General features: G+C 42.4%; 3 protein-coding genes across 4 annotated transcripts; all 3 read right to left on the minus strand.

Annotated features, from left to right (window-relative positions):
• Nucleotides 1–32,415: 32,415 nt before the first annotated feature.
• Nucleotides 32,416–34,498, minus strand: LOC124680965. The gene is made up of 3 exons (XM_047215977.1): nucleotides 34,188–34,498; nucleotides 33,531–33,975; nucleotides 32,416–32,666 (listed from the first exon to the last, which is right to left on the minus strand). The coding sequence occupies exons 1-3, from the start codon at nucleotides 34,287–34,289 to the stop codon at nucleotides 32,602–32,604; spliced, it is 612 nt and encodes a 203-aa protein (XP_047071933.1). The 5' UTR covers nucleotides 34,290–34,498; the 3' UTR covers nucleotides 32,416–32,601.
• Nucleotides 34,499–35,384: 886 nt separating this feature from the next.
• Nucleotides 35,385–36,405, minus strand: LOC124680975 (protein SRC2 homolog). Its single transcript, XM_047215988.1, has one exon. The coding sequence runs from the start codon at nucleotides 36,375–36,377 to the stop codon at nucleotides 35,418–35,420; it is 960 nt and encodes a 319-aa protein (XP_047071944.1). The 5' UTR covers nucleotides 36,378–36,405; the 3' UTR covers nucleotides 35,385–35,417.
• A 1,671-nt stretch (nucleotides 36,406–38,076) lies between these two features.
• LOC124662480 (puromycin-sensitive aminopeptidase) lies at nucleotides 38,077–46,693 on the minus strand. Of its 2 annotated transcripts, none has more exons than XM_047200404.1 (34): nucleotides 46,595–46,693; nucleotides 46,332–46,456; nucleotides 45,857–45,940; nucleotides 45,672–45,719; nucleotides 45,286–45,426; nucleotides 44,884–44,959; nucleotides 44,625–44,701; nucleotides 44,000–44,113; nucleotides 43,836–43,910; nucleotides 43,525–43,632; nucleotides 43,223–43,435; nucleotides 43,064–43,125; nucleotides 42,930–42,957; nucleotides 42,770–42,856; nucleotides 42,636–42,661; nucleotides 42,305–42,368; nucleotides 42,145–42,225; nucleotides 41,909–41,956; nucleotides 41,788–41,806; nucleotides 41,646–41,650; nucleotides 41,520–41,531; nucleotides 41,380–41,436; nucleotides 41,080–41,189; nucleotides 40,926–41,006; nucleotides 40,571–40,754; nucleotides 40,017–40,165; nucleotides 39,697–39,835; nucleotides 39,474–39,620; nucleotides 39,181–39,262; nucleotides 38,916–39,091; nucleotides 38,690–38,800; nucleotides 38,486–38,602; nucleotides 38,321–38,392; nucleotides 38,077–38,212 (listed from the first exon to the last, which is right to left on the minus strand). In XM_047200404.1, exons 2-34 carry the CDS (start codon nucleotides 46,419–46,421, stop codon nucleotides 38,132–38,134), a joined length of 2,964 nt encoding a protein of 987 aa, XP_047056360.1. In that variant the 5' UTR covers nucleotides 46,422–46,456; nucleotides 46,595–46,693; the 3' UTR covers nucleotides 38,077–38,131. The 2 variants fall into 2 exon arrangements, with proteins under 2 accessions (XP_047056360.1, XP_047056301.1); XM_047200345.1 differs by having other exon boundaries at nucleotides 44,625–44,704.
• Nucleotides 46,694–72,089: the final 25,396 nt, after the last annotated feature.

The following is a 72,089-nucleotide window of genomic DNA, read 5'->3' on the forward strand; positions in this document are numbered from 1 at the left end:
AAAAGTGGCAGGATATTTTTTATTTGAAGAAGAAGGCTGGGGTGCTGCCAATGCATTTCAGAAGAAGAGAGTTTACATATTATAAATTTGAAAGCTGGAAAGAAACAAGCAAGTAGCTAGGGTCGAAAGAAACTAAGAGCATCTTCAATCGCGTTTCTCAAAGTAGCTTTCGAAGCATTATGGGACGTGCCGAACATTTAACCGGGCCTCAGTCGCACGCTCTAAAAACCTTTTCTACCCAACGCGGTCCAATATGCTATCCGGCGCACCGAGCCTATCCCCGCTCTACAGGAAACGTTTCAGACAGAGCGCGAAACCGTGTCGCGAGTGGCGGGTCCAACGCATCATTAACACAGAAATTCAAAACTCGTCACCTACCTCTGATCAAGCGACGTTAATCATGGAGCCTCAAGAAACTGGAGGACTAGCTAGTACCTTCAGGCGCCAATCCTGGAGCTGGTTCTCATCATCCATTAGGAATTAGGATGTCCTCAAATTGAAGCTGAAGCGCGCAAGTTACAAGTCAGATTTGATCAAGCTGAAAAGCTGGGATTCTGTGACCGAGCGATCATCGAAGTTGCACCTGTGCAGGTGCAACTTCGATGATCGCTCGGTCACAGAATCCCAGCTTTTGTGGTGACCCGGCATACCACTGCATGGTGTAGTATGCAAGTCTGATATAACACCAATGAAACACCGTTCTACTAGTATTATATCGCTCAGAGTGGTACAACAGAAACATATGCGGGTCCAAGGTATGTCTATAGAATTACAATATTGACTCTGTTACATAAGATCATCACAGCCTCCTACTTTATAATGAGGTAAAACTGCAAATAAACTTCAGAAGAACGACTCGTAGTCTAGTCTTATCACGGACTCTATTTGTAGAGTATTTAACTAGCTATAGAGGCTATGAATAGATTCTAGCTAAATAGGAGCTAGGTTTAGGAAACTAGTTCCTTTCTATTGCTAAGCTAAGTTTTATACTTGTTGGATGTGGTGTTTGACTCTTCTGACAGGTTCCTGTCCCTTGAAGTAGTTGTTGACTCCTCGGTCTTCGAGTTGCACTGTAGATCCTCCATCGTGGCCTCCATATCTAAGCAGGGGATTTAAGAGTGGGATGAGTACGAGCGTACTCAACAAGTTCATTATAGGAAAGAGGTGATTAATGCACTAACTACAGCATTAGACCAGAAAGTCTAATACCAATGCAGGTTTTCATAACCATTTCTTCAAAAGGTTGCTTTTATTCAGAAGAACTATGTCCGTCAGCCTTCACCGGTTTACTAGAACTTCATGGAGTTCCTTTCCGGCAGCGTTCGCAGTTCCATATCCCGGAACAGGGAGTGACAGGTCACGATTCATTACACTCTGCAGAGGTGTGTTGTTTTACCCATAAGAGATCTTAACAACCGAGTCTATAGTTCTCGTCCACACTTCCTTTGGTGTGAGGCCCGGTATAAGGTCATAGCCAATCATATTCCTCCGCTACCTCATACACCCACCCGTTGATGCAAACTCCGACCCTGGGTCCTCGCCGGTGCTCTTATACCAATTAAGGACGGCCCCCGACCACGACAACAGTTCAGGTCTCTACCATGAACTCCTTCGCCGGGAGATGCAACCCATCATAGACCGCAATAACCGTGGGGACTTAAGGCTTCCCCAGCCCACCGATTGCTCCTCGGGCGACAAGTGTCTACGGTCTCTACCGTGGGGACTTAAGGCTTTCCCAGCCCACCGCTTGCCCCCTTGGAGTACAAGTGTCTACGGTAAAGCGCGTCCGTTGATGTACAAGAGGTGGAAATACAATTGACTATTCCGTCCCACTCCAGATCTTATGGTTAACACGGGTATTACGGCACAAGAATCACTGGACGACATTTGTTGTTTAATCCTAGATGGATATAAACCCTTGCAATGGAACCTCCACCATATCAACACAATCCATGGTTCCATTGCCCACCACATAGTCATATTCATAGTTATGAAAATAGTGGTTTTGCTTTTTATGCAATAGTGATAAACATAGTACTTTGCAAGTAATTTGGTAAAAATACTCAAATGACATGAGCAAGCGATGAACTTGCCTTTCTTGACTGCAAGATTATGCAGGCAAGGTATTCGATACGCAATAACTCCAAATTCTGAAAAGCATCATCGTCCGGTAAGGACGATGTTTAAAAGATTGGCAAGGATGCAATAATGCATAAGTATGAGATGCAATCGCTCTAAGCGTGACCTAACCCCGATGATTTAGGATTAGTGAGTGGTAATGATTAGTTCAGGTGTGTTGCACTTTTAGAGTGATTCACATACAAGGTTCTTATTAAGGATTGGTTGTTTGGTATCATAAACAGGTGCTGTAATATATCATAATAATAACACTAATAGCACACAACAATAACATTTGGTATAATCCTAACATGTAATGAATAGTGGTTGGTTTTAGCACTATATGGCATGGTTAATGATTAATTATCATATACTTCAAAAGAATAACTTTTGAAGAACATGTTCTTTAATAAAGAACAAGTATGATAATTAGGGTTGTGGAGTTCTATGGTTTACTATGGTTTCAACTAGTTTCTCGAGTAAGTATTAGATGGATCACAACATAGTTGGATTCATCAGCAACTAGGCTTGATTGGTTTTACTTAAGCATAAGCAACTTAAGCAATTAATTATACATGGTTGATATCATGGTGGGTTCATCTTGCTGGTGATAGCTAGCTAGGGTTTATAGGTCCTATTAGGCAAGGTTGATGACTACTCTTTATTTTCTACAAAAGAATAACTTTTGAAGAACATACTTCTTAAGTAATAAGAAGTATTACAATTAAGGTTGAGGTGGCCTAGGTTTTACTGTTGATTCTAATAAGTAAGGAATAATTGGCTCCTAAATAGGTTGGTTGATAAGTATCCAACACTAGTAGGGTTTAGTGGGTTATGGTGATGTAATGATAACTAGCAGGGTGACCCGCACACTTGTGCGGCTAGATTTTTTTATTTTTTTTCGTTAGCAGTATATTATCATTTTCGATATTGATCATATTAGTTTATGAGAGGCTAGTGAGTGACATAAATAAAAATATTTTACAAAGAACATTCATGTGAAACATCATTTAGTATTTTTTTTTTACATGATTGTGTAGTAAAACTCTATTAAGTTTTTTAGTGATCTCTAATAATAGGTATAGTGTTGTTTGTAAGACATCATATATACTTATTGTGTTCCTAGATTTTGAACAACAATTAGGGCCGGCTCTTTCAGCTCTTGCTAGATCCGACTTGTAATGTTTACCTCAAATCGAAATATTTTATGGCTTACACTAAACTTTGTGTTTTGATCCTCCATCCACCTCAACATTGTTCCTAATGCGCTGGCTTTTTTGTTTGTGCATCTTCTATTATAATTTTCACACATAAATATATAACAAAACAATTTGTACATATCATTTGCCAATCAAGCATTGTGTATCAACATTATTTTTAAAACCTCTCTCTCTCTCTCATCATGTGCTTGTTTTTGTCAGCATGTTTTCTCATACACTTGACGGTTCTTCTTACATAACGTACCACTTTATTATTTCTAGCATATGTTATCTGCTGCTGGGAACTACATGAGAGACATCTAGTTCACATAAGCATTTATTTATGGACTTCCACTCTAGTATGTACGAAAACAACATTGCAAAGTTTCTTGCTATCATGCAGACATTCCATTTTATTGCAACTACGAATTTTAATTTAATTCACATTTTATTTTGACATTACTTAAAGGACTTCATATGGATTACACAATGTTGTTTTGCTTAATTCCCCTATATCTTATTTAGAAATGAATATTTAATGAGGTTTTTATATATATCAGACACCAGCTATTCATGCAGTTCATAGGAAGAACTAATTTTTTTTGTTTACCCACCTTTTAATTTCATGTAAAGTTAACATGGAAATCCTGACTTCAAGTGGTGTAAAATTCATTGTTTGTAATTTTATTTCTCCTAAATTCATATATAAGAAACTGAAGCGACATATATATATTTCTTTGGTCTTTACTTACAATCCAGCCATGTTGCGCTGTGCAATATTTCAATTCCTTCAGATCCCTGGCGCTTCCCTCATCCGTACTTGGAGCTAATTACTCTTCTCTCGATATATATGATGTATCAGCCCTCTTAGATATACTTCAGTACGTATATATGTACCTTCATCAAAATTTTCTGGATGTAAGATGCATGTTGCTTCAAGGAAAGGACATGAATTGTTTAAATCCCCTTGGTGAACTGAGCAGTCCGTCAGAACTTATATTCTGGAGTATGGACTTGGATATTCAACTTGAATCCGACGTGATCTTTGAATCCGGCCTGATCGGAAAAAATATCAGAGCCCAGCCTAATGGTCATTGCAGTATCCTGGAAGTCACCAAATCCTCCTAGTAATTAACGATCTGTTGAGCTCCACTCCTAAACCCGGCAAACTTCGCTACATCGTTGGCGAGAGTCATGGGTTGGCGTGCATGCTTGCTGAGCGCGACAGCTAAGTGAGAGGCCGATCCATGGCTGAGGTTGTGCTAAACTGCTAATTCCCTATCTCTTCGCCCTTCCTTCATCTCCTCCACCATCCCGTGTCTCTACATCCAGAGGTCACATCACCATGTGGGAAGCATCATGCATGGGGCTGTCGCCGTAGGAGCTCCCAGTCGTGAGTAGGGCAGGAATTAGCGGGCGTTCAAGATCGTTGATATCGGCGAGACTGCGATAGTGTAACATGCAGCGGCCTGTAGAACTCAAACTCCTTGGCGGTAGAGTCGCGCCATGAAAAATTGTGAGCTTGCCGTCCGCGCGCTTGGGTTTTCGGCTGGGCTTGGTATCGTTGCAGGGATGCATTGTTTCGATGAGATTAGATCTGCTAGATGTGGCGTTTGTTCTGATCTCCTTGGGTAGCCTGGCGTTCCAAACTGAAACTGACTTGGATTGGTAGACCTAGGAAAAAAAGCTACGATGAACGCTCGAAAGACGAATTTATTTGATGTACGAAACGGACCGAGCTACCATCTGATTGCAACTAAATAAATTTTTGTTGCGACAAAGCCGGATCAGATTAGTTTATTTCTCCAAATCAAGACGGCATGAATCCAAACCGAAAACCAATACCATGTTTACCATCAACCTAGTCTTTTTTTTTTAGAATCCAATAATCGAAACAAAGTCTATCAGGTGCAACGTGACAGATTTTTGTGTCCAAAATATTATGTACTGATACATGTTACGCTCCAGTTTTTTGTGTGCGTGGCTTTTTAAAATCCAAGCCGTTCTTTTTTGGGCGTTAAATCTGAGCCATTATTTGTCTTCTGTTTTAATAATATAATAGATTATTGGGTATAGATGCTATTGGAGTTCATCACAATTGTGTGATGCTAATTAAGGATGAGTAAGGATGATGGCTTTGGTAATAGGATCTAGGGTTTACACTTGGTTGATCCTACTTGATTATTTAGGTCTGATGAAGGTGAATACATGGGATACCCATATATTAGTGATAGGTCTTCTACATTTTATGTGAACATGACAAGTATCTAGGTGCTAAATATGATGCTATGATTATTAATGAAGTAACATGATCACATGTTACTTGGGTTTAGGTTTGGAAACAATTTAGGTTTCACACATAAATAGTGGGGCTAGGTTTCCTAATGGAATTTAGGTTTTTAGGAATCACATGAAATGATGGTTATAATATCATTCCATGTGGAAATTAGGGTTTGCTATTTACCATATAATTTTATGATTAATAACTTCATGTTAAAGTTGAAGTTATTAGTAACTTGGAAATAAAAATAATATTGAATTTGGTATTTTATTATTTTTAAACAATTAATAATTAGGGTAATTATTAATCAGGGTTTAAATTCCAATAATAAATATTTAATAAGTTCCAAATAAAGAAATTAGTTTTAATGTTTTCTTTATTTACTTTACTGGTTTTTATTTATTTTAAAATATTTCCCTAATTATTGAATTTTTAATTGAATTTAGAATTAATAAATAGGGCTTAAATAACAAGTATTAAATAATTGATTTTTTATTAAACATAAAAATTTCATTTTATATTTTTATTGGATAGAGTTTATTTTTAGGATCATTTTGATATCTCATATGTATTTTTCCGAATTATAATGCATTTCCTAAATATTTGCAAAGTTTCAGCAATTATTGAATTTGAAATAAAAACAGAAGAATTACTAAACGCACCCGGGTTAGTGTTACCCAGGTCACTGACGAGTGGGCCAATGGTCCACGTCAGCTGCCACGCGGCGTGGACTAGTCAAAATAGCCAGCGTGGCCAGGGAGGCACACTGTCGGCGATCGGACGGCGACGGCGCCGCCGTTCCAGGGTTTGCGCGGACGAACTACGCACACTACTCGAATCAGCACGTCACCACGAGCATTATGGTACCAGCGCCGCTCCTAAAAGGTCGCCGGAGCTCGCTCGCCGGCGAGGCCGAACGACGGCGGACACGGGCACACGCGGCTAGGAGGCTACGGGCGACGATTCGATGCAATCGAATGCTCAGGAGATGCGCGGGCTCACCGTGAGCACGACGGGCACGTCGGTGAGGTCGAGGGAGGCTTGCTTCGCCGGATTTGGGGTCGCCGGCCGTCGGAGAGATGAGCTCGTCGGAGACGCTTCGGGGCCTCCCAGCTCGATTCCTCCCGTATGCTGGGCATGTCGAGGATGCTGAAGACTTTGGTGGTCATGACGGTGGTCGGGAAGGTCTATATCGACGATGATGGCCGAGGTCTGAGCGTGCTAGGGTTTGCGAAATTGGGGAAAAGGAAGAACAGGAGCGAGGAGGGCTTCGGCCGTGTATTTATAGGGTCAAGGGCGATCGTCGGCGGTCGCGCTGTCCACAATGTCGGCCGGGACGTGGCTCAATCGTCGCCGTGTCGAGCTCCCGTGCGCGCAGGAGAGGAGACGAAGACGACGACGTTCTCTCCGTTCTTATCCGGGCGAAGAGGTTGTTAGGGATTCGTTGCATAGAAAACAAAAATTTTCCTACCGCGAACACACAATCCAAGCCAAGATGCAATCTAGAAGACGGTAGCAACGAGGGGATTATCGAGTCTCACCCTTGAAGAGATTCCAAAGCCTACAAGATGAGGCTCTTGTTGCTGCGGTAGACGTTCACTTGCCGCTTGCAAAAGCGCGTAGAAGATCTTGATCACGGCGCCACGAACGGGCAGCACCTCCGTACTCGGTCACACGTTCGGTTGTTGATGAAGACGACGTCCACCTCCCCGTTCCAGCGGGCAGCGGAAGTAGTAGCTCCTCTTGAATCCGACAGCACGACGGCATGGTGTCGGTGGTGGTGGAGAAACCCGGCGGAGCTTCGCTAAGCGTGCGGGATGTGGTGGAGGAGAGAGGGCCGCTAGGGTTTGGGAGAGGGGGGCGCCGGCCACTAGGGGTGCGGCCACCTTTTGGTCTTGGAGTGGCCGGCCCCTCCCCTTGGCCCCTCATTATATAGGTGGAAGCCCCAAGTGTTGGACTACAAGTCTCCGAATAAGACCCGAACCCAAAACCTTCCATGTGATAGGGAAACCTACCCAAGGTGGGAATCCCACTTGGGGTGGGATTCCCCCTTCCATGTGGGGGTGGCCGGCCCCCTTAGGGGAGTCCACTTGGGACTCCTCCCCCTTAGGGTTGGCCGGCCATGGGAGGTGGAGTCCCTCCGGGACTCCGCCTTCCTTAGTGGTTTCTTCCGGACTTCTCTAGAACCTTCCATAGAACCTTCCGGATCATTTTAAATCTTATAAAATGACTTCCTATATATGAATCTTATTCTCCGGACCATTCCGAACTCCTCGTGATGTCCGGGATCTCATCCGGGACTCCGAACAAATATTCGAACTCCATTCCATATTCAAGTTCTACCATTTCAACATCCAACTTTAAGTGTGTCACCCTACGGTTCGCGAACTATGCGGACATGGTTGAGTACTCACTCCGACCAATAACCAATAGCGGGATCCGGAGATCCATAATGGCTCCCACATATTCAACGATGACTTTAGTGATCGAATGAACCATTCACATACGATACCAATTCCCTTTGTCACGCGATATTTTACTTGTCCGAGGTTTGATCATCGGTATCACTCTATACCTTGTTCAACCTCGTCTCCCGACAAGTACTCTTTACTCGTACCGTGGTATGTGGTCTCTTATGAACTTATTCATATGCTTGCAAGACATTAGACGACATTCCACCGAGAGGGCCCAGAGTATATCTATCCGTCATCGGGATGGACAAATCCCACCTGTTGATCCATATGTCTCAACTCATACTTTCCGGATACTTAATCCCACCTTTATAACCACCCATTTACGCAGTGGCGTTTGATGTAATCAAAGTACCTTTCCGGTATAAGTGATTTACATGATCTCATGTTCATAAGGACTAGGTAACTATGTATCGAAAGCTTATAGCAAATAACTTCATGACGTGATCTTATGCTACGCTTAATTGGGTGTGTCCATTACATCATTCATACAATGATATAACCTTGTTATTAATAACATCCAATGTTCATGATTATGAAACTAATCATCCATTAATCAACAAGCTAGATAAGAGGCATACTAGGGACTCTTTGTTGTTTACATATCACACATGTATCAATTTTTCGGTTAATACAATTATAGCATGGTATATAAACATTTAGCATAAACATAAAGATATATAATAACCACTTTTATCATTGCCTCTTGGGCATATCTCCTTCAGTCTCCCACTTGCACTAGAGTCAATAATCTAGTTTACATTTGTAAAGATATAACACCTTGGCCTTCCGGTGCTTTATCATGTATTGCTCACGGGAGAGGTTTTAGTCAACGGATCTGACACGCTCAGAAACGTATGTATTTTGCAATTCATATGCGTCTCAACGCATCACTCATTTTCCAAATGAGTCGGCATTATTCTTATATGTTCAGTCCTCTGGTGGAACCTTAATTCCGCGGTCTAAAATATGTCACTAATATTGTCATACACAATATAGCTTCAAAGTTCTGACACTATCGGAACTACACCAAGTTCTCAAAGAACCTCTTGATTTAACATCCTCAGTCATTGTCAAAACAATGACATACTCTGCCTTCATTTGTAGAATCCGTCACAATATTTAGAATTCTTCTAAATCTAGCATAGACAACTTCTAGCTCATTGTGCTACCTTTTAAACAACACTTAGCCTAACTGAGATTGAAATTTTATTTTTATATGTGACCAAACTAATATCGGTGTAACACCTTACATCGATTTGTTTGTCATTACCCCATATAAAATTATATATATATATATCCTTGGTTCTTCTAAAGCACACAAGGATATTCTTACTGTTTGTCCAATGATCATCACATGAATCATTCTGGTATATGCTCCTAACCTTTTAGAGCATAGGACATCTGATTTTGTACATATTATTCGTGATCTAAAATCACTCATGTGTTTTTACTCATCGAATGTCAATTACACTCAAGTCTTGTTAAACCTTCGCATGAAAAGAACACCTTCTTAATATTTCTATATTGAACTACTTCAATATCCATTCTATGTACTTTGACTTAAAATTATTATGTGTTTCAATCTATCTTCATAGATCTTGACACTAAATATGTTTTAGTCCATATCCTTTCATTAAAGTTAATTCTCAATGAAACCTTTTAATCAAGTATATAATTACATTATTTATAACCAACTATATGTCATCTACATAAGTATTATAAATATGTCTCAGCGCTCCCACTTAATTTCTTGCAAATGCAAGCCTCTTCATCGTCTCTGATGAAATCAAAAACTCTTTGACTATTTTCATCTGGTGAAGATTCCAACTCCGCGATACTCACTTCATCCAATTGAAGTTCGTATACCTATCTAGTATTCTACGGACTACCAAAACTATTGGTTGTATCTTGTATACACCTTTAATACACACTTCGTTAAGTAGTGTATTTTGCCATCCTACTAGCATATCTCATAAAAGAAATATGTAGTGATTACTAGAATAATCCACATAGACTATAAGCATTGCTATGGAAGATCTAATCTTATCGTAGTCAACTCTTTGAAATTTGTCGTAAACAACTTTTCGACAAGTCAAGCTTCTCCGACGTATCGATAATTTCTTGTGTTCCATGCCACATTATTGATGATACCTACATGTTTTATGCACACTTTATGTCATATTCGTGCATTTTCTGGAACTAACCTATTAACAAGATGCCGAAGTGCCGTTCCGTTTTCTCGCTGTTTTTGGTTTCAGAAATCCTAGTAACGAAATATTCTCGGAATTGGACGAAACGAAGACCCGGGTTCCTATTTTCCCCGGAAGCATCCGGAACACACCGAGAGGTCGGAGGGGGCCACAGGCCCACCAAACTATAGGCTGGCGCGGCCAGAGGGGGGGCCGCGCCGCCTTATAGTGTGGGCCCCCCAGAAGCCCTCCTGCGCCGCCTCTTCGCCTATATAAAGCCTCCGTCGCGAAACCCCTGATGCGAAAAACCACGATACGGAAAACCTTCCAGAGCCGCCGCCATCGCGAAGCCAAGATCTGGGGGACAGGAGTCTCTGTTCCGGCACCCCTGCCGGAGCGGGGAAGTGCCCCGGAAGGCTTCTCCATCGACACCGCTGCCATCTCCACCGCCATCTTCATCACCGCTGCTGCTCCCATGAGGAGGGAGTAGTTCTCCATCGAGGCTCGGGGCTGTACCGGTAGCTATGTGGTTCATCTCTCTTCCATGTACTTCAATACAATGATCTCATGAGCTGCTTTACATGATTGAGATTCATATGAGTTTTGTATCACAATTCATCTATGTGCTACTCTAGTGATGTTATTAAAGTAGTTCTATTCCTCCTGCACGTGTGTAAAGGTGACTAGTGTGTGCACCGTGTGGTTCTTGTCGTAGGCTATGATCATGATCTCTTGTAGATTGTGGAGTTAATTATCATTATGATGGTATTGATGTGATCTATTCCTCCTACATATGCATGAAGGTTACGGTGTGCATGCTATGCTAGTACTTGGTTTAGTCTCGTTGATCTATCTTACACTAAAGGTTACTAAAACATGAGCATTATTGTGGAGCTTGTTAACTCCGGCATTGAGGGTTCGTGTAATCCTACGCAATGTGTTCATCATCCAACAAAAGTGTAGAGTATGCATTTATCTATTCTGTTATGTGATCAATGTTGAGAGTGTCCACTAGTGAAAGTGTAATCCCTAGGCCTTATTCCTAAATACAGCTGAGTTACTACTGCTTGTTTACTGTTTTACTGCGTTACTACTGCTGCGTTACTACTGCTACCATATTACCACCATCAACTACACGCCGTTACTACTGCTCATATTTATTCATACCACCTGTATTTCACTATCTCTTCGCCGAACTAGTGCACCTATTAGGTGTGTTGGGGACACAAGAGACTTCTTGCTTTGTGGTTGCAGGGGTTGCATGAGAGGGATATCTTTGACCTCTTCCTCCCTGAGTTCGATAAACCTTGGGTGATCCACTTAAGGGAAAACTTGCTGCTGTCCTACAAACCTCTGCTCTTGGGGGCCCAACACTGTCTACAGGAAAGGAGGGGGAACGTAGACATCAAGCTATTTTCTGGCGCCGTTGCCGGGGAGGAAAGGTAAAAAGGCTCTCATACTACGGTCCTAGGTAAAGTATTTTTCTGGCGCCGTCGTGTGTGTGCTCGAGGCTATTTCCTTTAGATCCTGCAATTGCATCTTTTTGTTTCTTGTTTACACTAGTTTGGCATAATGGACAATAATGAGCTTCTTATTCTATTTCCTGATTTAAGACATGGATGGTTTGATGCGAAAATTAAAAAACCTATGAAATCTTATTTGCATGCTGGTAGTAATATTAGTATGAACGCTTTGAACACCATTGTTGATAATGATATAGAAAGTTCTAAGCTTGGGGAAGCTGGTTTTCATGATATTTTTAGTTCCCCAAGCATTGAGGAGAAAATTTTCTTTGATGATACTTTGCCTCCCATATGTGATGATTATAATGATAGTGGTCTTTTGGTACAACCTACTATGGAGAGTAAATTTTATTGTGATTATACTATGCCTCCTACACTTGATGAGAATAATAATGATAGCTACTTTGTTGAATTTGCTCCCATTACAACTAATAAAATTGATTATGCTTATGTGGAGAGTGATAATTTTATGCATGAGACTCATGATAAGAATGCTTTATGTGATAGTTATATTGTTGAGTTTGCTCATGTTGCTACTGAAAGTTATTATGAGAGAGGAAAATATGGTTGTAGAAATTTTCATGTTACTAAAACACCTCTCTATGTGCTGAAATTTTTGATGCTACACTTGTTTTATCTTCCTATGCTTGTTACTTTGCTCTTCATGAACTTGTTTATTTACAAGATTCCTACGCATAGGAAGCATGTTAGACTTAAATTTGTTTTGAATTTGCCTCTTGATGCTCTCTTTTGCTTCAAATACTATTTCTTGCGAGTGCATCATTAAAACTGCTGAGCCCATCTTAACGGCTATAAAGAAAGAACTTCTTGGGAGATAACCCATGTGTTATTTTGCTACAGTACTTTGTTTTATATTTGTGTCTTGGAAGTTGTTTACTACTGTAGCAACCTCTCCTTATCTTAGTTTTGAGTTTTGTTGTGCCAAGTAAAGTCTCTATGGTAAAGTTGATGCTAGATTTGGATTGCTGCGCAGAAACAGCATTGCTGTCTGTCACGAATCTGGGTCTAATTCTCTGTAGGTAACTCAGAAAATTATGCCAATTTACGTGAGTGATCCTCAGATATGTACGCAACTTTAATTAGTTTTGAGTTTTTCCATTTGAGCAAGTCTGGTGCCATTTTAAAATTCGTCTTTACGGACTGTTCTGTTTTTGACAGATTCTGCCTTTTATTTCGCATTGCTTCTTTCGCTGTGTTGGGTGGATTTCTTTGTTCCATTACCTTCCAGTAGCTTTGAGCAATGTCCAGAAGTGTTAAGAATGATTGTGTCACCTCTGAACATGTGAGTTTTTGATTATGCACTAACCCTCTAATGAGTTTGCTTAAAGTTTGGTGTGGAAGAAGTTTTCAAGGGTCAAGAGAGGAGGATGATATACTATGATCAAGGAGAGTGAAAGCTCTAAGCTTGGGGATGCCCCGGTGGTTCACCCCTGCATATTTCAAGAAGACTCAAGCATCTAAGCTTGGGATGCCCAAGGCATCCCCTTCTTCATCGACAAATTATCAGGTTCCTTCTCTTGAAACTATATTTTTATTCCGTCACATCTTATGTACTTTGCTTGGAGCGTCTGTGTGCTTTTGTTTTTGTTTTTGTTTGAATAAATGCTTGTGTGGGAGAGAGACACGCTCCGCTGGTTCATATGAACACATGTGTTCTTAGCTTTTAATTTTCATGGCGAAGTTTCTTCTTCGTTAATTTGTTATATGGTTGGAATTGGAAAATGATACATGTAGTAAATTGCTAAAATGTCTTGGATAATTTGATACTTGGCAATTGTCGTGCTCATGTTTAAGCTCTTGCATCATATACTTTGCACCCATTAATGAAGAAATACGTAGAGCTTGCTAATTTGGTTTGCATATTTGGTTTCTCTAGAGTCTAGATAACATCTAGTATTGAGTTTTGAACAACAAGGAAGACGGTATGGAGTCTTATAATGTTTACAATATGTCTTTTATGTGAGTTTTGTCTGTACCGTTCATCCTTGTGTTTGTTTCAAATAACCTTGCTAGCCTAAACCTTGTATCGAGAGGGAATACTTCTCATGCATCCAAAATCCTTGAGCCAACTACTATGCCATTTGTGTCCACCATACCTACCTACTACATGGTATTTCTCCGCCATTCCAAAGTAAATTGCTTGAGTGCTACCTTTAAATAATTCAAAATTTATCACCTCCGATTTGTGTCAATGTTTTATAGCTCATGAGGAAGTATGTGGTGTTTTATCTTTCGATCTTGTCATTTACTTCGACGGACTTTCACAATGGACTAGTGGCACATCCGCTTATCCAATAATTTTGCAAAAAGAGTCGGCAATGGGGTTCCCAGCCCCGATTAATTAACTTGCATTAATAATTCTCTTCACATGTTTTGCTCGATTCATCAGTAAGCAACTTAATTTTGCAAATAGACACTCCTTCATGGTATGTGATTGTTGGAAGGCACCCGAGGATTCGGTTAGCCATGGCTTGTGTAAGCAAAAGGTTGGGAGGAGTGTCATCCATAAATAAAGAAAAACTAAACTAAAGTACATGTGTAAACAAAAGAGAAGAGGGATGATCTACCTTGCTGGTAGAGATAACGTCCTTCATGGGAGCCGCTCTTGAAAGTCTGGTTGATGAGGTAGTTAGAGTACCCACTACCATTCGTTGACAACAACAAACACCTCTCAAAACTTTACTTTTATGCTCTCTTTATGTTTTCAAAAACCAAAGCTCTAGCACAAATATAGCAATCGATGCTTTTCCTCTTTGAAGGACCTTTCTTTTACTTTTTATGTTGATTCAGTCCACCTATCTCTCTCCACCTCAAGAAGCAAACACTTGTGTGAACTATGCATTGATTCTTACATACTTGCTTATTGCATTTGTTATATTGCTTTGCATTGACAATTATCCATGAGATACACATGTTATAAGTTGAAAGCAACCGCTGAAACTTAATCTTCCTATGTGTTGCTTCAATGCCTTTACTTTGAATTATTGCTTTATGAGTTAACTCTTATGCAAGACTTATTGATGCTTGTCTTGAAAGTACTATTCATGAAAAGTCTTTGCTTTATGATTCACTTGTTTACTCATGTCATTACCATTGTTTTGATCGCTGCATTCATTACATATGTTTACAATATGATCAAGGTTATGATGGCATGTCACTTCAGAAATTATCTTTGTTATCGTTTTACCTGCTCGGGACGAGCGGAACTAAGCTTGGGGATGCTTGATACGTCTCCGACGTATCGATAATTTCTTGTGTTCCATGCCACATTATTGATGATACCTACATGTTTTATGCACACTTTATGTCATATTCGTGCATTTTACGGAACTAACCTATTAACAAGATGCCGAAGTGCCGGTTCCTGTTTTCTCGCTGTTTTTGGTTTCGAAATCCTAGTAACGAAATATTCTCGGAATTGGACGAAACGAAGACCCAGGTTCCTATTTTCCCCGGAAGCATCCAGAACACACCAGAGAGGTCAGAGGGGGGCCACAGGCCCACCAAACTATAGGCTGGCGCGGCTAGAGGGGGGGCCGTGCCGCCTTATAGTGTGGGCCCCCCAGAAGCCCTCCTGCGCCGCCTCTTCGCCTATATAAAGCCTCCGTCGCGAAACCCCTGATGCGAAAAACCACGATACGGAAAACCTTCCAGAGCCGCCGCCATCGCGAAGCCAAGATCCGGGGGACAGGAGTCTCCGTTCCGGCACCCTGCCGGAGCGGGGAAGTGCCCCTGAAGGCTTCTCCATCGACACCGCTGCCATCTCCACCGCCATCTTCATCACCGCTGCTGCTCCCATGAGGAGGAGTAGTTCTCCATCGAGGCTCGGGGCTGTACCGGTAGCTATGTGGTTCATCTCTCTTCCATGTACTTCAATACAATGATCTCATGAGCTGCTTTACATGATTGAGATTCATATGAGTTTTGTATCACAGCTCATCTATGTGCTACTCTAGTGATGTTATTAAAGTAGTTCTATTCCTCCCGCACGTGTGTAAAGGTGACTAGTGTGTGCACCGTGTGGTTCTTGTCGTAGGCTATGATCATGATCTCTTGTAGATTGTGGAGTTAATTATCATTATGATGGTATTGATGTGATCTATTCGTCCTACATATGCATGAAGGTTACGGTGTGCATGCTATGCTAGTACTTGGTTTAGTCTCGTTGATCTATCTTACACTAAAGGTTACTAAAACATGAGCATTATTGTGGAGCTTGTTAACTCCGGCATTGAGGGTTCGTGTAATCCTACGCAATGTGTTCATCATCCAACAAAAGTGTAGAGTATGCATTTATCTATTCTGTTATGTGATCAATGTTGAGAGTTTCCACTAGTGAAAGTGTAATCCCTAGGCCTTATTCCTAAATACAGCTGAGTTACTACTGCTTGTTTACTGTTTTACTGCGTTACTACTGCTGCGTTACTACTGCTACCATATTACCACCATCAACTACACGCCGTTACTACTGCTCATATTTATTCATACCACTTGTATTTCACTATCTCTTCGCCGAACTAGTGCACCTATTAGGTGTGTTGGGGACACAAGAGACTTCTTGCTTTGTGGTTGCAGGGTTGCATGAGAGGGATATCTTTGACCTCTTCCTCCCTGAGTTCGATAAACCTTGGGTGATCCACTTAAGGGAAAACTTGCTGCTGTCCTACAAACCTCTGCTCTTGGGGGCCCAACACTATCTACAGGAAAGGAGGGGGAACGTAGACATCAGTGAGTTGTAGAACAATTTCATAACTCTCTTAGATGTTCGCTAAAAACTCGTAATTCAAATATTTTCCCAATGATCCAATCATAGATATTTGACTTTTCTATTATGATGATTTCCACTTCATGCTGAAATTTATTTGAATCCATTCAAATGTTTCAAACTTCTTCCTTATCGAATATATCCACATATATATACTCAATTCATTGTTGGAAGTTTTCATGAAGTAGAAGAATCTCCCGCACACAACTATGCCTGGTGAACCACATACATCAGCATGTATGTTTCCACTAAGTTAGTTGCCCGTTCAACTCTTGGCCTATGAACGGTATTTTAGTCATTCTCTTTAGAAAAGATTTGCAAGCGCCAAACGATTCAAAAATCAAATGACTCCAAAAATCCATTTGCATGGAGTTCCTTCATGCGTTCCTTTCTAACATGACCTAAATGGCGGTTCCACAAATAAGTGGAATTCAAATCATTTGCCTTTTAGCGTCAGTATTATGTGTGTGTGTTTCACCATTAAGATTTATAATAACTTATCCATCGTACATGGAGTAATGTCATAATTTGAACAACTCATTGTTTTCATTTGACCAGAGCAAAATAACAATTATTAAGTTCTTTATTATAAATAATTCTAAGGGCTAGGTAGAATGCCAACGATAAACATAACAACACTTTATTATGTTCCAGACGTGCATTATTACCATATTCTTTATCAGTCACTTAGGCCATTGTATTCTTGTATTGCGTTGTTTTGTATGACACTTCATACCAACCAATATGGTACTAATAACCAAGAATTTCATTGTGTGACCTAACTAGGAATACAACCATAACATGTATATCATTTATATACACCCGAGCTAGACTTTCTAGTCTTTTCTTTCTTTTCGCCAATAATCTTTTGTAGTTTCTCTTTTAGCTTTCCTCATTATTCAGAAAAACACTTCAACATCAATAACTTCTAGGTTTGTTGGTCAAATACCAATAACCTTGAGGTTCTTACTTTGAAGTTGATCATCATATGACAAGTGTTCCGGATTTCATTATTAGTAACTTTGTAATATGATGAACAATTTCACTCATAATTTTATCCATCATATCATAACGACTTTTCCGAGACCATGTCTGTACATGCTAGGCTCGTAAAGTTTAACCTCAGTATTCGCATGTGCAAATCTGGCTTGCACCCGTTGTATGCACACGTAGAATCTATACCTTAGTATTCGAAACGACGAGTCTTTAGCAACGGTGCATACTAAAGACGATCACTTCATGGATATGCGAATATTGTTAGTGCCCCAATAGTTGGAGGATTGGGACGCCTTGCGTCTTCAACCTTCGTACATTCCCATAAAACTTATGAGTTTATGTAGTCTCACCAAATTATATTCTATCATCTTACAATAAGGTCTTAGATATCACATATATCTCATACCTTGATTATTTCTGAAAACTAAATTTTCAGCTCCTTACTTTTCAAACAGATTTGAACTTCAATTTTCACGGAGACAAGATAACTTTAGGTACTAATTGAAACCATAGTTCTTTGAATCAACAATGTGAGGTTTACTAAAAGTTTGCAATAGGAATTAATCATTTCTTGATTCTTTAACAATACGGTACCAGTCCGTAAAGTTTATTGTCAGACTTAACAGTATTTCTATCTCAATTACAAGACTAGCGCATGGTAGAATAACGGATGCCAATTCTACAAATTAATTCAAAATACTACTCAGACTATGTTTGTGATAATTAGTTCATGTTTTAATCTAATTACTAATGAACTCCCACTTAATTCAACATCCCTCATAGTTGTTAAGTGGTACACGATCCAAATCCACTACACCAAAACCGATCATCACGTGAGATGATGTAGCTTAAATGGTGAACATCAACATGTTGATCATATCATCCATATGACTCGTGTTCAACCTTTCGGTTTCCGTTGTCCCGAGGCCATGTCTGTACATGCTAGGCTCGTCAAGCAAACCCAAGTATTCCGCGTGTGCAACATGGCTTACACCCGTTGTATGTGAACGTTGAGTCTATCACATCCGATCATCACGAGATGCTTCGAAACGATGAACCGTACAACGGTGCATACGAGGGGAGAACACTTTATTATCTTGATATTAATGTGAGGGATCATCTTATAATGCTACCGTCGCGTTCTAAGCAAAATAAGATGCATAAAGGATTAACATCACATGCAATTCATATGTGATATGATATGGCCCTTTAGTCTTTGCGCCTTCGATCTTCATCTCCAAAGCACGGACATGATCGCCATCATCAACGGGCATGATCTCCATCATCGTCGGCGTAGCGTCAAGGTCCATGGCGCCGTCTTCATGGTTGTTCACCTCATGTAGCAACTATTACAACTACTTTGAAATACTACTCAACATGAAAATTAAAGACAACCATAAGGCTCCCGCCGGTTGCCACAATACAATAATGATCATCTCATACATATTCATCATCACATCATGGCCATATCACATCACCAAACCCTGCAAAAACAAGTTAGACGTCTCTAATTTGGTTTGCATATTTTACGTGGTTTACGGTTTTCGAGTAAGATCTAATCTACCTACGAACATGAACCACAACGGTGATACTAGTGTTGTCAATAGAAGAGTAAATTGAATCTTCACTATAGTAGGAGAGACAGACACCCGCAAAGCCTCTTATGCAATACAAGTTGCATGTCGAACGAGGAGCAAGTCTCATGAACGCGGTCATGTAAAGTTAACCCGAGCCGCTTCATCCCACTATGCCACAAAGATACAAAGTACTCAAACTAAAGACAACAAGAGCATCAACGCCCACAAAACCATTGTGTTCTACTCGTGCAACCATCTATGCATAGACACGGCTCTGATACCACTGTTAGGGATTCGTTGCATAGAAAACAAAAAATTTCCTACCGCGAACACACAATCCAAGCCAAGATGCAATCTAGAAGACGGTAGAAACGAGGGGATTATCGAGTCTCACCCTTGAAGAGATTCCAAAGCCTACAAGATGAGGCTCTTGTTGCTGCGGTAGACGTTCACTTGCCGCTTGCAAAAGCGCGTAGAAGATCTTGATCACGGCGCCACGAACGAGCAGCACCTCCGTACTCGGTCACACGTTCGGTTGTTGATGAAGACGACGTCCACCTCCCCGTTCCAGCGGGCAGCGGAAGTAGTAGCTCCTCTTGAATCCGACAGCACGACGGCGTGGTGTCGGTGGTGGTGGAGAAACCCGGCGGAGCTTCGCTAAGCGTGCGGGATGTGGTGGAGGAGAGAGGGCCGCTAGGGTTTGGGAGAGGGGGGTGCCGGCCACTAGGGGGTGCGGCCACCTTGTGATCTTGGGGTGGCCGGCCCCCTCCCCTTGGCCCCTCATTATATAGGTGGAAGCCCCAAGTGTTGGACTACAAGTCTCCGAATAAGACCCGAACCCAAAACCTTCCATGTGATACGGAAACCTACCCAAGGTGGGAATCCCACTTGGGGTGGGATTCCCCCTTCCATGTGGGGGGGGGGGGTGGCCGGCCCCCTTAGGGGAGTCCACTTGGGACTCCTCCCCCTTAGGGTTGGCCGGCCATGGGAGGTGGAGTCCCTCCGGGACTCCGCCTTCCTTAGTGGTTTCTTCCGGACTTTTCTAGAACCTTCTAGAACCTTCCATAGAACCTTCCGGATCATTTTAAATCTTATAAAATGACTTCCTATATATGAATCTTATTCTCCGGACCATTCCGGAACTCCTCGTGATGTCCGGGATCTCATCCGGGACTCCGAACAAATATTCGAACTCCATTCCATATTCAAGTTCTACCATTTCAACATCCAACTTTAAGTGTGTCACCCTACGGTTCGCGAACTATGCGGACATGGTTGAGTACTCACTCCGACCAATAACCAATAGCGGGATCCGGAGATCCATAATGGCTCCCACATATTCAACGATGACTTTAGTGATCGAATGAACCATTCACATACGATACCAATTCCCTTTGTCACGCGATATTTTACTTGTCCGAGGTTTGATCATCGGTATCACTCTATACCTTGTTCAACCTCGTCTCCTGACAAGTACTCTTTACTCGTACCGTGGTATGTGGTCTCTTATGAAATTATTCATATGCTTGCAAGACATTAGACGACATTCCACCGAGAGGGCCCGGAGTATATCTATCCGTCATCGGGATGGACAAATCCCACTCGTTGATCCATATGCCTCAACTCATACTTTCCGGATACTTAATCCCACCTTTATAACCACCCATTTACGCAGTGGCGTTTGATGTAATCAAAGTACCTTTCCGGTATAAGTGATTTACATGATCTCATGGTCATAAGGACTAGGTAACTATGTATCGAAAGCTTATAGCAAATAACTTCATGACGTGATCTTATGCTACGCTTAATTGGGTGTGTCCATTACATCATTCATACAATGATATAACCTTGTTATTAATAACATCCAATGTTCATGATTATGAAACTAATCATCCATTAATCAACAAGCTAGATAAGAGGCATACTAGGGACTCTTTGTTGTTTACATATCACACATGTATCAATGTTTCGGTTAATACAATTATAGCATGGTATATAAACATTTATCATAAACATAAAGATATATAATAACCACTTTTATTATTGCCTCTTGGGCATATCTCCTTCAGAGGTACGTGGGCTGTGCTGGCTTCGGCTGCTGGACTGGGCCTGGGCTGCTTCTGGGCTTCCCTAGCTGGGCTGCTGCGACAGGTAAGGTCCAGGTGAGGCTTCTCTCTTTTGTTTTCTCCTATTTTTCTTTTCTGTTTTTATTTCCTTGTTTTATATTTGTCCATTTAAATTCATATTTGAATTCTGTTTATTTTTGCAGATCTTTCATTTGTGAATTTTATTAAGATCTGGTGCAATGATTATTACACCACTATTTCGTTTGAAACAATTATTTTGTATTAGATTATATTGCATATTGTTGACTTATTCAAAATAGCAATTAGACATGAATTATACTTTCACTTTGATTTCCTTTTCATTATGAATTCCATTTAATTTAGAAATGTAAGAGTTGATACTTTCTTCTCAAGGTATTTCTGAAGTTGTTGTTATATCTTAGTTCCTATTTGAGTAATTAATCACTTGCATGTTATTTTATGTGAGCAATTTCTATTAAGGTTTTGTAGGTTTGTTGATAACCCATATTAAAATTAACATACATGTTATGGTCTATTAACACTTTGAAATACCTAGAGTAGATATTACTCTCCTCAAGGTTGGGTCTTAATTAAATAGATAAGTGGTTGATAATTACACTTATGGTTTTAATTATAAGATGTATCACAATGGTTTAACTCTGGTTTAATAAATGAAGCATAAGATTTTATTAATATGCCACACTAGGGTTCTAGTGATATTTACCTAATGGCCATTGATTTGATTCTCAATTATGGTCTAGGTTTATATGGTAATCACCATAGTGATACCATAACTAGGGTTTAGTCTCCCCTAACCAAGATAAGATGGTTACTTGGTTGATATTTCATGTGCTTCTCTAATTACTAAGGATTTGAGAATTGGTTTTATCTTCTACCAATTAACTTCTATTATTATCCTCAATTAATCATTAAAGTAACTACAGTGGTTATAGTTCTTTTTATAGTTAACTTTGGTCATATGGATGGAAGGTTTCTCACCATATAAAGTATAAAGTTTGACTCTAGAGATTTTCATGTGGTTCTTAAGTGAAGAATAGGTGGAATGTAAATGTGGTAGAATTATATCTGTGATCACCAAGTGGTTCACAAGTTAAGGTTGGGATCTAAGCCTAGGGTTGCTTATTATTGATCTCCTTATAATTTCATGTGGCTAATGATATCTACTTATCCTGTTAGGGTTTAACTTATCCTCACATACTTCAAGAGCATGATCATGGTTAGTCATGATCCACTTGTTCTTGATATCTTTACCTCAAGTTCTTAGGGTTTATGATCATCACTCAATTTATAATGATCAAGGTTTGGCTTCCTAAATTATTTCTAATGGAATGGGTTCTCACTTCCATGATCAAGCATTGTCTTGATCAGCTAAGCATAATAACTCTCTTATAGTTCTTGGGTGGACATGGCTATGGTTGTCTCACTAGATTATATCCCAGGAGAATGCCTGAGATATTCTGCTAGGTTTCTACTCAAATACTGATGATATGGTCATCTGGTTATAAGAATAGTTCTCTCCCTCACATTCAAGTGTTGCCTCAACTACTTGAGTGTAACACCATAGCTTGGGCTCTGTTATAAAGGAATGGTTATTCTAGGGTTTATGGTGTACTCACAATATCTCAATAGATATTAAGTCTAAAACTCCACTTGGCTATCTTGATTGAGTTAATCTCCATTTTATTGTTAATTGGTTTGTACTTAAACAGATGTTCTTATGTTATGGCAATGATTACCATATTATGATCTGTTATAAGATCGAGCAATTGATCAGAGAGTAAAGTGTTGTTGTGTTGATTATTAGTTCCATTTGATCTAACCCCTTAGATCAAATCATCTCTACCCATAACAAGGTTTTAACAAAATCACATTGAGGTTTATAGCGCTTGACTTGATGAGCTACTTCAATTCCACCAAGATCAAGTGAAACTTCGATTCATCGTGACTGTTTTACTTTAAAGCGCGAAAATTCCCCAGATTTTCTATGCATGAATGCAATGCACACATCTGTTTCCTCTATTTTTGTAACCCCAATACCTGGGATATTACAACTTTTCAGCTTGATCAAATCTGACTTGTAAACGGTGCCGGATTGAGCGTTTGGGAACGTGTTTCGTTCGTGCCGTGTTTGGGGACGTCCCTCCCCAGCCGCGTCCCCCAAACGCCGCCCCCAAACATTAAAATACGTTTTTTTGGTTTTTTGTATTTTTATTTCAATAAAGAGAATAAATTCCACAAACTAATACATAATTGGGAACATGGTTTACACGAAGACATAATTTGGAACATGGTTTTCCACAAACTAATACATAGTTTGAACCATGGTTTACACAAATATAAAATATTGCAAAAGAACTAAACCTAACTAGGCCGGGCATCGAAGGTTTCGTGTGTTCGCTGCCAAGAAAGAACACTCGAGGGCACACCCAGTCACCCAAACTGGAAAATCCAGCTGGTGAGAGTGCCCCTGTTGGTTCTTCCGAGGAAGAACAACCAGAAACCTTCGTGCGTATATTCGATGCGAAGAAACAACACTCATCAGTCGTCGTCCTCGTCGGTGCTATCATCGTGGTAGTTCCGGCGGCAACGCGTCTCGTCGAACACCTTGACGCTCATGTCTCTGTCGCCAAAGTAGGAGAATACGAGCATGAAGCCGGCTTCGAGGCGGTGGTAGCGCGCGAACTTCTCCCAGCCGATGTGGCGGTACATCTTGCCGCGCGCGTCGTAGATCACGTCGATGATCCACCAGTAGCAGCCGCAGTCATCCTCCCGCAGATGCAGCGAGCGCGGACGTTCATCGGCGGCGACGTAGTCGGCGAAGGTGTCCGGCAGCCTCTGGATGCCGTGTGGATCGCCCTTGAGGACGACGATGAACTCGAACATCACGGGCCCCTCCTCGTTCTGCATGTCCGACGATGAGGACAACAACGGCGTCGCAGGCGACGGCGAGCGTGCAGCTCTGCCACGGCCGCGGCCACAACCACGACCACGGCCGCGAGCTCGGCCCCCGCCTCTACCAGCCATGTCGTCGACTCTTGAGACGGTGGCGGCTAGGGTTGGGGAGTGAGGCGCTAGGGTTTGTGTGTGAGAAGGAAGATGAGAGGCGGCCCTTTTTATAGGCCGGAGGGAGGCAGGGGAGCGGTCGCGCTCATTAACGCCGACACGCAGAGCTAGGCGCGACGAGACACTTTGTTGCGCCTCTGCGGGAATTACACCGTCGCTACGCGCCAATAACTTTCGTCGCGAGGTAGGCGACGGTTAGGTTAAAATTCAATGTGCTGCTAACGCGTCGGTCCCGCCACTCCCCGCCTCACTTTTCGGTGGGTTCGGCGTCCCCGGACCGTCCCCTGTGTAGTGGGGACGGGCTCGGGACGCCGGACACCGTATCGGAACACGCCGGATAAAAATCAGGTTTGGAGGACGTTGTTGGAAACGTTTTTTTTTTTTCAGTACGTCCTAAATCGTTTTGGGGGGGCAGTTTGGGGGGACACGACTGGAGATGCTCTAAGTTGCCGCCGAAAGGTTCAGCTGTGAGCTTCAAGGCAATGGCATCCCACGAGTGACTCGAGTTCGTGAGTTGCGCAGGTAAAATGGCGAGAGTAGGCTCCTCAGTCCATTGCGGAAGCAAGTGCCGTTTACAGTGTATACTGTTGAGAGCTTAGTTTGCAAAGTTACGTCTAGATCTAGGTCAATCTCTCTATTGTGGAGTAGTATAGATGTAACTGCAATCCATAGAAACAGAACATAGAACTGAGCTGTGTAGTACAAAATAATCAACGGTATTTAGGTACATCGGAACCCGATGTTTGAACACCTACTACCTACTAGCACCTCTGTTTAAAAATAAATATCTTAGTTTTGTTTAGTTTCGGATGTATCTAAGCATATTTTAGTTGTAGATACATCCACATCTAGAAAAATTAAGACACTGATTTTCGAGTGGAGGGAGTATGTTCCGACAAAAGAGGCATATAAATTCAGTCAAAAGTAAAATCTTTCAAGTTTTGATCAAATGTAAATAAGGATAATCATCTACAACATGAAATAAATACATTATGAAATTTTATGGTGAATCTAGTGATTTGGTATGGTCATATTTTTGTCTAAAACATGGATCAAACATAGAGGGTATTTTCTAACTTTTAACTAAATTTATATGTCTTATTCATTAGACCAGAGAGAGTACTTCAAATATTCAACAATTATGAAAATAAATTCATGCATGAAGGTGCTATGTGGTAGAATCTTAATCTTGTAAATTATCGTAACAAGTTATGACCAATTGTGAAGAATGCAAAAAATCAAATTTTGCCTTGCATATTTAGAGCCACATTTGTGTGATTTTTGTGTAGCCCAAAGTATGGCATAGTTTTTAACAAAAAAAACATCTTTATATAAAGCATCTTTATGCGTTTGTAGAAGAAAATTTAAATAGTTTTTGAAAATTTGAGCACGATTTCGAAAAAAAATTATCGAGCTCATCCAAAACGCCACACTCTATATGTTTGTACCTATTTTCATGTCTCAACAAAAACACCCACGTGATTGTATGTCTTCTATTTTTTTCGTAGTACAGCATGCATGATATTCAGGTTTTACCTGTTTTTGCTCTGGCAACTTTTAATGTCTTTTGGATTAAAAAGGCTCTTTATAGTGGTGGGTCTAGACCATTTTATAGGACTGGGCAGAGCTGCGTTGGAATATATGGGCTGGGCCAAATCTTTCTGTGGACGCTGTCCCACCCTTACAAACCTGGACCCATTTTGCTAAGACAATTTTATGTTTCAAACTTTCTATGGATTTTCATATAAGAAGTCATTGATGTGGTATGTGTAAAAGTATATTTACAGTTGCACAAATATAATCTTTTTTATATAAAAATGCAATTCGGACATTCAAATTGTGTTTGTTTAAGCTACTCTCAAACAAACATTCAAATTGTGTTTCCAAATTTGTGAAGTACATAAATGATGAGAATTTTCTTATTAGATTGCCATAAGAAATCGAACGATCAATGATTTTGTGTATGGAGGAAGTGTGGCAACCCGGCTTAATGATGATACCGGACACTACTTCCAGACACGAAAAGGGCTACGCCAAGGTAATCCGTTGTCACCAATGTTGATCAACATTGTTGCGGATATGCTGGCTATCCTGATTGAGCGGGCCAAGTCTGACGGTTAAATTGAAGGTGTGATCCCACATCTGGTTGATGGTGGGTTATCATCCTCCAATATGCCGATGATACAATTCTATTTATGGATCATGATCTTGACAAAGCTCACAACCTAAAATTAATTTTGGCGGCATTTGAGCAGTTGTCGGGATTAAAAATCAATTTCCATAAAAGTGAATTTTTCTGCTTCGGCGATGCCCAAAATGATACAGCTCTATATGCAGAGTTCTTTGGTTGCAGGCAAGGTCAATTTCCTATTCGCTATTTGGGTATTCTCATTCATTATCGGTGACTCGCAATAGCTGGATGGAAAATAGTGGAACAAAGATTACAAAAACGCCTTAGCAACTGGAAAGGAAAATTGTTGTCCCTGGAAGGAAGATTGGTATTCATTAATTCGGTACTGACTAATATGGTATTGTATATGCTATCCTTCTTCCTTGTACCAAAAGGAATCATGTATAAACTCGATTACTATGTATGTCAGTTAAATCTAAATTCAACTCGCTTATAAATGAGGAGCAGTTCCGTTCACGCCCATATGTGCAACGAAGCCCAAAACATATTTCCATCCATTCATGAAACACTCAAGATGAGCAAAAGGCATATATTTTCTATATCCTATATATTCTAATATTTATACATATTTATGTATAATCCCTGTATATATATTATGTGCATAAATAAAAGCAAAAGGGTTTTTGTGGTTGGGTTGGTCTCTTCTATCCGGCATTAGAAAATGAGCAAAAATATATTCTTCAATATTCTCGATGGAATTGTGTTTCCGTAGTTTGGTTCAATTCATTCGGCATTTCCATTTCCAAAGGAAATAGTAAAAATTATCCGCCGCAGCGCGCGGGCATGTTTCCTCCGGACAAACAAAGCGCCACATTCATGTCGTCCTCTTCGGGACAGAGCGCCGCCGCCTGGCCACCGGATGCCTCGAGCTCTCCTCCGCTAGCCGAGATTTTATCACTTAACACCACTAGTTGAGGATTTTTTATCACAAAACCACAACCCTAGAATTTTTTATCACAAAACACCAACTTCTGAGGTAATTGTTTGCACAGAACACACTAGTTATAATTAGCTGTTTTGACAGCCAATCAGCCCATTTGATAAACTTTTTTTTGCACAAAACACTAACATTTAGATTTTTCTCAACAATACATATTTTCTACAAGATGGATTTTTCAATTCATTTCACCAAGACACAACAAGGCACAAGCTACAAGGAAATTGGACAACCAAACATGGACATGCAGGGAATTTGATACCACATAAAGAATGACCAGGAGATAATATTCATCCAAATGATAACCCGACATGATATTGGAATTAGACGATACGCTTCCAACACAAAAGGAGCTTAAGTTTACATTTAGTGTCTTACAACACATACAAAACATAAGTTTGCCTCATAAGATGAACCACACTAATCTGATAGGGCTTAATTGTTTTCCTCCTGTTGACGTCCACATCCCATGCGCGCCGTCGCCCCCTTCGCTGGTGCCTGCTCGATTGACACCCGCTTCTGCCTCAAATCCTGTGAATCCGTTGGCCCCTGGCTGAACCTCGCTGCCAGACCATGGCCCAATCCCGCCGCCGGCCCTCCTCCGCCCCAGTTGCTGTCACCGGCCGCCGGGTCGACCGGTCGCATCTCGCCGCGCTCTGTGTTGTGTTCGCTAGGAGGGAAGATAGAGTGCAAGCATATCATCCAACGATGGATGCTAGATAGACGTGGTGCCACGCTGGGCCCTAATTCACTAATGGGTTGTCAAACCGACTAATTACAACTACTATATTATATGCAAGCAATTACCTAAAAAGTTGGTGTTTTGTGATAAAAAATATTGAGGTTGTGGTTTTGTGATAAAAAATCCTCAACTAGTGGTGTTAAGTGATAAAATCTCCCGCTAGCCGCATCCAACTCGCACACGCAAGTATCTATGGAGAGGAGGCAGCACTCTTCTGCTCGCAGTATTTCCGATGGCGGCCGGGAGCAGGTGTTTCGCCTCGAATCTACCTGAGATCCAGGTTGGAGGGCTCCAATCCGTGCTCCTGGCACTTGATATGGCGCATGTCGTCGGTCTTGCCGGGAAACGGTGGAACTCTAGGAGCTGCGCCATTTAATTTTGTGGGAGCTTTTAGCTGTCCAACAACTTATTCGCGAGCCCATGGTGTTGCTGCAGGCCACCTTCAGTTTTCTGATAGTAATTTAGACGGTGCCTGGTAATGGTGTTCGGCAGAGTAAAACCACCTGCTATGGCTAATTGAAAGCAATAATCCGTCAAGAATCCTGCAATCTCTCAACCAAACCATCCATGTAAGTTTATTCTACGCGTAAGCTGCTTGGTAATTGAAGATTTGTGATAAATACGTTGCATTCTGAATAATTAGCCGTGTATCTCGACACTGCAAGTTCTTGTAAGAAAGTGAGGCCTTGGTGTTTCTAGATGGTCAGGATGAAACAATAAGAAGTGTCCGACTTCATACACACCCGTGAAGATTGTCCATCCTTCATGTGTAGTTGTTCGTTTCAAGTATAGCCTGCGTGAATACAATGATCCTTCATTCTAGAGTTATATGTAGTTTTTTCTTAGAGGATTTTAAGACCTTACTTACCTACTTAGAGAGAGGTAAGATGACAATTTAATCATAAACATTGAAGATACTATGCGAATTAGATGATAACCATCGATTGTCCAAGGTAAATTAAATTCAGCTTTATGAAGTAGCAAGTGCATCAAGAATCATAGAAAATATTTGTCATAGTTAAGGGGTGAAAACAAATACATTGTAAATGGTACGAAAAGGAAATCTTGATGGAACCTATGTTGTTTGTAATGATAATGTTAGAAACAAAAATGAACCGGTTGTTTTCTGCGATATGGAGAAATCTACTTACTCCCTCCGATCTCTTTCAATAAACTCGAATTTAGTACAACTCTCTGCTAAATTTAAGTCAATTAAAAAGAGCCGCAGAGTATTTAATTTAGACCCGTCGCAACGCATGGGCACTTTTGCTAGTATATACCTAAACTGTCGCACCTGAAACTAATCAAGACGTAGATGTACAATACACCTGGGACATGGAGCTAGCCCGAGGATGTGTGTGTGTGTTGGGTCATGGGTAGGAGTGGAGTTGGTAGCTGAGTATATAACAGCTGGAGAACCGCTCGGGTCGTCCCCCTCCTGGGCGACCTAGGGCGGAAACCCTAGCCGCCGCCGCCGTCCTCCCCTCCTCCTCCCGCCCTCCTCGTCGTCCCCGGAGGTCGTCGCCGGCGAAGCCGGGCGCGGCCGGTGATGGGGGCGGCGGGGCTCCTCGCATGATCCCTCCGTGCGGCGGAAGGAGGCTAGCCTCCGCACGGGGGGGATGGCCCCGGACCGTGGTGGGTGGTGGCGGCGCGGCCCCTCGCCGGGAGGCCGGTGATGGTGGCGGCGGCATGGCCTTGATCTGGGGGCGCAGCTCTCCTCTTCCTCGTCGCGACCTTCGGGCGGGCGGTGATGGGGGCGGCGTAGCAAACCCGGAACCTGGTGGCGCGATCCTCTCCTTCCGTCCTAGCCTCGGCATCGCCGGGCCAGCGGTGATGGAGACGGATCTCGCACTGCTCCTCCTCAAGGTTTGGGACCACGGCACCAAGGGCGGCGGCCCCGGATGGCGGTGGCGCCGTCGACCCGGTGGCAGGTGGCGGGCGTGGTCCTAGGGTCTCTCTTGCGTGAAGAGGAAGACCTACCGGAGGCCTGGACTCGTGATCTAGCCGGAGTGTTGAGTTCCGGAAGGCTCCGCCGGCGAATGTAACAGTTGCTTTGTGCCCGGAGTTTGCTGGATCGGTGGTATTCGGTCGTGCGCACCCATGCTTTTATTCCGACCGTTTGGTCTGGAGGGAGCGGCGCGAAGCTCTTTTTCTGTGTTGACATCAAGTGACTATGGATCCATGATGAAAGTCGGAAGAAGAGAAGTACATGAAGGCCGGAGGGGAGGACTAGCGAAGGGAGGTTCAAGTCTTCGCGCTGTTGAGGGACTTGCTTGGTGTTCCGGGCCTCACAACAGCGGTATGATAGTGGGGGCGACAACATATGTGAAGTTCAGAGTCCTACCTTTCAGGGTGAAATCCCAAGGTCCGGCCTTAATCTGGTTGTGCCCGGCAATGACCTTGTTGGAGGCATTGTTTTGAGAGTGGGGACTATCTTCGGGGTGAAAACCTAAGATCGTTGATCGGGCGACGACGGTGTTAGAGCACTGTTCCCTTCTTGGAGGCGTCGTTTTTGGAGAGTCCGTACTTCAGGTGTTGTCTTGGCGGTGGATGTATTGTTGTTGTTAGGCCCGAGATACTCGTAGCGGGACTTTTATTTCTTAGTTTTCTTTTCCTTTTTTTGGCTGTGTGCATCCGTAGTGCCATTAGGGTGGTGCGTTGTTGCAGAGGCTGGGTGTAATTGATATCTTTTTGATATTAATATATTCCCTTTATCGAAAAAAAAAATATAACAGCTGGAGTTGCAAGCAGAAAGGCAAGAAAGGAAATAGAAGAAAAACAATCCCTGAAAACTTTCTCTCGCTTTCCCGTGTTCTTCCTTCTCTCTTCCAGATTGAAATTACTCTTGTATCTGTGTGTGCGCTCACGTCCCAGATCACCATCGGGGCAAGGGGTGTGACATAAACAGATTGCGTCTGATTGAATAAACCAAAATACACACGTGAAAGAAAAAAGTAGAGGTTGCATCGAAGCCCTTTAAAGTAAGTATTAATTAATCTCAAGCTTTAGGGCTCCTTTGATTCAAAGGATTTGCATAGGAATTGTGTAGGATTTGGTTCCTATGGGAAAAATTCCTATACATGTTGTTTGATTCATAGGAACATATCCTATAGGAAAAAATCCTATAGGAATCTTGTAGTGTAATTCCTATAGGAAAAAAGCACTAGCTCATACCTCATGGAAAAATTCCTTTGCTACAATCAAACAAACTTCATCTTCCTATAGGTTTCAAGTAGACATGCCATTCCAATCCTATACCTTTCCTATTCCTATGCTTTTCCTATCCTTCAAATCAAAGGAGCCCTTACATTTTGCATCTCGGTGTTGCTCCGAGCATCCGATTAAGAGCTGCTGCAGAGAGACCAAATCTACAGAAGATGCACTAATCTTGTAGATTTTAAAAAGCCTTAATAGGCCGTCCATCCCAACATGTTACATGTGAGAACCTAAGGGATGCAGCTTCAGTGACTTCATGTTATCAAGTCTCGTTGTAACTTGAGGTTCACATCAGCCACTGAATTGCAATCGGACGAACCACACAGACTGGGGCACAACAGCCTGATACTAGCTAGCTGTTTCACAACACTTGAGCATTTTTGAACTTAAAATGCTTCTAATTCACAAACCGTGTGCTCAAATTGGTTCAAATTTTCCCAGATTGGATAATGAAACATATACGATGTACTGGAATTTTTTAAAAAATTTCTGGAAAGTTTGAATTTTCAGTTTTAAATTTCGGATAGAAACATAAAAGGTTGCTTGTGCACAAACCGTATGTTCAAATTGGTTCAAACTTTCCCAGAATAAATAGTACAGTGTATATGATTTACTGGACTTTTTTCACGTTTTTCTGGAAAGTTTGAATTTTGAGTCATTTCTAAGATTTGGAGCATTCTAACAGTATTTCAGCAACATTTTTATACTGTCTTCAGTTTGTTTTTGCAAAAAAAAACTCAATATAACAATTAGCATCATGTGACTAGCAATACGGACTAAAAATACAAAGCCACATGTATTTGCCAATCATTAAGAACTTACAAGTTAAACCAAGAAAAAGGATACAGTGGCTCACAACTTTCCAAGCACTTAACATTGGAAGTCTGATGCATATCATTCAGATTTTGTAGCTACAAGTGGTACTGAACAAAAGACTATAATTAGCACCCCAAAATACACTTAGGCCTCACTACTTGTACACTTAGGCCCCAAAAGACAATAGTTAGCTACTGATCATTACTTGGATCCTTCATAGCACTTGTCTGTGCATTGAGTTTTTCCTCTAGTTGTGGACGAACGCAATCAAGTGCATTTACTAATAACAAACAACATTCCGGAGAGTAGGCTATTTTATAAGCCATACTATGAAATTTATGAGATAGTTCTTTGTATCGAAGCATAGCTTCAAGCTTTGGATTTTCTACCACATTCCTTCCTTGCTTGTCCAATATGCTCCCTTTGCGTGCTTCTCTAGTCCATCTCTTCAAGATATAATGTGTTGGCAATGTCTTTATGTTCATCAAATCAAGAACTTTCAGTCCATGTCCACACAATATTCCTGTCCTTTCAAACATTCCACAAGAACATGTTGCTGTTTTGTTCAAAGGATCCCCTATCACTATTCGCTCATCCTCGAAAGTTAAATCACCATGCAAAACACCAATCGAAACAACATAGTTGTTTCCATCCAATACTTTAGTGCATGCAGCTATGGATCTTTCATACTCACCTTGGAAAAGCTTCAAAAATAATTGGAGTGTACACTTGGCTTGCTTGTACCAACATAGGAGTCCTCATCTTGATTCTTGGTATATTTTTTCTTGCTTCAAATTCAGATTCCAACTCTTTGTTTCTTTTGTCTTCTACTGTCCTATCAAAATGCTTCAGAAATCTCACAATGTGAAAATCAGATTTCAAATGGTTCTTCAATGAATTGTTGAAGCTCTCACTTAGTTGTGTACTTCTCACTCCCAAACTGCACCAAAGTATTGTAGTCTCTCTAAACTGATTGAGCCCAAGAAAAACACCAAATGGTCTATATTCCTTGTTTGTTCCAAAAGTCGTGTCAAATGTGACAACATCACCAATGTGTGCATAGTCTAGCATCATTTTAGCATCAGCCCAGAAAATATTTGTTATATGCTCCTCACAATCCAACTGTACGAAATGACGGGTTTTCAGCCATTTTATCATGGAAAAACTTTAACATGCTGCCCGCCTGACCAAAAGCCAATTCCCGTTGCCTCTTGCTTTGCAAAAGATTTCTATGGTCACGGCAAGTGTAGCCGAGATTGAATGCTCCACCAACAGTCCGTGTAGCAAGCTCATATGCAGCTTTAGGCATAATTCCAGAATCATCTGAGGCTTCAATTTCGAAAGCTTGAAAATCTGAAATCTTTCTTTGCGACACCATAAGGTGTCGGGTTTGAGGCAAGTAAAGGAGGTGATTGTGTTGAAGATCTACCTCACGGACTTCAAAATTTCCAGACACACGATTCAATGTAAGACTCATAAAAGCTGGGCACTCGGTCCTTGTTTCAGCTCTAAAGCACTTTTGAATGGATTCTCTTTGTCCTTTTTTCCGAAGACCTTCTTTAGAACAAACATATCTGCATGATGTTATTTTACCATCCATCGGACTCTTATTGGCGTACCTCTTCCTCACGTCAAATCCTACACGACCCCCATATGCAAGCCAAAAGAGCCAAGCCTCTTCTCTGTCTTTGAATACCATTCCCACTTGAGGCACACCCTTATCCGGTTCAGCCATTCTACAACACCAAAGTGCACAAACCTGAGAATATGTCAAACTGAGACTTATTAAGTTCAGACTTTGCACATGTAAAGCCTAGCTTCAGTTAAGTTCACAACAAAATTCACACAAACACACACTAACACTACGTTCAGCACTATGTACAGACAACTCAGTTATTCAGCACACACCCAAATCCTATTTCAATTACAACAGATTCAGACAGCAATGGACATGACCACGGGGAAGCATACCTCCAGCGACCAGGTTCTCTGACGGCGGAAGACGACGCGAGGACGTAGAGGGAGGCGCCGCTCGAACGCCGGCTCTCGCCGGTTGGGCCTGGACACGAGCATGGGCGAGCGCCGTCGCTGTCCTCAACCGCGGTCGAAGCCGTCGGCGCCGCCGTGGACGGGAGCTTCTCTAGCAGCAGATGTGTTCCCCCGGCGAGGATGAGGGAGGCTACGGCGCTCAAGCTCGCCCCTCTCTCTCTCTCCCGGTGGTGCTCCCCCGGCCCAGGCAAACCGCCGCCTCCGTCGCGCGGGAGGAGGCAATCTGTCCCCGCCAAAACGCCTCCCTGCGCGCGGACGTACTTTGCTTCTGAAACTTGTTATCTGCGTGGGGATTTTGCCTTGACTCATTCCGATCCGTCCGATTGCAATTCAGTGGTGGATGTAAGCGTCAAGTTACAGCGAGACTTGATACCGTGAAGTCACTGAAGCTGCATCCGAACCTAAGATGGTTCCCACTCAAAAGACAAAGCCTGAAACAAAACATGGAAGATACCAAAGACTACTTTAAGAAATATAGATTTTCCGAAATCAGTAGAGAAATGTCCTCCTATGTCAACCGTGGGCGACTTTTTTTTTTGTTGAGAAGTGACCGCGGGCTACTACTACGGACAAACCAGAACGGGAGAACGCCGCAGCCCGCAGGCGAGCTGTGGGCCGAGCCCGAACACTTTCTGAGCTGCCCGTACCAATTTAGACCGTGGCTGTCCCGTGGGGGGACTGGGCCGATGTGTAGTGGGCATTCCGGCCCGTGGCACTACTGTATAACGCAACAAGCTACCGTGACGTTCTCAAAACAAAAACATTTCCCTGTTTTTCCTTTTTTCTGGAAAGGCGAAAAATCTCTCCCTACTGAGATTGAGTCAAGAATGAGGTTCCAATTTCTTCCAAGGAAAAAGTAGTAGCAGGAATGGGACAAAGCATAGCGGGGCAGCGAGATCAGCACCACCATAAACTGCATTGCACGCTTCTTCCAAATTCCCTTATAATGCTTAATAAAATGTCTAATTCCAATGCGATTGAATTCATCTGGGTACTACAGTACACTTGAATGTTTCTCTCTTCTTCGCGTTATTATTCAAATTCCGCTGAGAACAGAAAAGAAAACGATACTCTCGCTACTCGCTAGGAACCATCGCCCGTCGCAGTCGCCGCCCGCACACATTCTCTCGGCTCCGGTTTTCTCCGTAAGTTCTAGTAGTCGTCGTCGCCGCCGAAGTCGTCGTACCCACCGCCGGCGGCCAGGTCGGCCTCCACCTTCTCCGCCACGCCGTCCTCGATCTTGTCCTCGATGTAGCTCGCCCCGCCCGCCAGCGCCAGCCCGCCGAGCACGCCCGCGGCCGCGCCCACCGCCAGCCCGGCGCCCATCCCCATGCCCTTCTTCTTCTTGGTCGGGTCCTCCGCCGCCACCGGCGCGCCGGAACCGTACCCGCCCGATCCGTACGCAGGGGCGGGAGCAGGAGCTCCGTATGCCGGAGCAGGAGCAGGAGCTCCGTAGGCAGGAGCGGCGCCGTATGCAGCAGGGTAGCCAGCAGGCTGCGGCGGGGCGCCGTAGGCGGCCGGGTATCCGGACGGCGGCGCGGCGTACGCCGGCTGGCCGTACCCGCCGGAGCCGTACCCGCCCGAACCGTACCCAGCGGCGGCTCCGTAGGTCGGCGCGGGGGCGGCGTAGGGGTCGCGCGCTCCTGCTCCGGCGGGCTGGCCGTAGGGCGGCGGGTAGGCGGCGTCGTAGTAGCGCGCGGCCTCCCGTACGGCGACGCGGACGTCGAGGCGGCCCTGGGGCCGCCCCGAGGGCCGCTTGAGGCGGAGGGTGCGTGAGGCGCGGCCGCCGAGGCCGGCGTCGTCGAGGACGTCGCGGAGCGGGAGGCGCGCGGAGCCGACGAGCGGCTTGGTGCCCTCGGCGGCGTTGGCGTGGACGACGTCGACGTGGAGGACGGCGTCCTCGAGGCGGGAGGACGTGGGCGGGAGCGGGACGGCGACCTTCTCGTCCCACTCGGGGCTCTCGCCGTGGTCGAGGTCGACGCGGGTGGAGCACTTGGGGCCGTCGTCCACCCAGAGTACGGCGTAGGGCTTGAGGTCGCCGTTGCGCCAGTTGACGTTCTTCAGGTCCCGCGCCGAGCTCACCGTCACCTCCACCTCGTACCTCGAACCCATCCTGTCCTCGCGCCGGCGGCGGCCAAAACGAACGGTGGAAGCTCTGTGGCTGAGTGCTGACGAACGAGCTGTTGTGCTCTGCTTTGAGTGATTTGGTGACTGACGCCAAGGGCCGCGTTTAAATAGGAGCGGGGAGGCCTGTCCGATGACGCCGTTTCTGGCGGGGCCCACGCGTCGGTGCCGTCGGGACGATCGAGGAGGTTGAACGGACGGACGAGGGTGCACGGTACTCAGACGTTCTTGGCCGCTTCCGTCTTCTTCCTCGCGGTGCAGCAACTTCAACTTCAGTTTCTTCTCGTTTACTGCTTTCCATTTCCTCGTCATTTCTTAGGAGCTAAGCACCCTGCAGAATGCAGACGTTAGGTGCTGATTTTGGGTTCCTTTGTTGCGAAGGAACGGTGAGCATGGTTAATGAGGTTACTACCGAAGGGAGGACGCGTCGTCACAAATGCTGTTTGGGCTTATATGCACTTATATAAGGCATACAGCAATGAGCAATGGCATTCATTCACAATCTATCCACACTTATTAACCACGCGAATTAATGCAGAAGATTGTAGAAGATACAACATGATTCCACGAACATACCCGTCCATGTCATGCTGAATGGTTCTGGAAGCGCCGGTGGCGAACGATTAAGAATTAGGCGTGCCAATTGCGACTGCAAAGTGCGCCCTGACGCGCGAGCAGACGGTGACCAATTATCTCTCGGTCAAAGAAAACAATGACCGATGGAAGCGAACCATGACAGCGAAGTTCGTAGCACTTGGCCACTGGGTCTCTCCCGAGATCAGGCTTGTTCCGCCCAGTAGGCATCCACACGCCGGACGTCACCGGCGATCGCGACACCACAGGGTGGTTTGCCTCCGATATACCGCTGGCGACGGCGACCTGGATAACAGAGTGGGCTGGAAACCGTGGAGGCATATCCTCACTCCGTCCCATGATGCGGGTGTTCCAAAAGGAGGCAGCGGACCAATGCAACGCGGTCTCGACGCGGAACCGCGTCTGCACGCCACCAAAGACGCTGAAAAAGGCACAGCTTCCCGTATCAGTCAAGACCCATACCTCCAACCGAAGTGAATAGACCTAGAATTGCACATCTTCCACCGAGAAACAAAGTGCAAGAATATCTACCTATCACTCATACCACACGATAAACCGCATCTAACCAAACAATGTTCAGGTCACAGATTTGCAAAATGCATCAATCAGTCCAACAACTGGCAGAAAAAAACATGTGAGGGAGTCTTGAGCCCCTGCTGCTCCTGATACTTGTACTACGATATGCCAGAATATGCTCCCCAGAACCAGATGCTCAAGTGTTGGGCAGTTCTAGCATCTCAGTGAAGAAAACAAAAGGCGCAATAGAAACTTAACATCTACAGTAAACATCACACCGCCACCCTTACCAGCAGCAAGCAAATGCGAGCAGTCTGACGTCCACTAATGTGGAACCTTTGAAATATAACCATAAACAATAGAAGCATGGCAAGGATTGCTTTGGGTTACTCCGCATCTAAAAGATATCAATGCGGTGCTCATCGAGCACTTCAGGAAAGCTTGGTTCAATCCCACATGAAAACAGGCATGATACTAGAATCCAGATGTATTGCCACACTCTAGTGGCCTGTTTCTTTTTTTTATTCATTCATGCTGAGAAAAGTATATTCAGTTAAGTACACTTGCTAGCTCCCTGGATATGGTAAAGGGTACAACCGTCTGACATTCATATAGATTTTTCGCACATGAAACTAAGCTGCCAAACTCTTCGAAGCAATCTCGTAGACGTTTTCAGAGAGTCCATTGGCTGAGATAATCATCTCCAGCTGGGCCTGTATAAGAAAGGAGCGTGTTAGACTTAGCCCGCACCTGTATAATACCTATTCAGCAGAATAAGCAAACCGTTTTCCAAATATGGAGTTACGGGTTTTTGGAGATACCTTGGCAAGAGCTTGTCTGGTCTCATCATATCGCCTCCACCGAGAGAACGCTGATACCATGCGGGATGCAACCTTCATTGTCCAGAAAATATAATCAAAACCAGACTAAAACACTAAATTGGATGTGGGATGTTCATTTATTTTATTAAGATATACGAAACAAACCTGAGGATTTATTTTGTCGAGCTGTAAGACGACTTCACCCAAGAACTTGTAACCAGAACCATCTTTCGCATGGAAACTCACAGGTGACCCGCAAAATCCTCCAATTAAAGAGTATACCTGAACCACGAGCAAATCTTCAAGTAAGATCCTCAAATGCTACACAAGTTTGAAGGCCAAACAAGTTCAACTAGAAGGACCATGTACCTTGTTGGGATTCCGCATGTCAAAAGCAGGGTGAGACAGCAACTTTTGAACATTGGCTACATTTCCAGGAATGTCTGAGGTAGCTTGCAGAGCAAACCACTTGCTTACAACCTATTGGAACATGGACAGGTATAAGCTCACGTGTAGTAAAATTGATCTCTACTTAGGTGGCACATTAATATTGTTCTGCGAAAATTAATAATTCTACAAGCAGCAACAAACTTACCAAATAGTCATGCTGCCACTTGTTATAGAAGTCCAGAAGGGCATCATCCCGAACTTGACCTGGGTTTTGAGATAGTGCTGCTAAGGCAGCAAACTGATCGGTCATGTTAGTAGCAGAGTTGTATTCATTCAGTGCAAGTTCAGTGACATCTGGCTCGTTCAGGGATACAAGATAAGCTGCAAAAATCACCCGAGAATATATTAAGATACATTACCTGAAACATAATTCACATGTCAGAGCACAATTTTGAAACATCAAAACATACCGAGACATGTATTTTTCAATGCACGGCGAGCCACATTATCATGGTTAAATGTGTAAGCTTCAGAACTTCTGTTGCTTGATACCTAAGATGAACAAAAAACAGTTAAGTGTCACAGCATACTGGTAAGACAAGACAAAAGCCAGCCCAACAATACTTATTTTGGGGCATTGTACAAAACCTGTTCGGCCAGTGTTTGTTATCAAAATGCCCAAATAAGTACCCCCAATAGTGGTTAAAATAGAGCACTGCCACAATTTTCAGAACAACTGTAGTGGTTGCCTGATGTCACTTACAGCTGCAAGAAGATCATCTTTGAGTTGACTGGCGAGTTCCTTCTTAATAAAAGTGCGAACAGCATGAACTGCATCCGGATCTGCAACTGGCATCATGTCCATAATCTCCCCTTGACCAGGCAGAGTTATTGCTTTTGCAATAAATTCCTGTAGCAGCCCAAATTAGCCCTTTTAAATTGAATTTTGCTGTCATAAATCACAACTGAATCAGACGAAGAATTACTTTATCCAAGACTGTGCTGCGCAGGATTGCTCGAAGTCCATCAACAAATTTTGGATTAAGAGCCAGTGTTTTCTGTTGCTGGAAGTCAGCAACAAGACTGAGCATCAATTTGCGTGCTAATACTTGACCTGCTTCCCATCTAAGGAATAAAATAATAGTTATATTCAACTCTACACTAAAAGGCACATACTCCCTCCGGTTCATATTAATTGACTCTAATATGGATGTATCTAGACACATTTTAGTTCTAGATGCATTCATATTGAAGTCAATTAATATGAATCGGATGGAGTATTTTTAACGGGCAAATGAGGATAAACCTGTTAAATTCATCTGAATCATTGGCAAGTAAGAAATATAAGTCACTCTCAGTCAGATCAGAATCAAGACGGATGGGAGCACTGTAGCCCCTCAACAAGGAAGGAACTGGTCTCTCAGATACATTGTTAAATATAAACTCTTCCTCCTTCTGAAAGATCAAAACATGTCTCATTCAGCAACTGAAGAAGATCAGACAAGAATGTGAAGAAGTAGTTGACTATCTACTGCAAATACGAAATCAAAGGCTGATAAGCTGAACAATAGTAAATTACTTTGTTAGAGTTCAAAGCTGAGTTCCTATAACTATTGAAGTCCAGAAAAATGAGCTTTCAATGTAAAGCCCTTAGAAGAAAATGCTAGACTGTGCCACAAGGTAATGTAGCACAGACTATCAACGAAGAAGGCAGAGCAGCAGAGCTAAATTGGACATCATATAGATGGTAGTTAAATGCACACCTTCTAGATGGTACAGTTAAATGCACAAACAAGCTTATAGCCCTGCCACTGGTATTCAAGATGATCTTTTGCAGGAAGACAATAATGATGATGTTACCTTATTAAATTGGAGAACTGTGGTGAAAATCGGCTGACCATCATTAGAGAGTGTTTGGAGCATTCCATCACTGTAAATGGTAGTCAGGGGCATATCTTTTCCAGTAGAATCAACAAGTCCAACGGCAACAGGTATGAACATTGGCTCCTTCAACGGTTGGCCAGGAGTAGGTGGTACTTCTTGACTAAGAGATTAAAAAAAAGGTGGATGAACTTAGTACCCCTTTCAGAAATTAGCAACAAAAAGGCAACTACCAGTATGCACAAAATTGCTATAAAATGGAAGAATAATATCAGCCCAGAATATTTATTAGGCTTTGTAAATGTAAATCAAAACTGGAGAATGCGAAGCTTACCTAAATTTTAAAGAAAATGTCTTGGAGCTTTCATTGTATGATGAAGATACCTTAACAGTAGGTGTACCTGCTTGAGAGTACCTATTGGATGGTTCCTTCAAAATCAGATTGTGCTTTCAACAGGTAAAATAATTGAATGGTAGACGTCTATTACCATTGTAAAAAGTTTGGGAGTTGTGTATTATTAGCATCACACATCGCTGCGTAGAAGTCTTCACAAGTCACAGCTTGCCCATCATGCCTCTGAAAGTATAGATCCATGCCCTACAGTAGATGTAAATAAACCAAATGAATATATAACCATATTTGACAGTTAAAGAAAAGAGAAATATCAATACATGCAATGTGTAGCAGATTCACTAATTAAGCATCCCAATGCAATATCACATTTAAGAAACTGTTTTGTAACAAAATAAGACATTATGAAAACACAGCTTCCACATGTGACCTTTACCTTTCGAAACCCTGTAGCTCCAAACATTGTCTTGTACATCCTGACAACTTCGGCACCCTACAACAAGTGCAGATCCATAGGTTTCAGCCTACAGTTATTCTCTTTAAGGCACAGGAAATGACAAATAAAAAAAGACGAACCTTTTCATAAACCTGTAAGGAGATACCATAACCATTGGATGAAGAGGCAAAAAGCAGCAAAAGAAAACGTCAGAAATAGAATTGCAAAGTTTAGCTAATACAAAACATAACAAGGAAAACACATACCGTTACTGCCCAGGTCGCCCACATCCAAAGTCACCAAATTAAGAAGATCAGTCAGAAAAGATTTCAGGGGATTGGAAGTATTTAGTTAACATTGTGGTACCCCTCATTATGTGCATAATAATTCATAGGCAAAGCAACTCACCGGTATAGAAGTTGTCCATCTGCCAATCAAATACAAAGAATTATTATACACAAGATATTTACTGTACTTGTGCATTAAATGATAATTAAAATCAAACAGCTGAGACCTAAAGTATGATCACCTTGATATACGAATGGGGGCGAATAGGATGTGCCATAGGCCCAGCATCCTGGATATCAAGGGAAAATAATGATTAAAAACAAAAGAAACCATGTGGCTGCCAGTTCATTGCAGCATCTGCATCAGACTAAATAGAACGGAGTATGCAGCATCTACATCAGACTAAATAGAACGGAGTATGCAGCATCTGCATCAGACTAAATAGAATGGAGTGACACAGATTGCAATGTAGAGAACCTGGGGGAATTGATAGGATCTAAGTTTAGAGACATCAGCTATGCGCTTCACTGTGCGACAGCCAAGATCTGATGAGAATTCCTGCACAAACAACTTAATTAGTCAAGAAAAAACGAAACCAAATCTAAAGAAGATAATATATGGTCTACTGCATGAGTACCTGATCCCTGAAGACAGTTAATCCTTCTTTCAGTGTTAGCTGGAACCAATCACGACATGTCACTCTGCAAATAGATAGGCACACAAGGATTATTCACATTCTAGACTACTCATGCATGTGATGTCATCAGGAAAAACATTAGATGTATGGAGATACTTTCTGTTGAGAGGTTTCAAACTTTTTCAAGCACCATGAAGTCACTTAAACTAAAGAGAAAGAGATGAAAACCCTACTAAAGATGCAATCAGCAACAGAGCAACCCGATGATGTTGTTTTGAGATGACAAAATAATAAAAGATAAATCCATAAGCTGCTCGTGTTGAGATGTTACCTATTGCCAGTCCAGTTGTGGAAGTACTGCAAAAATAATCAGAGTCAATATCAAATGCACAACTAAATTCAGTATATCATAAATGCGTCATCATATAAATACAATGAAAAACTGAGAACTTCTACGGCATATACCTCATGTCCAATGACACCCAAAATTGCAGCATAATCACCATCAGTCGCAGCTTCTGGAGATGCTAGCACAAGTCTAGATTGGAATACCTATTAATTGATAAGCAGAGCATCAGCAAATTATTGATGCAGGAATACTTCCTAAACAGAGGCAAATTCTTACATTCAAACTCTTGTTCTCCATTGCTCCCCTGCAAATAATACAGTTATTTAATCAGTAAGAGGCAATGCCAATAGAAAGAACTGCAATACCAACTTTTTGGCAGAGTACTAATGCAAATAAGGAAACAAACTTACATATTGAAATCAGGAACAACAACAATGTTAAACAAATCAAGATCATATTCAAGACCAAACACCTGGCACAATCCAAAGGATGAATTGGATTAATAATTATGTCAATGGTTCTGATAAAGACTTGTAGAAAAAAACATAAGTAAATGAGTCTCAACCAACCTCCTCATCCCATTTCATAGCTTCTTTAAGAGAATACATAGCATGCGACGTTTTCGGCAAATCTTGACCAGGGGTCCAAATTCGAAGTGTAACTTTGCGGCCAGAACATGTAACAAATGAGTCCTCCCGGCACTCCAACTGACCAGCAACTAAGGCAAACAGGTAGCATGGTTTCTTGAACGGATCCTCCCACAATGCATAGTGTTTTCCACCCTGTAGTTAAGGAAAAAAATGCATATGGTTGAACATGACATTCCGTGATACATCACCAGCTCTAATGATTGCATTGGAAGGTAGTGTACCTCGAGATCACCCTGCTTGATAAGATTGCCGTTAGACAACAACACCGGATAGAGGGTTTTATCACCTTCAATACGACAAGTATACTTTGCCATCACGTCTGGGCGATCCTGTGATAGCATTCAACAAGTGCATATGTAAGTCATGTCTCATCACCAAACAATAGGTAAAACGTAATCTTTGATAGACAAGTAAGGTGGATTTGTTTGATGCAGCATACTAGGTACCAATATATGATATCCTACAACAGAGAATCATCGTCATGGACTCATGGTTATATATATGGGTCATAATTTCCAAAAATGCAACCTACCTGAAAGTAGGTAATTTTCCGGAACCCTTCAGCTTCACATTGGGTGCAAAAATTACCAGTCGATCTGTACAGCCCCTGTAAACTTACAGCAAATCAGAACAGAGCACGGGACATTTTAATTCAAAGATCTAGTACAGTTTGTGCCCCTCTTGAGTAGTGCGTACCTCCAAAGAAGTGTTGAGCTGAGGATAGATCTCCGTAACAATTTCCAAAGTGAATACACCAGCAGGAGGTGTCAAAATTGTCAGATGGCGTGGATCAACTGTATACTCATCACTCTAGTGTTCAGTAGAGATATGCAAGTCCGAATATTAGTATACTTGCATAGCACCCAAAAGATTTTTTCAATGGAAAAAAATGCTTATGAACGACAGCTGCCGTACAATAATTAGGCACACAGAGTGGCACAAAATAACAGATAGCTATCACTGTACTTATGGGATCTAGTGTGATGAAATACTTAGCCTGAAGCATGCAGTAAGAATGTCAAACACCACTTCTTATACGCTTGACCACTAGTATTAGTATATAGCAACTAAAATATGCGCTTCCTTTTCTGTCTGTCATGTACATGCATGTACTTTATCCAACTTCTAATATTCCAAATAAGAACTTCGGGAGTATTGTGTGTAACCTATTATTAGCTTTAACCCTGTTCTTTCATTCTAGAATTACCTTGTGTTATTCCCATTGTATTTCTCAAAATCATGAACATATGAGTACCATGTGAGTGCATGCACACACAAAAGTAGGTGCTATATGAAAGAAGTAGATCACACGAAGTATCACCTTCAGCTCTGTGCCATTGACTTTGACTGATAACAGCTTTAGATCACGTCCGTGAAGAGCTAGTGGAGATGTATTGCCTACTATAAAAACAAATATTACAACAGTATGTGAATAAATCCAGATCCTAATGTTGAACATTTCAAACTCGGAAAATTAATTGACAGGCAAACAAATATACAGGAGGCCTGAAGACATCTAACTAGAAACCAAATTGTACTATTGAAAGTTTCAAAGTCAAGTATAGATGATAAATCTTCACCTTCATTGCCCGGAGATACACCTATTTTTGATGTAACTATGGTCTTTTCATCACCAAGTTGAAATTCCAAATCCACCTGCAGAATTTTGTATATGGTAAAAAATATAAAAATATTGTACAATTAGCAAATAGCAAAGACACATTGCCAATTTACAAGGAACTATATCTCAGACTTGTATTTTTGTTGATCATACAGCAGCCAGCACATGAGCACTGTTGTTGCTACTGTGGATTCTTAAACAAGGATGTACATGCTAGCATGTCTCCTTTGACCTTTCTATTAAAATACGAGAATCGCTAATCACATGTCCACAACCAGCCATATGCCACAGCAGTTAGAAATTTTCCAGAAATGGAAATGCATATACTGATTCTAAAATTGAAAAGGGAAAGACGAGTTACCGTATCAAACAAGTAATCAGGTTTTTTGTAATCTTTCAAGAATATCTCCTTTGGAAGATCCATCTCTGGTTCTTCAGTAGCAGCAGGAGGCGGCTCTGTTGCAACCGAACAAGATGTCCTCTTGCTGACAAACTTTGAGCTCTGAAATACGGAAGAAAATAATAAGGGGAATGCAGCACGGAAGAGCCAAATAAGTACATTGCATGCCACGAGCAAAAATATGCTATTTTAACGCACTTGTTATAAATGCAGATTAGTTCACTTGAGGATTTGATTTTAGTTACACAATGCAAGAAGTTATTACCAACCCAGTTAAATCAACTTTGAGGAGACAAATATGTACTTTTCTTAACAAAGATTAGTAACGTATGGAAGAAGATACTAACATGTAACGACAAAGAAGGTTTCGGTATTGTTCTTGTCCAATGCGAACCCTGCGATAACAGAAACAGAAATCTATAAGCGACAAAACGTAACGACATGCAACAGAGCTAAAATTAAAAGGGGGTAGCGCCTCGCAATAAATATATACGATTATCACACAGCAACAAGATTACAAGAAGGACCCCACCTCCTTCGCTAGATTAGCGCGGCAGCTAGAGTAATTATTCCCTGCAGAACTCCTCTTTGATGAGGGTGGTGGCAATCTTTGATACTGAGAGAAAAAAAAAAGAGTGGATAGATAGTCAAGAGAAGCCCAGTAGTTCACTAACTGCAAAATGCTAGATAACGACCCCACACACACAAATGCCAGCCATGCCAATCTAGTGCAAGTCTATGTCAGATGCATCCACATATAAACCTGAATATTACTAGAAATAGAGTAGTGCATGAATGAAGAAACCCAACCAATTCAAGAAAACCAGCAATCTGCTAACTTCTACACTGAAAAATAGCTTACTACCCCATAGCAATTCCATCATATAGGTGACTTCATCTAACCACTATATGATGCAAAGTAGCTAGAATCTGCAGGAGGGGGAGGAGGAGGAGGAGAACATTGGATGGGAAGGAAGGAGTAGTTGAGTGAGGGAGAGCGGAATCACATGGAGGGGGGAGAGCATGCCCAGAAACCCAGCCTTAACCAAACCGCAGCCCTGGCACGCCGCGGCGGGGCTAATGAGACGACGAGCCATCCCGAATCACAACGCAATCGAGTTCGGCCTTAACCCTATTATAGGAAACCCTATCATCACATCAACAGAGATAAAAGACGGATCTAGATGGCGTGCCGGGCGGGCGGGCGGGCGCGCGCCCGGTATTTTTGGAAGTTAGTTCGAGATTTAGAGTGGTCGTCGGAAGCTCGTACCTAGGAAACCAGTGCCGAAGATCGGGAGCGGCGTCGTAGGTGGCAAGGGGGCGGGAACGGCGATGGCGACGACCGTGGCGCGGCGCGAGAGGCGTCGGCGGCGACGCTGAGCTGCGGCACAAGGTCGATTAGGATCAGACGCCGCGGGTGGAGAGATAGGTTGATGGAAGCTGCGCGTCGATGGGATCGGCGGGAGGGTGGAGAAGCGATCCGTACCTCGCGATCGGGCGGCGGGCGGCGGCCGGCGGGGTGGTGTTCGTCGGAGCCGGAGACGGAGTGAGCAAGTAACAGAGGGATATGGGTGGTGGGGATAAGTAGAGGAGAGAGAGATGGCGCATTGAGCAGTTCGAGGGTAAGTCCCGATGACATGTGGGGCCAGAAGATAAACTTTGGGCCAATGGAGCACTATATCTTTCTAACAATGTGATGAACTTTGGGCCCATCTGGCTGCGAGTTTCCTCCCTGAAACTCTTTTCGAGCAAGTTTGTGGTCCCTAAAAATATCTCTCCTTGTCTCTCTTTTTTTGTTGTCTTGGAGTTTCCAACCACAAATAAAATCAGGAAAAAGATTGATAGGAAACGTGTGAGTATGATTTCCCATCCAAAAGTTGATATTGACTTGTCTCCAATGTCAAAATCTGATTGGTGATTTCTTCCATTGTTTTTTTTTTTTGCGAAAAGGATCCTATCACTAAAAAACATCGAACAATACAAATCATCTCAACAAAAACGAAAATTACAACGAAATCCTTGAGATGCCCTTCGTCTTCAACCTTCAGATTGTGTCGATGGCGCGCCACCGATGTCGCTCCTTCCTGAGCCGGCCTGACGTTGTTTGTTCTCGACGGGAAGTCATCGAAGGGGTCAAGGAGTTCTTCTTCTTCGTCCCGGAGACGAAGAAGAAGGAATAACCATCGATGAAACTCCTTGACGATCCGGAGATCCCCATAGCCATAAGAAATCCTTGAGAGCTACACCACTCCCACTAGTTTCTCGGTGTCGCTGTCGAGATGGGGTTGAAGCCATGAATACTTTATTGAAGAAGATCTGCCGCCACCACCTAAGCGTCGCTACACCAAACTTTAACCCTACAACCAGGAGAAACGAAGCCCCTCCCACCGACGGGCCGAGATCAACCCCGACTCCATGGCCCGAAGGCCACCAAAACGAGGCATATCAGCGGCAATGCCGAGAGGAAGTGAGGGAAACCTAATCTTCGGTTGTGTGCATCTCTCGAGGCGAAGGGGTACCGACGTGCTGGGCATTTCTTTCACACTTAAGCGTCTAGTCAAGCTAGGTATGTTTCAATGAAAATTTTATATTCTCGCCATAGGGAAACAACATGTTTCTGTTGCGGTAAAGAGAAATAGTGCGTTAGCTAGGAACGGTTAATAGGTGACATCGTGCCCATGGATAGAGTTGCCCGAAACTCTTTATCATGGTTAATATGCAGTAATATCTTGTTTATTATCACATGTTCACTAATGATAGACATGTCAAATATATGCATCTAACTTTGAAGATCAGCGATTGCAGCAAGGTGTGGATCAGATAAAATACTAGTGGATACTTTTTTGAGAAGTTAAATAAGTAAGATCTCTCATCACATAAGGTAAACATCTTGTTGCACGTAGACCCATAAACTCGAAGCTGGTCTAGAGAACAAGGTCGATGTCGCATGCTACCAATAGGTAGTGTGCACCGCTCTGCAGCTCATTGAGACGTAGACCTACTAACTGATGTCTACGGGTGCTTCTATTCTTGTAGACAGTGTTGGGCCTCCAAGAGCATAGGTTTGTAGAACAGCAGCAAGTTTCCCTTAAGTGGATCACCCAAGGTTTATCGAACTCAGGGAGGAAGAGGTCAAAGATATCCCTCTCAAGCAACCACCGCAATCACGATACAAGGAGTCTCTTGTGTCCCCAACACACCTAATACACTTGTCGGATGTATAGGTGCACTAGTTCGGCGAAGAGATAGTGAAATACAAGTAGTATGGATGTATATGAGTGGTAATAGCAATCTGAATAAAATATGGCAGCGAGTAAACATGCAACAGAACAGTAAATAAACGGAGATTCGATGTTTGGAAACAAGGCCTAGGGATCATACTTTCACTAGTGGACACTTTCAACATTGATCGCATAATAAATAAATCTTTCTCTTATGTGCTACATACACTCTTTTGTTGGATGATGAACACATTGCGTAGGATTACACGAACCTTCAATGCCGGAGTTAACAAGCTCCACAATTCAATGTTCATATTTAAATAACCTTAGAGCATAATAGATCATTGCAAAATAAACCAAGAACTAACATAGTGCACACACCGTCCACATTACACTATGAAGGAGGAATAGATCACATCAATACTATCATAATGATAATTAACTCCACAATCTACAAGAGATCATGATCATAGCCTACGACAAGAACCACACGGTGCACACACTAGTCACCTTTACACCACGCGGGAGGAATAGACTACTTTAATAACATCACATGAGTAGCACATAAACTAGCGAGCGATACAAAGCTCATCATATCTCCATCATGCAAAGCAATTCACGAGATCATTGTATTGGAGTACAGAGAGAGATTAACCACATAGCTACGGTAGAGCCCTCAGCCCCAGGGATGAATTACTCCCTCCTCATCATGGAGGCAGCGATGGCGGTGAAGATGGCGGTGGAGACGGCGGTGGAGATGGCTCCGGGGGCAATTCCCCGTCCCGGCAGGGTGCCGGAACAGAGACTTCTGTCCCCCGAATTGGAGTTTCGCGATGTGGCGGCGCCCCTGGAGTCTTTCTAGAGTTTCGTCAAGAGGTATCGCGTTTTTAGGTCGAAAGGGGTTATATAGGCGAAGAGGTGGCGCAGGAGGGCTGACAGGGTGGCCCCACCCTAGGCCGGCGCGGCCAGAGGCCAGCCCGTGCGGCCCTATGGTGTGGGGGCCCCCTGGCCCCTCTCCGACTCTTCTTCGGTGTTCGGAGCCTTCCGGGAAAAATAGGAGGTTTGGCGTTGATTTCGTCCAATTCCGAGAATATTGCCCGAACAGACCTTTCCGGAACCAAAAACAGCAGAAAACGACAAGCTGGCCTTTCGGCATCTCGTCAATAGGTTAGTTCCGGAAAACGCATAATAATGACATAAAGTGTGAACAAAACATGTCGGTATTGTCATAAAACAAACATGGAACATCGAAATTATAGATACGTTGGAGACGTATCGAGCATCCCCAAGCTTAGTTCCTACTCGTCCTCGAGTAGGTAAACGATAAAAGATAATTTACGAGGTGACATGCTACCAACATAATCTTAATCATACTATTGTAAAGCATATGAGATGAATGCAGCGATTCAAAACAATGTTAATGCAGTGAGTAAACAATTGAATCATATAGCAAAGACTTTTCATGAATAGTACTTTCAAGACAAGCATCAATAAGTCTTGCATAAGAGTTACTCATAAAGCAATAAATTCAAAGTAAAGACATTGAAGAAACACAATGGAAGATTAAGTTTCAGCAGTTGCTTTCAACTTGTAACATGTATATCTCATGGATAGTTGTCAATGCAAAGCAATATAACAAGTATAATATGCAAGTATGTAAGAATCAATGCACAGTTAATCACAAGTGTTTGCTTCTAAGATAGAGAGAAATGGGTAAACTGACTCAACATAAAAGTAAAAGAATGTCCCTTCGCAGAGGGAAGCATTGATTGCTATATTTGTGCTAGAGCTTTGGTTTTGAAAGCAAGAAAACAATTTTGTCAACGGTAGTAATAAAGCATATGAGTTATGTAAATTATATCTTACAAGTTGCAAGCCTCATGCATAGTATACTAATAGTGCCCGCACCTTGTCCTAATTAGCTTGGACTACCGGATCATCGCAATACACATGTTTTAACCAAGTGTCACAGTGGGGTACCTCCATGCCGCCTGTACAAAGGTCTAAGGAGAAAGCTCGCATTTTGGATTTCTCGCTTTTGATTATTCTCAACTTAGACATCCATACCGGGACAACATGGACAACAGATAATGGACTCCTCTTTAATGCATAAGCATGGGGCAACAATTATTATTCTCATATGAGATTAAGGATATATGTCCAAAACTGAAACTTCCACCATGAATCATGGCTTTAGTTAGCTGCCCAATGTTCTTCTCTAACAATATGCATGCTCCAACCATTAAGGTGGTAGATCTTTCTTACTTCAGACAAGACGGACATGCATAGCAACTCACATGATATTCAACAAAGAATAGTTGATGGCGTCCCCAGAAACATGGTTATCGCACAACAAGCAACTTAATAAGAGATAAAGTGCATAAGTACATATTCAATACCACAATAGTTTTTAAGCTATTTGTCCCATGAGCTATATATTGTAAAGGTAGAGGATAGAAATTTAAAGGTAGCACTTCAAGCAATTTACTTTGGAATGGCGGAGAAATACCATGTAGTAGGTAGGTATGGTGGACACAAATGGCATAATGGTTGGCTCAAGGATTTTGGATGCATGAGAAGTACTCCCTCTCGATACAAGGCTTAGGCTAGCAAGGTTGTTTGAAGCAAACACAAGCATAAACTAGTACATCAAAACTTACATAAAAGACATATTACAAGCATTATAAAACTATACATTGTCTTCCCTGTTGTTCAAACACCTCACTAGAAAATATCTAGACTCTAGAGAAACCACTCATGCAAACCAAATTTTAACAAGCTCTATGTATTTCTTCAGTAATAGGTGCAAAGTATATGATGCAAGAGCTTAAACATGAGCACAACAATTGCCAAGTATCAAGTTATTCAAGACATCATACCAGTTACTACATGTAGCATTTTCCGTTTCCAACCATATAACAATTTAACGAAGAAGATTCAACCTTCGCCATGAACATTAAAAGCTAAGAACACATGTGTTCATATGAACCAGCGGAGCGTGTCTCTCTCCCACACAAGCATTTATTCAAACAAAAACAAAAACAAAAGCACACGAGACGCTCCAAGTAAAGTACATAAGATGTGGCCGAATAAAAATATAGTTTCAAGAGAAGGAACACGATAAGTTGTCGATGAAGAAGGGGATGCCTTGGGCATCCCCAAGCTTAGATGCTTGAGTCTTCTTGAAATATGCAGGGGTGAACCACCGGGGAATCCCCAAGCTTAGAGCTTTCACTCTTCTTGATCATAGTATATCATCCTCCTCTCTTGACCCTTGAAAACTTCCTCCACACCAAACTCGAAACAACTCATTAGAGGGTTAATTAGTGCACAATCAAAAACTCACATGTTCAGAGGTGACACAATCATTCTTAACACTTCTGGACATTGCCCAAAGCTACTGGAAGTCAATGGAACAAAGAAATCCATCCCACATAGCAAAAGAAGCAATGCGAAATAAAAGGCAGAAGCTGTCAAAACAGAATAGTCCGTAAAGACAAATTTTAAAAGGGCACCAGACTTGCTCAAATGAAAATGCTCAAATTTAATGAAAGTTGCGTACATATCTGAGGATCACTCACGTAAATTGGCATAATTTTCTGAGTCACCTACAGAGAATTAGACCCAGATTCGTGACAGCGAAGAAATCTGTTTCTCCGCAGTAATCCAAATCTAGTATCAACCTTTCTATCGACGACTTTACTTGGCACAACAAAACACAAAACTAAGATAAGAAGAGGTTGCTACAGTAGTAAACAACTTCCAAGACACAAATATAAAACAAAGTACTGTAGCAAAATAACACATGGGTTATCTCCCAAGAAGTTCTTTCTTTATAGCCATTAAGATGGGCACAGCAGTTTTAATGTTGCGCTCGCAGGGAATAGTATTTGGAGCAAAAAGAGAGCATCAAGAAGCAAATCCAAAACACATTTAAGTCTAACACGCTTCCTATGAAGAGGAGTCTTGTACACAAATGAATTCATGAAGAACAAAGTGACAAGCATAAGAGGATAAAACACGAGTAACTTCAAGATTCTCAACATAAAGAGGGGAAACTTAATATTATGAAGGTGCATATAACCATATTTCCCTCTCTCATAATAGCTTTTAGTAGCATCATTGATGAAATCCACAATATACCCATCACTTAAAACATTCTTATCATGGTTCATATGCATAGAAGTATCATTAATTATGGCATAAGAAGAGTTCTTCTCACTAATAGTAATTGGAGCAAGATTATTATCAAGAATTTGAACATGGTAAACAAGTTGCATACTAAGGTAATTGTTTTTGGTAATCCAATCATAACTATGACAAGTTTCATAAGGATAATTATAACCTATATCATAGCATTCTTTATAATAATCATCAAAGGTCGGAGGCACAGTGTCATAATAAGAAATAGAATAGTTATCTTTCAGAGTTGGTTTATCTGTGTCCATACCATCATTGTTATTAGAAGGAAATGTATCAAACACATAATGATCAGTAGCAAAAGGATTTTCAAACACCTCTTCCCCAAGCTTAGAGCTTTCTATATCATTATGAGAGGAAGCATGGATAGCACTGACACTATGGCAATTATTATCATCATTTTCAGAATTAGTTTCCCAGAGATTTGTAATATCAAAAGTAGTGTGCTCATTCAAATCATGATCGCTAATGTATGTAAAGGGCATAGGAAGATCATCGTATTCAGATTCATTATCATAATAATCATTAGGACAATATACTTACGGTTACCTAGCGTTATCTCATTCACGCGGGGATACGCCGTTACCTCTTTCTTTTTATTCTCCTTCTTCTTCTTCGTTCCCTTCTTGTTCTTCTTCTTCTTCTCTTCCTTCTCCTCGTTCCCTTCTTTAGGAGGAAGAGGCTTGAAGGGTGGCTTGTCCGCATAACCTGATTTACTTTCAGAAACAATAGAAGAAACTTGGGAGGATCCCTCCTTTTCATAAATTAGTTGAAAACACACAGCGGTCCTATCATATTTTGGCAAGGTGTCATCTTCTAAAATATTTTGTATGTAAGTATTTGTATGGCTATTATCAATGCAATAAGAAAAACACCCATGAAGGACATCATCAATATCAAGATCACTCATATGTAACAAAGAGATTTTTCTCGACAATTCTTCACACCCCAAAAATAAAGTAAGTTCATCATGCTGATTAGGAGTAATTTCATCATCACAATACAAATTTGCAGCACTCATTGGGTTCAAATTATCATTGGAGGGGCATTGAAAATTAAAATGACCCACTTCATGGCAAACTTCACAAATAAAAGGATAGAGGGCACAAACTTTTTTACCAAGATCATCTAGAGCCCTAAACCACTTTCTAGTTTTTTCATTAGCATGATGGGTACAATATTCATCTTTGATTTGATTAATTCCACAAGGTCTATGTATTCCACAAAAATTAACATGCTTATAGGAAATAGCATTCTTAGGAGTTTGAGCATGCTTATTGCAATAATTAACAACAATTTCATTATTCATGCAAGCCTCTTTAAAAGGTTCATGATACTTATCAAAATTCTTTTTGGGCAATTCAAAATGAGAAGCAAAGGCTTTATAAAGATTTGCAGCAACTTGAGAGTCAAGACCATAAGTAGCACTCATATTTCGAAATTTATCGGTATCCATAAAAGCTTCAATGCATTCATAATCATAATTTATACCTGACTCTTTACCTTTGTCGTTCTCCCAATCTTCAGCATTCTCCTTAGCATTAGCAGTAATTGCATTCATACTAATAACATTGCTACTATCATGCAAATAAGGTTCCATAGGTTTTTTAATTTTCGCATCAAACAATTCTAAATTAGGAAAAAGATTAAAAAGCTCACCAAAATTTTTGTTGTTTTCCATTATGCCTAACTAGTGAAAATAAAAACAAGAAACAAAAAGATGCAATTGCAGGATCTAAAGGAAATAGCTTCGAGCACTCACACACCGGCAACAGTGCTAGGAAATAGCTTAGTAGTCGGAGGATGTGAATACCTTTTACCTTACCTCCCCGACAACGGCGTCAGAAAATAGCTTGATGTCTACGCGTGCTTCTATTCTTGTAGACGGTGTTGGGCCTCCAAGAGCGAGAGGTTTGTAGAACAAGCAGCAAGTTTCCCTTAAGTGGATCACCCAAGGTTTATCGAACTCGGGGAGGAAGAGGTCAAAGATATCCCTCTCAAGCAACCCCGCAATCACGATACAAGGAGTCTCTTGTGTCCCCAACACACCTAATACACTTGTCAGATGTATAGGTGCACTAGTTCGGCGAAGAGATAGTGAAATACAAGTAGTATGGATGTATATGAGTGGTAATAGCAATCTGAATAAAATATGGCAGCGAGTAAACAAGGCCTAGGGATCATACTTTCACTAGTGGACACTCTCAACATTGATCGCATAATAAATAAATCTTTCTCTTATGTGCTACATACACTCTTTTGTTGGATGATGAACACATTGCGTAGGATTACACGAACCCTCAATGCCGAGTTAACAAGCTCCACAATTCAATGTTCATATTTAAATAACCTTAGAGCATAATAGATCATTGCAAAATAAACCAAGAACTAACATAGTGCACACACTCGTCCACATTACACTATGAAGGAGGAATAGATCACATCAATACTATCATAATGATAATTAACTCCACAATCTACAAGAGATCATGATCATAGCCTACGACAAGAACCACACGGTGCACACACTAGTCACCTTTACACCACGCAGGAGGAATAGACTACTTTAATAACATCACATGAGTAGCACATAAACTAGCAGCGATACAAAGCTCATCATATCTCCATCATGCAAAGCAATTCACGAGATCATTGTATTGGAGTACAGAGAGAGATTAACCACATAGCTACGGTAGAGCCCTCAGCCCCAGGGATGAATTACTCCCTCCTCATCATGGAGGCGGCGATGGCGGTGAAGATGGCGGTGGAGACGGCGGTGGAGATGGCTCCGGGGCAATTCCCCGTCCGTAGCAGGTGCCGAACGGAGACTTCTGTCCCCCGAATTGGAGTTTCGCGATGTGGCGGCGCCCCTGGAGTCTTTCTGGAGTTTCGTCAAGAGGTATCGCGTTTTTAGGTCGAAAGGGGTTATATAGGCGAAGAGGCGGCGCAGGAGGGCTGACAGGGTGGCCCCACCCTAGGCCGGCGCGGCCAGAGGCCAGCCCGTGCGGCCCTATGGTGTGGGGGCCCCCTGGCCCCTCTCCGACTCTTCTTCGGTGTTCTGGAGCCTTCCGGGAAAAATAGGAGGTTTGGCGTTGATTTCGTCCAATTCCGAGAATATTGCCCGAACAGACCTTTCCGGAACCAAAAACGAGCAGAAAACAGCAATCGGCCTTTCGGCATCTCGTCAATAGGTTAGTTCCGGAAAACGCATAATAATGACATAAAGTGTGAACAAAACATGTCGGTATTGTCATAAAACAAACATGGAACATCAGAAATTATAGATACGTTGGAGACGTATCACTAACCTAGTCACATGAGAAGTTTTATATTTTTTTCACTTGTTCCACCAATAATGAAAGCAAGAAGTATCATCAATTAATCCTGGGTCTATGGTATCTTGTGATGCTAAGAGACATCAAATCATTTAGGGTTGGTTTAGTTTAAATACCTTTCTTCTATATATATGCAGATGTATATAGTTTTGGCATCACTTATTTGAAATCCTAGAGCACTCACTACCACCAATCAACACTGGGGGTGTAAACTTCTGCTATGTTAGGTTCTTGTATCCACGGCAAGTTCACACTGAAGCGGTGTGAAAAATAATAAAAAGTACAACTCCATCCCCGTCTTGATGTGTCTGGTCAACATGTCTAATAACCGAAGAGATCGAAGTGTTCAATTCTCTATAATCAACGTCTTAGCTTACATGTATGCTAGGTATAAAGAGAGATGATTACTTTGACCATAATGGTCTTCTCTTAATCCAAACAAGCTCGGTAGCCCGCTCAAATTGCGTGTCTAGAAATGAGATGATTTGAATCTAATCAGATGTATTTATGCTCTTCTTGGTACCGTTTTGCAACATTTTAAGAGATAGTAAGTGAAAATAAATAAATTTATTTATTTTACTCAATATATAGAGCTTCCCAACAATCCATACCCGTGGGTGAAATTGCAATATTTAATTAAAACTTACATAGGGATAATAATATGCATCTACAAATGCATCAAATTAACACATACTCAAAATTGCATCTCATATCTCATCAAATAATCATATGATCCACTATAGGGGAATTGCATATGGGACCATAATCATGTAGGACAGCTCATATGATTCTAAACCATGGTAGTACATAGAGATCAAGCTACTGCCATAAATCTATAGTCCATGGTAGACTACTCCATCTTCACCATGGTGGTAGTGAAGATGGTGTTGGAGGAGTTGATGGAGAAAACGGAGTTGGCTCCCCCCCCCTCTCCAATTTTCAGTGGAGGGAAAGTTTATGTCTTTGTTTCAGTGTTTTCGTTACTATGGATACCTCCTCACGAACTTGCAAAAACCATGGTATACGGATGGTTCTTCTTTGGCAATACAAAAAGTTTTTTCCCTAATTTTAGTTTCTTTTTTCCTAAAAAGTTGCAATGTTTGACGGGAAGAACCTTCCCAACAAGCACCAAAGGAGGAAGGTTCTTTTGTGGTAAAGGTAATGAACCCTTTTTACTTTTGTCAATTTTCTAATAAATTTGTTGGTTGAAACTTTTGGTGTAAAGACTTCAAATATGGTTTTTTTACATGGCAACGAGACCTTTTGTGCTCTCAACTTTCTTACGAATGTGACTACAGTTCACCTTGAATTTTACTTTATAGCATTTCTCTGGCATTTGGGGACTGATTTTAGTATTATTGTGAAGTTGATATCAAGTATACCAGTCTTCGTAACAACACAATATCTAGAGCTAATCAAGACAATGATGATGTACACAGATAAGTTATTATTGAAAGAAAAAGAGGAAAATACATGACTTAAAATGGTGTTTCTGAGCAACAACACGATGAGCTTCAACCTCAAATACAACCCTTGAGAACACATATGTAGCAACCCAGGAAAACCCCATATTAGATTTGTTTGTTATTTTCTCTTTTATGCATCCTCGCATCATGCATATATTTTCAACCTCAAACCTATTTATTTTATTAAACACTATTTTATTTCTATTATAATCCTTTCTCTTATTTCAAAATTGTACCTCTTCTTTTTCTGTTTATTTTCATTGCTAAAATCTATTTAGAAATGATTTTAAAACAAATAGCAAAAGAATAAAGAAAACTGTTTTATAAAAAAAAAGGGGAGAGAACCCCAACCGACCAGGCCCAGGAAAGGCCCAGCCGGCGGTCCCCCCTAGCCAACCGGCCACCTCTCCTTGGCCCACCTGGAGAACCTCCCAAACACTAACAGCCTCCTGGCATTTTTGCATCTCCACCCCCTCCGCCGCCGGCTTCCCCCCTTTGCAGAAAGCCCCCTCTTTCTTTTGCTTTGCTGTCCAGGTCCTTCCACCCTCACAGTCTCTCCCGCACGCGAGCCCGACCCAGTCGCTCCCCTTGCTCGACCTCGCCAGACGCCCCTCTCTCCTCGCGCCCGAGCGCCGCTCGCCGCCCCGGCCGCCGGCCTCGCTCCTCTCTGATGGCGTGTATTTCACACGTTCGTTGGGCAACCCCAAGAGGAAGGTATGATGAGCACAGCAGCAAGTTTTCCCTCAGAAAGAAACCAAGGTTTATCGAACCATGAGGAGCCAAGAAGCACGTTGAAGGTTGATGGCGGCGGGATGTAGTGCGGCGCAACACCAGAGATTCCGGCGCCAACGTGGAACCTGCACAACACAACCAAAGTACTTTGCCCCAACGAAACAGATGAGGTTGTCAATCTCACCGGCTTGCCGTAACAAAGGATTAACCGTATTGTGTGGAAGATGATTGTTTGCGAGAGAAAACGAGTAAAAACAAGTATTGCGAGTAGATTGTATTTCAGTAAAGAGAATTGGACCGGGGTCCACAGTTCACTAGAGGTGTCTCTCCCATAAGACGAACGAGCATGTTGGGTGAACAAATTACGGTTGGGCAATTGACAAATAAAGAGAGCATGACAATGCACATACATATCATGATGAGTATAGTGAGATTTAATTGGGCATTACGACAAAGTACATAGACCGCCATCCAACCGCATCTATGCCTAAAAAGTCCACCTTCGAAGTTATCATCCGAACCCCTCCAGTATTAAGTTGCAAGCAACGAGACAATTGCATTAAGTATGGTGCGTAATGTAATCAACAACTACATCCTTAGACATAGCATCAATGTTTTATCCCTAGTGGCAACGAGCACAACACAACCTTAGAACTTTCGTCCATTGTCCCGGTGTCAATGCGGGCATGAACCCACTATCGAGCATAAGTACTCCCTCTTGGAGTTAAAAGTAAAAACTTGGCCGAGCCTCTACTAGAAACGGAGAGCATGCAAGATCATAAACAACACATAAGCATAACTTTGATAATCAACATAACAAGTATTCTCTATTCATCGGATCCCAACAAACGCAACATATAGAATTACATATAGATGATCTTGATCATGATAGGCAGCTCACAAGATCCGACAATGATAGCACAATGGGGAGAAGACAACCATCTAGCTACCGCTATGGACCCATAGTCCAGGGGTAGACTACTCACTCATCACTCCGGAGGCGACCATGGCGGTGTAGAGTCCTCCGGGAGATGATTCCCCTCTCCGGCGAGGGTGCCGGAGGCGATCTCCGGGATCCCCCGAGATGGGATCGGCGGCGACGGCGTCTCAGTAATGTTTTCCGTATCGTGGCTCTCGGTACTGGAAGTTTCGTCACGGAGGCTTTAAGTAGGCGGAAGGGCAAGTCGAGAGGGGGCACAGGGGCCCCAGATGACGGGCGGCGCGGCCAAGGGGGGCCGCGCCGCCCTAGGGTTTGGCTCCCCGTGGCCCCACTTCCTTTCGTCTTCGGACTTCGGAAGCTTCGTGAGAAAATAGGCCTCCGGGCTTTTATTTCGTCCAATTCCGAGAATATTTCTTTACTAGGATTTCTGAAACCAAAAACAGCGAGAAAACGACAGAACTGCCACTTCGGCATCTTGTTAATAGGTTAGTTCCGGAAAATGCACGAATATGACATAAAGTGTGCATAAAACATGTAGATAACATCAATAATGTGGCATGGAACACAAGAAATTATCGATACGTTGGAGACGTATCGGCATCCCCAAGCTTAGTTACGCTTGTCCCGAGCGGGTAAAACGATAACAAAGATAATTTCCGGAGTGACATGCCATCATAAACTTGATCATACTATTTGTAAAGCATATGTAGAGAATGCAGCGATCAAAACAATGTGTATGACATGAGTAAACAAGTGAATCATAAAGCAAAGACTTTTCATGAATAGCACTTCAAGACAAGCATCAATAAGTCTTGCATAAGAGTTAACTCATAAAGCAATAATTCAAAGTAAAGGTATTGAAGCAACACAAAAGAAGATTAAGTTTCAGCGGTTGCTTTCAACTTGTAACATGTATATCTCATGGATATTGTCAACATAGAGTAATATAATAAGTGCAATAAGCAAGTATGTAGGAATCAATGCACAGTTCACACAAGTGTTTGCTTCTTGAGGTGGAGAGAAATAGGTGAAGCTGACTCAACATTGAAAGTAAAAGAATGGTCCTCATAGAGGAAAAGCATCGATTGCTATATTTGTGCTAGAGCTTTGATTTTGAAAACATGAAACAATTTTGTCAACGGTAGTAATAAAGCATATGCATCATGTAAATTATATCTTATAAGTTGCAAGCCTCATGCATAGTGTACCAATAGTGCTCGCACCTTGTCCTAATTAGCTTGGACTACCTGGATTATCACCGCAATACATATGCTTTAACCAAGTTTCACAAAGGGGTACCTCTATGCCGCTCTGTACAAAGGTCTAAGGAGAAAGCTCGCATTTGGATTTCTCGCTTTTGATTATTCTCAACTTAGACATCCATACCGGGACAACATAGACAACGAGATAATGGACTCCTCTTTTAATGCTTTAAGCATTTGACAACAATTAATTCTTTTCTCATTAGAGATTTGAGGATATTTGTCCAAAACTGAAACTTCCACCATGAATCATGGCTTTAGTTAGCGGCCCAATGTTCTTCTCTCACAATATGCATGCTCAAACCATTCAACTCAGTGTAGATCGCCCTTACTTCAGACAAGACGAACATGCATAGCAACTCACATGAAATTCCACAATGAGTTGATGGCGTTCCCCAGTAAACATGGTTATCGCACAACAAGCAACTTAATAAGAGATAAAGTGCATAATTACATATTCAATACTACAATAGTTTTTAAGCTATTTGTCCCATGAGCTATATATTGCAAAGGTGAATGATGGAATTTTAAAGGTAGCACTCAAGCAATTTACTTTGGAATGGCGGGAAAATACCATGTAGTATAGGTAGGTATGGTGGACACAAATGGCATAGTGGTTGGCTCAAGTATTTTGGATGCATGAGAAGTATTCCCTCTCGATACAAGGTTTAGGCTAGCAAGGCTTATTTGAAACAAACACAAGGATGAACGGTACAGCAAAACTCACATAAAAGACATATTGAAAGCATTATAAGACTCTACACCGTCTTCCTTGTTGTTCAAACTCAAAACTAGAAATTATCTAGACCTTAGAGAAACCAAATATGCAAACCAAATTTTAGCATGCTCTATGTATTTCTTCATTAATGGGTGCAAAGCATATGATGCAAGAGCTTAAACATGAGCACAACAATTGCCAAGTATCACATTACCCAAGACATTTATAGCAATTACTACATGTATCATTTTCCAATTCCAACCATATAACAATTTAACGAAGGAGAAACTTCGCCATGAATACTATGAGTAGAAACCAAGGACATATTTGTCCATATGCTACAGCGGAGCGTGTATCTCTCCCATAAAGTGAATGCTAGGATACATTTTATTCAAACAAAACAAAAAACAAAAACAAAATGACGCTCCAAGAAAAAGCACATAAGATGTGGCCGAATAAAAATATAGTTTCAGGGGAGGAACCTGATAATTTGTCGATGAAGAAGGGGATGCCTTGGGCATCCCCAAGCTTAGACGCTTGAGTCTTCTTGATATATGCAGGGGTGAACCACCGGGTGCATCCCCAAGCTTAGAGCTTTCACTCTCCTTGATCATGTTGCATCATACTCCTCTCTTGATCCTTGAAAACTTCCTCCACACCAAACTCGAAACAACTCATTAGAGGGTTAGTGCACAATATAAATTGACATATTCAGAGGTGACACAATCATTCTTAACACTTCTGGACATTGCATAATGCTACTGGACATTAGTGGATCAAAGAAATTCATCCAACATAGCGAAAGAGGCAATGCGAAATAAAAGGCAGAATCTGTCAAAACAGAACAGTTCGTATTGACGAATTTTAAAATGGCACCAGACTTGCTCAAATGAAAATGCTCAAATTGAATGAAAGTTGCGTACATATCTGAGGATCATGCACGTAAATTGGCATAATTTTCTGAGCTTCCTGCAGGGCAGTGGGCTCAGATTCGTGACAGCAAAGAAATCTGGAACTGTGCAGTAATCCAAATCTAGTACTTACTTTTCTATCAACGGCTTAACTTGGCACAACAAAACTCAAAACTAAGATAAGGAGAGGTTGCTACAGTAGTAAACAACTTCCAAGACACAAAATAAAAACAAAGTACTGTAGGTAAAAACATGGGTTGTCTCCCATAAGCGCTTTTCTTTAACGCCTTTCAGCTAGGCGCGGAAAGTGTGTATCAAGTAACATCGAGAGATGAAGCATCAACATCATAATTTGTTCTAATAATAGAATCATAAGGTACCTTTATTCTCTTTCTAGGGAAGTGTTCCATACCTTTCTTGAGAGGAAATTGATATTTTATATTACCTTCTCTCATATCAATAATAGCACCAACAGTTCGAAGAAAAGGTCTTCCCAATATAATTGGACAAGATGCATTGCATTCAATATCCAAGACAACAAAATAAACGGGAACAAGATTATTGTTAACGGTAATGCGAACATTATCAACTTTACCCAAAGGTTTCTTTGTAGAATGATCAGCAAGATTAACATCCAAATAACAATTTTTCAACGGTGGCAAGTCAAGCATATTATAAATTTTCTTAGGCATAACGAAATACTTGCACCAAGATCACATAAAGCATTACAATCAAAATCTTTAACCTTCATCTTAATGATGGGCTCCCAACCATCCTCTAGCTTTTTAGGAATAGAGGCTTCGCGCTCTAGTTTCTCTTCTCTAGCTTTTATGAGAGCATTTGTAATATGATGCGTGAAAGCCAAATTTATAGCACTAGCATTAGGACTTTTAGCAAGTTTTTGCAAGAACTTTATAACTTCAGAGATGTGGCAATCATCAAAATTCAAACCATTATAATCTAAAGCAATGGGATCATCATCCCCAATGTTGGAAAAAATTTCAGCAGCTTTATCACGAGCGGTTTCAGCGGTTTTAGCGGTTTCAGGCAGTTTTTCGCGCTTTGCATTAGAAGTGGAAACATTGCTAACACCAATTCTTTTATTAGTATGAGTAGGAGGTGCAGCAACATGTGTAGCATTAGCATTACTAGTGGTGGTAATAGTCCAAACTTTAGCTATATTCTTCTCTTTAGCTAGTTTTTCATTTTCTTCTCTATCCCACCTAGCACGCGATTCAGCCATTAATCTTATATTCTCATTAATTCTAACTTGGATGGCATTTGCTGTAGTAATAATTTTATTTTCAATATCCCTATTAGGCATAACTTTCGATTTCAAAAGATCAACATCGGAGGCAAGACTATCAACTCTAGAAACAAGAATATCAATTTTATTGAGCTTTTCCTCAACGGATTTGTTAAAGGCAGTTTGTGTACTAATAAATTCTTTAAGCATGGCCTCAAGTCCAGGGGGTGTATTCCTATTATTGTTGTAAGAATTCCCATAAGAATTAGCATAACCGTTACCATTATTATAAGGATATGGCCATTGTTGTTGAAATTATTATTTTTAATGAAGTTTACATCAACATGTTCTTCTTGTGCAACCAATGAAGCTAATGGAACATTATTAGGATCAACATTAGTCCTATCATTCGCAAGCATAGACATAATAGCATCAACCTTATCATTCAAGGAAGAGGATTCTTCAACAGAATTTACCTTCTTACCTTGTGGAGCTCTTTCCGTGTGCCATTCGAGTAGTTGATCATCATATTATCAAGAAGCTTTGTTGCTTCACCAAGAGTGATGGACATAAAGGTACCTCCAGCAGCTGAATCCAATAAATTCCGTGAAGAAAAATTTAGTCCTGCATAGAAGGTTTGGATGATCATCCAAGTAGTCAGTCCATGGGTTGGGCAATTTTTAACCAGAGATTTCATTCTTTCCCAAGCTTGAGCAACATGTTCAGTATCTAATTGTTTAAAATTCATTATGCTACTCCTCAAAGATATAATTTTAGCAGGGGGATAATATCTACCAATAAAAGCATCCTTGCATTTAGTCCATGAATCAATACTATTCTTAGGCGAGAGATAGCAACCAATCTTTAGCTCTTCCTCTTAATGAGAAAGGAAACAATTTTAGTTTAATAATATCACCATCTACATCTTTATATTTTTGCATTTCACATAGTTCAACAAAATTATTAAGATGGGCGACGAGCATCATCGGAACTAATTCCGAGAAAATTGATCTTTCATAACAAGATTCGATAAAGCGAGGTTTGATTTCAAAGAATTCTGCTTGTAGTAGCAGGTGGAGCAATAGGTGTGCATAAGAAATCATTATTATTTGTGGTTGTGAAGTCACACAACTTAGTATTTTCAGCGTTGGCCATTTTAGCAACAGTAAATAAAACAAACTAGATAAAGTAAATGCAAGTAAACTAATTTTTTGTGTGTTTTCAATATAGTGAACAAGACAGTAAATAAAGTAAAGCTAGCAACTAATTTTTTTGTATTTTGATTTAGTGCAGCAAACAAAGTAGTAAATAAAACTAAGCAAGACAAAAACAAAGTAAAGAGATTGAGAAGTGGAGACTCCCCTTGCGGCGTGTCTTGATCTCCCCGGCAACGGCGCCGGAAAATATGCTTGGTGCGTAGTTGACGTGGGAGTTAGAAATCTTTGTGGTGTAGCTTTTCTTCGGTTCCCGGCAACGGCGCCGGAAAATATGCTTGATGGCGTGTATTTCACACGTTCGTTGGGCAACCCCAAGAGGAAGGTATGATGAGCACGGCGGCAAGTTTTCCCTCGGAAAGAAACCAAGGTTTATCGAACCATGAGGAGCCAAGAAGCACGTTGAAGGTTGATGGCGGCGGGATGTAGTGCGGCGCAACACCGAGAGATTCCGGCGCCAACGTGGAACCTGCACAACACAACCAAAGTACTTTGCCCCAACGAAACAGTGAGGTTGTCAATCTCACCGGCTTGCTTGTAACAAAGGATTAACCGTATTGTGTGGAAGATGATTGTTTGCAGAGAAAACGGTAAAAACAAGTATTGCAGTAGATTGTATTTCGAGTAAAGAGAATTGGACCGGGGTCCACAGTTCACTAGAGGTGTCTCTCCCATAAGACGAACGAGCATGTTGGGTGAACAAATTACAGTTGGGCAATTGACAAATAAAGAGAGCATGACAATGCACATACATATCATGATGAGTATAGTGAGATTTAATTGGGCATTACGACAAAGTACATAGACCGCCATCCAACTGCATCTATGCCTAAAAAGTCCACCTTCGAGGTTATCATCCGAACCCCCTCCAGTATTAAGTTGCAAGCAAGAGACAATTGCATTAAGTATGGTGCGTAATGTAATCAACAACTACATCCTTAGACATAGCATCAATGTTTTATCCCTAGTGGCAACAGCACAACACAACCTTAGAACTTTCTGTCACTGTCCCAGGTGTCAATGCAGGCATGAACCCACTATCGAGCATAAGTACTCCCTCTTGGAGTTAAAAGTAAAAACTTGGCCAAAGCCTCTACTAGAAACGGAGAGCATGCAAGATCATAAACAACACATAAGCATAACTTTGATAATCAACATAACAAGTATTCTCTATTCATCGGATCCCAACAAACGCAACATATAGAATTACATATAGATGATCTTGATCATGATAGGCAGCTCACAAGATCCGACAATGATAGCACAATGGGGAGAAGACAACCATCTAGCTACTTGCTATGGACCCATAGTCCGGGGGTAGACTACTCACTCATCACTCCGGAGGCGACCATGGCGGTGTAGAGTCCTCCGGGAGATGATTCCCCTCTCCGGCGAGGGTGCCGGAGGCGATCTCCGAGGATCCCCCGAGATGGGATCGGCGGCGACGGCGTCTCGGTAATGTTTTCCGTATCGTGGCTCTCGGTGCTGGAAGTTTCGTCACGGAGGCTTTAAGTAGGCGGAAGGGCAAGTCGAGGGGGGGCACGGGGGCCCCGGAGGACAGGGGGGCGCGGCCAAGGGGGGGGGGGGCGCCGCCCTAGGGTTTGGCTCCCCTGTGGCCCCACTTCCTTTCGTCTTCGGACTTCTGGAAGCTTCGTGAGAAAATAGGCCTCTGGGCTTTTATTTCGTCCAATTCGAGAATATTTCTTTACTAGGATTTCTGAAACCAAAAACAGCGAGAAAACAAGAAGTGGCACTTCGGCATCTTGTTAATAGGTTAGTTCCAGAAAATGCACGAATATGACATAAAGTGTGCATAAAACATGTAGATAACATCAATAATGTGGCATGGAACACAAGAAATTATCGATACGTTGGAGACGTATCACTCTCCTCACCGACGGCGCCGTGCCTCTCCTCCACCTCATCAAGCTCGTCCCCGAACCCCCGCGCTGCTGCTCTTCTGCATCGACCGCGCGTCCCCGCCTCGTGCTCTATCCCTGCAGCATGTTGCCGTGGCCGCGGCCAGCTGCGCCACCTCGAGCTCGTCCGCCCCGTCCGCCGTCCTCGCGCCACGGTTGCTGCCGCCAGGAGCTCCGCACACAGCGCCACGTCCCCGCCGCCACCAGTCCCTCCAATACACCAAAGCCAAGTACCGCGCCGGCTCGACCTCTGTACGCGCACGTCCGCGTGGAGCGCTGCCTCCGTTCCTCCTCGTCGCCAAGTTCAGCGCTGTCCGGAGGTCGTCTCTCGAAAATCTCCTCTGCAGCATTCAGGGAGATGCTGCTTCATGTCCTCGCACACCTTGCCGGCCAGCGTGCAGCGTGACACCGTTTTTCGTGTTCAAGGTCGTTGCCCGGCCGATGTTGCTTGTCCCTGCTTGTGCCTCGTTTCGTAAACGTGCTCACATTCTATGTTTTCTTGTCGCTGCTAGACTACACCTTCCTTCCGGCGACACATGGTGATGTTCCTTGCTCCCGTTTGGTTCCTGCGTTGTGGTTGCCTCCTCTTGGTTGTGATGTGCCGCCTTCGACACAACGCTCATGAACAACTACGTGAACAACATCGACAAGATCTAAAAGAAGAATCCAAGTTCACCTTGAACACCGAAGCCCGAACCCGGAGGCATCTACTTCCTTTTCGATCCGAAGATCCTAACTCCAACCTAAGACGTGTGAACCCTAACCTATGCCTATTTTCTAAAATTGTGCATATCTTGTTGCATCTCTTATCATGTGCATCTATCTTGTGCATCAACATCATTCATACATGTTGCAAAGCATCGTGCATCTTGTGGTTGTTCCGGGTTAAATAGCGATTCACCTAATAATTAAATATGGAATTGTGCGGGATTGATATCTTATCTTGGTTCCATTTAATTTTTGCGTAGCTCACCCATGCCATGTCTTTGCCATGCTAATAACATTTTATATGCGGGGTAGATAAACAACTTGAACCTAATAACTATGTGTCGGGATTCCGATTCCGCTAATTGGATAAGTTGCATCGCACCATCGTTGCCATGTCATGCATATCATCTTCATCATGCTGGATCTTCTTTATCCGTAGTAGTAAGACTTGCATACGTTGTGTGTGTTCCAGCATATGCTTCTTCCCGGATAGGATCACGAAGTGGTGTGGTGAGATACGACAACTTCTCCGGATGTTCCTCAGCAAGCTTTAACAGGCAAGCATTTTCCCTATACTCCTGTCCCTGCAGGAGTCGCTCACCTATTTTATTTTTCCTTCTCCCTCATGCTATCCTTAAGTTGCGTTCTTGTCACGTGTCCCTTCCACTTGTTACCTCAAGCAGCCCATATTGCCACCACCAACCACCAACCTCCTACAGCTGTTGTTTGGTTATCGGGTCTGCCTTGCGAGTCGTAGTGCATGCTAGTGCTGTTTATATCTCGTTACCGTTATCGCTATCTTATCGGGTTATCTGTTGGGAATCATGACACATGGTTTATGGATATATCTGTTGAGGGTATCATGGTTACCTTAATTGTTAAGCGGAGACATCGGTGGGTCAGTTGCTCGTTTTATGGTGGCTCACTTGTGTTTCTTTAAAGCTTAGGACCCGAGTTCCTGTTATCTGTTCCGAGACTGAGCGCTCTAACCATACGTGGGTATGCCTATGGGTCTCCCCTCGACCACTGCCGGAATCTACAGCTTTGTCCAGTGGCCACAACTAGATTGTAACGTTTCCTTCTTGATGCGTGCGTGCAAGCTTGTTTCCTTCTGTTACTTTTGGGGAAGCCATATGCCTTGTATCCCTTTGTTCTTGTACGCACGTATAGGTGGGATACGATGTTAAGCGGTATCCGAAAGAGTGAGGTCATTGGTCATCTCCCCAGAGTGAGCTCTGATCCAATGTGCATCTCCTAGGAACTAACTTAGCCCTAGACTCAAACAGCTAAGTCCGCTTCGAAGATACGGCCGGACTTCGATTCGGGTTCAACTTGGTTAGGTGGCTTCCTGGACATTGTTGTAGTGAAGGAGAGTGCGAGTCGTGATATCCACCTGTCATAAGTGGGTCGATCGTGTGTGTGGGTACATTTGGGCAACCCCTGCAGGGTGTACATCTTATCGATAAGCCGTGTCCGCGGTTATGGACGACTTGGAGCTGTATGACTCGATCATAGACAACTTACACCTGTTGTTTATTAATAATAACTTGCGTAGTAAGTTAGCACAACTTCAATAATAAATGGTTAAAACTTGACAACCGTGTGAGTTCCCTTGTAAGTACTTCCTTGCGAGGGGGGAACACATCGGCTGTGTTATGTTTGCAGAGTATAGAACTGTTAGCTTGTGCGCTGATAACCCACAAGTATAGGGGATCGCGTGTAGCCTTTTCGATAAGTAAGAGTGTCGAACCCAACGAGGAGCTAAAGGTAGGATAAACATTCTCTCAAGTTCTATCAACCAGTGATACAACTCTACGCACACTAAGCGTTTGCAATATCTAGGAAATAAAACTAGAGCGATAACGGGTATGAGAGGTGACTTTGCAGAACAATAAAATACACGGAATAAATGTTAGTGCTGCAGCAATAAAACAAACTAAACTAATAGTACCATGAGTGTGGAAAGGCAGTGGTAATAGTGGTGGCTTTGTCCAAGATCAATTAGTGAAGATCTTGGGTTCAATGTCTTCGATGCAGCTTTCTATGTAGGAGAGGCTAAATATACATGCTCTCCCTCCGGGATTACAAGTACTATATGATTGGCTTGCTAGCAAACATCCATAAATACTAGCAAGCATTAAGGTTTCCCCAACCATAGCCTTAAGTAAATGGTCCTCTTACTCCCATACATGCAACTATCCGGTTCGCGTCCTTAGGTTTACGTCACTCCGGCAGAACTTCCCCCTTCTAGTATACAAGTACTACCAACCCTATGGTGCTTGATCCATGCGCGCACAAATATAATGGGCACCAAGGACGGTAACATATCAACACACAACTCTAATGAACCAAAGAGAAACAACCAATCAATCAAAGAACAAATAAACTATGGCAACATGACATAGATCATACGATTATAACTTATAGCATCAAACACCATGTTTACATAGGGCGGTACAGAGGTTTGTGAGAGGATAGACCACTGAATACAATGAGGAGTTGGTGATGGAGATGGCGGTGAAGACGTTGGAGGGCTCAGCGAGGAGCGCCGGGAGGCGGAGGCGTGGGCGGCGCCGGCGGCGGCGCGGGGGACTCCTTCCCCGCCGCCGGCATCATGGGGGAGCGCCGCCCCTTAGCCTTCTTCTTCATTGAGTTGGTGCTGGTGTAGATGAGTGTTTCCCCCTCCTTGGCGGCTGCTGCCAAGGAGGAGGATTTTCGTGACAATGCTTGGGGGCCTCCAAAATAGTGTTTCCCATCAATATATAGTGTTGAAGATGCAATCTAGGCCATGAGATGGATTCCCCTTTGATCCAAGGGCTCTTGGGAACCTCTAGAACCTTTCTAGGACTCCCCTCTGTCCTTCATGAGCCTCACAACTCGTGTCTGGGCCGAAATATCCAGGTATGGAAAGAGTTCGTGTCAAATACGTCACCAACTTTCAGAGTCCCGAGACTGCACGAACCTCCGCAGTAATTCTGCTCTGCCGGATGCATCCGTTGTCCCTTCTGGACTCCAAATTGTTCGGTTTGAAATTCTCTACAACTTTGTAGTTTACAACGTTTCCATCGGACGTCGTTTTGATAGAGTTTCGAAGCGATCTTTGAAAAGTGTTCAGCAGGGACAGATTCCAGGAAATTCCAGATTTCACCATAATGAGCTATTTCCTTCCATATTGGCCTATTTCCTGCACAACAAAGTTGAAACCAAGAACTTATGCACTTTTACAACTATTAATAGGTTAGTCCCTTAAAACATATAGTAATTAGTGTGAAACAAGCATCGAACATCAAAAATTATAGATACGTTTGCGACGTATCATGCGCTCTCTTATCTTGTCTGATTAGACGACTGTTGTAGAGTGTCTCTATAGGTTTTTAGTGCTTGCGCGCTGCCGCTTAACCCCACCATATTGCCTATGACGTTTCTGTTGCGTCCTCTAAGTCCCCTGCGTGCCTCAAGTACAAAGGATGACTGGTTGACGAATGCTTATACGTCTTAAAGTCTTGTTAAGTACGAACCCGTACTTATTGCTGCTTCTACGGGACATAACCGGGCAGGTATAAAGATATGTTCGATGAAGACGACGCTAGCAAGGTTACCCTTCCGGCTTGGCCTGGGCAGGGTTATGGACGTCAGTGGTTATCTTCAGGACTCTTAGTCTAATTTGTATCTTGTCCGTACTCAGACATATTTGATCTTCTGTATGATTTGGATCTTATGTTGTATATTTGTATCTTGACTCGTTGGAGTCGTTGTTGTAATATATGTTTCTTGTGGGCTCTATTGTAATCCTGTTGTAATGTTACCGCTCGTGTTAATTCCTCCAGCATCGCGTGTGTGATCCGTCGCGCAAGTCGTGTCGGTGGGCATCTCAGAATCGATATCGTGCGGATTTCAGCGGATTCGCTGGGATCCTCATGGAACCGGTTTCGGGGGCGTCACAACATATATAGACTATCAAAGCAGTTCTCCAAAAAAGCAACAATTCAGGAAGTGAACGATCACACGCATGAACGCCCACATTGTCACAGGGGGGGGGGGGGCTGATACGGGGTGGCCTTTGGACACCTCCTCCTCAAGACTGTCAAGCCCTCCTCGTGGCCCAATGACACGAGCTCGAGCCCAAGCCATACACCAAGAGGTGAATTCGCTCCTTTCCACGTATGCATTTGATACCTCTTTGGATGGCATGCTACTTCATGCAAATACCTTGTGTTCAATCAGGTACATCGGTCAAGACACAAGCCATGGAGACTGATACATCTCAAACGTATCTATAATTTCTTATGTTCCATGCTACTTTTATGATGATACTCACATGTTTTATACACACTTTATGTCATTATTATGCATTTTCTGGCACTAACCTATTGACGAGATGCCGAAGAGCCGATTCGTTGTTTTCTGCTGTTTTTGGTTTCAGAAATCCTACAAAGGAAATATTCTCGGAATTGGACGAAATCAACGCCCGGGGTCTTATTTTTCCACGGAGCTTCCAGAAGACCGAAGGGGATACGAAGTGGGGCGACGAGGCGCCGCCACCATAGGGCCGCGCGGCCAAAGGGGGGCCCGCGCCGCCCTATGGTGTGGGCCCCTCGTCAGGCCTCCAACCCTGCCCTTCCGCCTACTTATAGCCTTCGTCGCTAAAACCCATGTACCGAGAGCCACGATACGGAAATACTTCCAGAGACGCCGCCGCCGCCAGTCCCATCTCGGGGGATTCAGGAGATCGCCTTCGGCACCCTGCCGGAGAGGGGAATCATCTCCCGGAGGACTCTTCATCACCATGATCGCCTCCGGACTGATGTGTGAGTAGTTCACCCCTGGACTATGGGTCCATAGCAGTAGCTAGATGGTTGTCTTCTCCTCATTGTGCTATCATGTTAGATCTTG

The sequence above is a fragment of the Lolium rigidum genome, chromosome 1 (assembly GCF_022539505.1).
Source record: "Lolium rigidum isolate FL_2022 chromosome 1, APGP_CSIRO_Lrig_0.1, whole genome shotgun sequence".
In the NCBI taxonomy this organism is placed as follows: domain Eukaryota; kingdom Viridiplantae; phylum Streptophyta; class Magnoliopsida; order Poales; family Poaceae; genus Lolium; species Lolium rigidum.

Bases quoted from the DNA above. Each gene is read 5' to 3' on its own strand.
- LOC124680965 (XM_047215977.1), bottom strand. From the start codon at position 34,289: ATGCTCGTGTCCAGGCCCAACCGGCGAGAGCCGGCGTTCGAGCGGCGC. The intron at 33,976-34,187 runs GTATGCTTCCCC...ACATATTCTCAG, and splicing joins AGAGAACCTGGTCGCTGGAG to GTTTGTGCACTTTGGTGTTG. The intron at 32,667-33,530 runs GAATTATGCCTA...ACATTATATCTT, and splicing joins TGAAGCCTCAGATGATTCTG to GAAGAGATGGACTAGAGAAG.
- LOC124680975 (XM_047215988.1), bottom strand. From the start codon at position 36,377: ATGGGTTCGAGGTACGAGGTGGAGGTGACGGTGAGCTCGGCGCGGGAC.
- LOC124662480 (XM_047200345.1), bottom strand. From the start codon at position 46,421: ATGGCTCGTCGTCTCATTAGCCCCGCCGCGGCGTGCCAGGGCTGCGGT. The intron at 38,801-38,915 runs GTAAGTTTGTTG...ATGTTCCAATAG, and splicing joins AGTGGCAGCATGACTATTTG to GTTGTAAGCAAGTGGTTTGC. The intron at 38,603-38,689 runs GTACATGGTCCT...CTCGTGGTTCAG, and splicing joins ACATGCGGAATCCCAACAAG to GTATACTCTTTAATTGGAGG.